Here is a 72,089-nt window from a genome sequence, read left to right on the forward strand (position 1 = left end):
TTCCTGCAAAATGATAGATACTGGCCAAGTCAGCCCCACAGCAGCACTGTCATAGAGCCAGGCTGGAAAGCCAGCTCAGCAGCAGACCTCTGCTTCCACAAAATGTGGAGCATCCAGCTTCAGGAGGAGGTGAGCTACCCCGGGCACCCACAGGGCACCTTGCACACAGCAGCTCCTGGGCCACCACCGTGGGCAGCACGGCCCCTCAGCAGGAGCAGTCAAAGGAAAAGAATGGCAGGGGGAGGCATTCAGAAGGGAAAGGAGAGGAGAAGAAACCCACATTACAAAAGTGCTTGTGATTAATGAATTGGAGATCAGAGTAGAGTTTACATATGGACTTGGAGGGGAGGAAAGGATGTTCGCAAGCTTCTTCCATGACAAATGCAGGCAAGAAACAGGGAGGAAAGAGCTATTAATCAGTGGTACAAAGAGATTTCTTTTCCCCCAGGACAAGCCAATCCAGGTAAACTGCTTGAAACTGCCACTTCCAGCTTGCCCTTTACACAGGTCTGCTCGGCAGGCTCCACCACTCTCTGCAATGAGCCAGTACCCTTTAAGTCTAGCACCTCCTTTATCTCCTCACACAAAGTGGAAAAGAGTCCTAAAGACAGCATATGAGAAAAATCCTTCATCTTCATGTTTAAGCCACTCTTGTTATTCACAGCGCACCTTACAAGCATGGCCACCTGCCAGTCAAACAAATACTGCTCTGCCAAGTCCCCTAAACAGCCATCTGATCCTTTCCTAACTGTTGTTTAGAGTTGTTTAGGGGTGCCCATGGAGTGATGATTAACAGCCCCAGGCGCTGTGCAAGCGCTTGGAATATGCATTTCTTTCTAGTAGGGACATTTTTTCTTTCATATTTTTATTGGTTGTGTTTTATTAGTCACATTGCTCTTCAGCCTCCCTGCAGCATTGGCAGCAGTGCCATTAGCTGGAGATGGAGGTGTGTGTCCTCCCTTCATGGCTGAGGTGAGGTACCACAATAAAGGCAATATCAATAAACAGTAAACATTGCAGGAAATTAATAAGCAGCGTAGAGTTGTCAGCCAATAGTGACTGCAGAATTGGTAACACGTTTAATATCAAGTTGTTTCTTGTTTTGGTTGCTAAGAAAGTATTTAGGAGTCTCGATAGGATGTAGTAAAACTGACTGGAGAAGGCACACAAATATTGAGGGGAGTCCATGAACATTAATTACTTAATAAGAGCTTGTAATTATCTGACAACTGGAGCACCTTGCTTGATCTGACATATGTAGTGGTACTCCCTTGCACCAGCTGCAAGAAACACTGTGGAAACATTGTGTGATAAAATATCCTGGTCTCTTACCCCAGTATCTCAGAGATTCCCACAGCAGGGTAAAGCCTCTCAGCATCCCAGCAGTTAGATAAGCTTTTCCATACCATTTTACAAATGGGCAAGGACACATAGGGACTCTTGGAGGTCTTAAACAATACAGTGAGATAAAAAAAGAAAAGAATCATCATTCACCAAGACTCTTTATAAGAAATAAGTTTTTTAATTCTTGGCTTTGTCTGCAGCATGATTTTTCCCTACATAAAATAAGGATGCCACTACATCTCGTCACATGCACAGAGGTCCCCCATGATGATGACTGACACGTCATCCACCTAAAAGGCACTTCCAGGTCGCTGCTATCACAGTTTAATACTAAGCCATGAGCATCACTGCCTGCAGGAGCGCAGTCCCAGGTGCAAATTCCTCAGCAGTGAGGACATGCTCTCCCAGCACACAGGTGAATAACAGAGCACAGGAGGAGACTGATTCTGCCTGATATTTTTAGGTGCTGCTGCAATCCAGCCAACAAAGAGCCTGGGCACACACAGAGAATTCTCCAGGTACAATGGCTGAGGCACACGAATGGAGAAACTTTACACACCGCTTGCAGATTTGCCAGGACAATTTAGAGATTCTCCTACTGCTAACTCCTTTTTCTATTTTTTTTTTCAATTTCTGGAACTTTCTGGAATCCTTTATGGCTTGCTCCTTTTATTAACTTGTTTAAAGGCATAAAGGAAGAAATTATATGAAGGAAAAACCAGAAGATTAACATATTTCCAAACATGCTATTAAAAAAAATTAAATCACCTGATCCCTACCAGAACTTCACTGACTAAATTGTTAAAGGGGGGGAGAGAACCCTGTACAACATCCCATCCATATGGTGGTTCCAGTGCTCCATGGTCAGCCTGTTTATTAATGAACATCTGTTTTCCTTACAAAACGGGATGGACTTTCTACTATAAATTCTCCTTTCATATATTTCTTGGAAGATGACATTAGGAGTTACTTGCTGTCACAGAGATAAGCCAAATTTATTTTTAATTTTGGAAACTGCATATTAATTATAACATTTCTGTCACTCACTAGATTATTGATGAATGTATCACTAAAACATACAGCTAGTTGGGTATTGAAAAAACAAAAATATTACTTTCTCTTTGAAGATATTTGGCTCCAGTCCCTTTAGTTGTCCTTTCCTTTTAGCTTTCTGCATAACTGGATGAATGTTGCTGGTAAAAATGGTGCTAGACATCAGACTTCAAAATACTATACACATAGTGTTAGAAGTCCTTAAAACAATCAGTATATTTCAGCCCATCACTGTTTGGCCATGGATAGATTTTGAATAGAAAAATGGCTTTATTGTAATTCAAGGTAAGTCTCTCCTTAGCTGTAACCATATAATTTACTGAATGTTATACATTACATTACATAAACTATTGAGATTTGGTAACCTAAAAGGAAATTAAAATTTGAAGACAGCCTAACTATAACTACGGAACCATATGTAGGGCAACATTTTTATTACAAATGAGAATGTGATGGAAAATTTCAGTTCTGTCTCACAATTTTGTAACACAACATCAAAAGAAGTTGAAAGGGAATGTTTGGATGCAACCACTTGAAAACTAAGGTTTTTATTTAAATCCAAAAATATTTAATTGTCTTATAATGATATTCACTTTCTAAGGATCTGGAAACTCATCTAGAATTTTTTTTTTCTCAAGACAATGTCTCTTTTAAATCTGGGGTGCTGAAGAATAGTAATCTTCCGATATCTTTCTTTTTGTGCTCTGATATTAGGAAAGAGGAAAGCTGGGAGCTGGTATATGTGCTTATGAAAAAAGTTTCAAAGACAAAGACAAATGATCTTTGGTTGCTTGGTTGGTTGGGTGGTTGGTTGGTTTTCTTAAACAGGAAAATTTCATGTCTTTGAAGTTATAAGGAATACATGTATGTGCATGGGGGGTGTGTGTACAAGCATGTCTTGGTTTCTATGTTCAGCCTGGTTTTCAAAGCAGATCACTTATCTGCAGTTCAATGGCTATTACTGACACATAACAGATCAAAACACTTTAAATAAATAGCATGTTACTCATTTCCCTAAAACCACAATACTGAGGGCACTGGAACTGTGCTGCTTAGAAACCATGGCTCCTTGCTACTTTCAAATTATTTAGCACAGCTGCCATCAAATTTGGCTTTTCAGCTCCACGGTGGTAAGCATTTCAGCTAAAAAATATTTTTTTAATAGGCAAAAGTACCCCAAGAACTCAAATGCATCAGACAAAACCCAGACAAGACAGGTGATTAAGTTGTTACGTTGTCTGTTTTCCATCCTGCAGTCTGCTCTTTCAAAAAAAGTGTGGGCATTACCACAGGGCACAGGGCAAAGGAGAACTGTACTGACCTCCAGAGAGGAGTTCTTTGGAAAGTGTTTGAATTGAGGAACTCCCTTTTTTCTGACTGCTTTCTGTCCCAGGAAATCAGGATTGCCACACCAGGACCTAACCTCATGCAGGCAGAGAGGCACTGGCTCAGGTGTAGCTATAGCTGGAGGGCCCAGGCAGCTCAGATGCTGAGCAAATCCCAGACATCCTACAGCAGCAACCAGGCAGCTTCCAGCTTGCCCCTGTGCTTGCCATCCTTTCCTGCTCTCCTGCCCAGTCCTCTCATGAGGGAGGATTGCACCACCCAACAGCAAGATGCTCAGCAATGGGTAAGAGCTCTGCCTCTGGTGTGAAGTTGTTGCTAGAACAGTTTTGGCATTCAACCTGAAGTTTAAATGAGCACCTAGATACCTAAATGCCCCAATCTAAACCCACCTGGACTTCAGAGAGCAGAGTTAAGCTGGGATTGCTTTCTGTTTGCAGATGATGAGCAGAAAAGGAGTTTTAAATATCTGGCTTTACCTGCTACTGAAGCTGCAAGTGTAAAACCACACAGAAAGATCTTCCTTGAGGAAGGCTTGCAGCTGAATCAAGGAGCAGAAACTGCTCTCGGGTCTGTTCCATTACAGATGACATAAGTCATATCATTTTTCTGTGCCTCACTGTCACATCTGGACTACTCTGTTCAGGCAGTAAACAGTTTCCAGAAGGAATCATCTCTGGCTGTGTCTGTGTTGCTCTGAGTTCAGTGGAGCTCAGCTGAAGCAGTATTGTAACTCTCTGTTTCTCTGCTGCAGCAGCAAATCTCTAATTATAAGCTTAATTGAATGGCCTCGAAAACAGGGCAGAGCATCATCTCCTAGGCATATACATTTAATAAAAACGGGACTGCGAGACAGAGCTGTTACAGCTTGCATCTTTCAGAGAGAAAATTAAACACAATGGGATATTTCAGTATTTTCAGGGTCAGCTCATGACACCCCTGCACTGCTGTGTGTGGGAGACATGCATTTTAAGCCTCAAGGTTCTTTCAAAAATCCTGGCCTCAGTAGTTAACACTGTTTTATCAGCAATCAAGAGATCCTTTCTAACCCTAGGGGAAGTCAGTGTGATCTACTGGATAATAAAATAGCCTGGAACTGTAGGGATTTTCTTTCTAACGCCAGCCATGCTATTAGTTAACTGAGATGACCTTGAGTACATCATCTCACTCTGCAAAGCTTTAATTCCCCTTATGAAAATGGAGACCCTGACAGTTGCTTCATTTTTAAAGAACTTGAAGATCTACTGGTAAAGATGTCTTAGGTAACAGGCTAATATTATCATTAATAACTCACAGACCTTATGCAATATTCTCTGTGCCAAAGATTGAAGTCATTCAATTTGTAGAACTGCCATTAATTGCTCTCTTGCTTTTAAAAAAAGCAGAATAAGGCTTGAAAAACTCTTTCAACAGAAGTAGTGTGGGCAAAATCAAGACCAGGTGGAATTTTTTTGGTGTAATTGCTTACAACAGAATGAAGGTAAGCCCACTGACCTGAGGAACTTCCTTCCCATACTCTTTCAGAGTGATCTTAAAAAAGGTCCTTTTCAGGTCCTCGATCACAAAGTCTCTAATTAAGCTGAAAACTATTTTGACCCTTTGCTCAATTTCAGTATTTTACTCAAAACAGTGTAATGCATTTTCATTAAAGGTAGGTAGACTTTAAGGTGTGAAGGTTCTTTCTTTCCTCACTGACAATTTCAAGGTACCAGGAAGCTGCAGAAGAAAGTAGCCTGCTCGCAGGGTTTTCTTAATAAAAAAGGTTTTAAAAATGGAAACTCTCATATGTGCAAAGCAAATGTTTGGTAGGTAAGTTGCAAGCTCTTCTTTTTATTCCATAATTAGAAGTGAAATGTTCTTTAATGTTCAGTAATAACATTCAAGCTATGCTATTTTGCAACTAATAATCATATACAACAGCGTGGGGCTTGACAGCTAGCAAAGTTTTTCCAGCAAAATGTATTGGCCACATCTATCTGCCTTATTTTCCAGTTCCTTGGCTTTTCAATCCAGCTTTTATGCTAGAAATTTGAGACAGAGTGGAGAAGGAGCAACTTACCTTTTTAAGGACAGAGTTTTAAAGAAAGGCTGCTGAGTAGCTCAAATCATTCCCATACAGAGCTGTGTATAATAGATTTCTCTTTCTTGTTTGTTTGTGTCAAACAGAAAAGCTGGAGATGTGACTGCATGATTCCTTTAGTCCTGATAGCCCTAAATTCTTTCCAAACTCACCCAGTGTCATGCAAATAGGGGAAACTGACACAGAAAAAAGAAAAGAAAAAAAACCAAAAGAACAAAACCAACCACAGGTCATCTAGACCTAGCAACCTAGCAATGTGCATCAATTTTGCTTGCAAATGAAGGAATAAATTTATCATTGCAAAGGCAGCATCAGTTGCCATAGGCTTGCACCATTTCCAAGATTTCTCCGGGGGTGAGAATACAGCTTTCCAGAGCCAGCTTCTCCATTAGGCTTTTAACCACAATGCTTCCTTGTTTTCCCAATGAGGAGTTAGATTTAGAAGCACAGGGAGGAGAAATAAACACACAGGAAAAACACCAACCCTCTAGTTAAATTAAACTAAAACCTAGGTGAAGCCTCAGTGGGAAGCCTACTGCATAAATTGGATCTCCAAATGCAGAAAAAATTAATTACGTGATGCACAGCAATGAAGTAAGCAACACCTTGAAGTTAACCTGGACAGAGTTATTGATTCAGCAAAAAAAAAAGCACTTTGTTTCACCCTCTCTGTTGTTCTAATGTTAGCTTGGACTGTTGCCTGACCATTTCCAGCTAGCATTTAGTTCATTTGCAGCTGTTCTAAATGTGCCCTCCTCCCCAACAGGTCTCACAAAAAAACCTGATCCCATCTGAGCTGGTGTGTTGGTTTGGGAGAAAATACCACGTGTGCAAAAAAGAGTTCGTTGTAAACACAGCAGAACAGACCTTGCCACCAGTCTAGATCTCAGAAGTGGATGGATCTTAAAACCCCTAGGAAAGCAGAACTGCTCAAACAGTTTTGTCTACCACTGCTCCAACAACACCAGGAAATCACTAGGAAATTATGAGCCCTCTCCTATCCCAAGAAGTCATATTTGGCCCTGTCCTACACAGATTTCTGCCATCTCCACTTTCACACGCTGTGTAAAGGGGAATCCTGTCTAAGAGAGATGATTTGGGCTGCATGTGTGCGATGCAGGGAGCACACAGTAGACCCAACACACTTTATACATGTTTTGTTGGTCTGATTTGCAGCCTGAGAGCCCTCCTGACCAGCAATGCCTGTCTCACTGCTCAGAAACCCTTGGGGAGCCCCAGCTTTGCTGACCAAAGCACTGTGTTCCCAATCCCCCATGCTGACACAGCCAGCATTAACTCCTGGGGCAGCTCCACCTGAGGGGCTGCCACAGCTCGCTATGACCACGTCCCTGTGGTCATTCTGCCTCTCTGCTCAGCCACACTCCTGCCTCCTGCCTGCCTTTCAGTGCCACCTTCCACTTAGCAGCACTGGTCTAAGTACTGGCTTTGAGCTTTGAATCCCTAAATAATTTGGATTCATCTCCTCCTAGAGATCCATCCATTGGTATTGTCTTGCCTGACAGAGCCCACAATTACCTGAGAGTAAACTCAGCTACAAGACAGTTCATGTGAGGGGTTTTTGGTTCCAGACTTTTTATTTCCCTCCTTGATTTAGCAGAGCCAAGATTTATTGACCTTCAAGCCATGCCACAAAACCTTGCTGTTTTTCTTGGCTTTTCTCAAGGAGGCTATGGAGGCAGACCAAGGCACGATGGAACTTTGTGTTGGAGTACTTTTTCAGACACTGAGCTATTAAAGTCTCTGTACTTTATAATGATGTGCTGTTGTGTCTGAAGTTTCAGATCCACCCCCACTACTTCTATTGCAAGAGTTTTTATACAAACCAAAAATAATCAATCAATATATTATTCTTTATGGACAGTGGTAAAATTCCATTATTTGTTGGTGGCTCTTCTTTTTTCCTTCAGCTTCCAGCATTTTACAGGAACATGAAAGAAATTAAGACACATCTAAAAGAAAAAATTTACCATTTGCTTCTTACTTGGCAGACTAGTCAGGACCAAAACATTGCACATAGGAGGTTCTAATCAAGTTTCTCTTTTCCTGTCCTCTACTTTGCAACAATGAAGACAAAGTAAAATTTTCCACTGTCGTAATTAGGAAGAAAACAACTTTGTCGCAGAATGAAAATAAGGCCCTCCCCACCTGCATTGCAGTCCTTTCAGCTGACTCATAAACAGGCCTGAAAGAGCATGATCTCACTTTGTATAAAATCCTAACAGCTGACATCTTGTGGATTGAAATGTGTCAACACTAAAGCATTATTCTTTACTGTAGGAAAAACATTACAGTCATGAAGCTGGAATGAGGATACAGAACTCTAAGTATGGTGATGCATTATTTCACTTTAAGAAGAAGTGAAAATGTAGATTGGTTCCCTGAAAACTTTTCCTGGGAGTAAAGTCTGTTAGACTGTGAAATTTTTTTAGAATTGATAGAGTCCATAATAGAAGGCAGGGGGGAAGCTGTAAAAAACTCTATGAAGCCCATTGAAGATTTCTGTTATATTTTTTAATTCTAGACAAAACCCTAAATGAACTAGATTCACAAAATGAGTTAGATTTGACACTGTAAATTTCATCTTTGCTATTTTTGCCATTAACCTTGGCACCTAATGGAAATGCCAGCTGTGGGTCAGGTACCAGCAGTCAGCTACAGGTGGAATTCAAAGAAAATGGCATGGCCCCCCAAAAAAGCCTGGGACAGTTTAGGTAAATTGTGCTGAGAAGCAAAAGAACTCGCATAAGATCTGCTCCTCAGACAGATTTAGGGACTTGACTGCATAACTAAAGTTTTAGAGCCATGTAGCATTCCCTAGACTTCAAAGAAGCAAGTAAGAAACCGAACCTCAAGTACCTTCTTCACCAGAGTTTGAGTCTTCCACATCCTAGTTTGCCACTCTAAATAACTTATATTAATTAAGCTAAGAGAATAATAACCTCCATATTACAATTTCTGAGCAGTATAATCTTTTAAAAGGATCCCTAGCTTATTAAATCCTAGTTACAGAATATAGCATGTGAGTCCTACTAGGTCTTAAGCTAAGGCTAAGCTCAAAGTGTTTTCACATTATCAAAACAGCTCTTTTGCATACAATACAAAAGTAGCCAAGAATCTATATAATTAATGGGGGTCTCTGGCATCAAAGAAGAGCTATGAGGTTTAACATTTCATATATAAGCATCTACAAGGACAGATAGTCACAGATTCTCCCCTGCCCCAAGTTATGATGGTAGAAAAATGAAAGTATAAAACCCTGAAAGAGAATTACTTTCCGGCTTGTACTTTCACCTTCCAACATTTGACCTTGGATTATCACTACTAGGAAATTTTCCTTTTCTAAAAAGCTCTCTACACCCACGAGTCACCTATTACTCTGTCCCTCTGAACACCAGACAATATGACTATGCCAAATATCATGACCCCTGAGCATGGTTTGAACTTCAATTTCTCCAGTTCAGCACTTTCATTTCCAAAGGGGAAGGAAACAACCATTTTCAATAAATAGAAAAGAAACCAGTTTTCCTATCCCTGAGTCACTGACCAACACAGGAAACGATGGATTCTCAGAATTTTGAGACCTGGAGTAGAACACCGCGGGGCATTAGCTATGAAGTGGGTTAAGAGAGCAAGAAGCATATGACCAATGAAAACCTTGACAGTCTGAATATATGATACTGCATCATTATGATTTCAGGTAGCCAGTTCAGTTAAATACAGTTAAGTGCTTAAGTGACAAAAACCCAGAAAAGTTAGTCAAAGTTGTCATTGACTTTGATGTCTATTTTTAACACACTCAGTCCCCTGGTGCCTCTAAGTTGTTGCAGGTTAATTAATGACTGCATAAATGTAAAGAGCTTTTCATTTCTTTTCATTTAGGGAACGCAGACTATGTTTCAGGGAAAACAGAAAGCTCACCAACCTCAGTTATCCGAAATGATTCAAGGCAAAATATGAACACAAAGTCCATCAGTAATACAGTAGGGCAAGGACATTGAGTGTGACTTTGTTCAGAAAAAGGGGCATACCACTCCCAGTGAATAAAGTTAATCAATTCTCTAGCCCTCTTTTTTTTTTTTTCTCCATGAGTTACCTGTTAAGTCCCAGTTACTTCAAGTTTGCTTAATGTAGCCCTTGGATTCTTCATAAACATATGGCACAAATATTAATGAGTCACTGTTGCCCCAGTGTAATTGGTCATCTAACCAAATGGCTCTGTTTGCATTCCTTGATTGGATTACCTCATTTTCTTTACAGAAATGTCTAAAAATTGATTGTAGCTTGGTTTTTTCTGGAGGTTTTTTCATTACCTACCCCATCTTCACCCAAACTACCTATCCTAACTTGCCATCCTTAAAATTATTTTCCTTAAAATTATTTCTTAACCCTTATGTTCCTACGCAACAAGATCATTATTTTTCTCCAGTTTTAATTATCTACCTATGATAATGAGCATCACTGTGGTAGCTTTCGCTAAAATTACTTCCATGGATGTTATTTGCACACTTGTGATTAACACTTTTTCACTTTTTCCTTCCTTTACTTCAGTTGCTCAGCTAAACATTCACAAATAAGATCCTACAAGAGGGTGTGTATTCCAGTAAAACAACTATATGACTATATGTATTTTATATGTATTTTCTTTTTTTTTTTTTGTATATTCATCTTGCTGCAGGCAAAAGAAACCTCTAACATCTATAAAGATCTGCACCACACATGACAACAACCATTCCTCCTAGAGTTAAATGCTAATACTTTTAGATAAACAGAACTTATTTATAATAACACCATCTGTGGGACTCTGATAATGTTGGGGGAGGAGATTAATTTATCTTGCATTTTAAACAGAGATGGCCCCTGGCATAAAAATCCAGATCTAGCTTTTAGCCACCCAGTTATCAGGGAATTTCACATTCAGGGTACTGCATGCCTCACCAGAATGTCCCCACAGTACCAATGGTCAGTTGCTAGGAGGTGACATAATTGTAGCCCACATCAGTTCATCCTTCTCCCCAAAGCATACAGCATGTCTAGATGGAGCACAATGCAGAACTCCCCCAGCAAAGAAAAGACCAAGAGTTAGGATTGAAACTTATTTCTAGGTTTTTGATTAGCATATTATATGACATATATACCACCATTTTTTTGTAATCTTTTGAGATTACTATTGTACTTATTGTCTACGGAAAACAGTAGCTTCACTTCTGGACCGAGGTTTTCAGACCCAGTAAATCTTGACTAAAAGACTTCATGATAGTATTCTGCTCCAAACCTGCTGCCATCCCTTTGATTCCTCATTTTGTTCAGGGTCACTTGCGCAGCACAAACGAAGGAAGTGCACCTAGGACAGGAAACCACATCAGCCACTGTACTGTGTTAACCCTTGCTCGGTATTTCACTTGGTAAGTTGCTAACTTTTATTATCCAAAGTACTGGCTGTTATTAACTCTATAGCTACCACTGGCATAGCCACTGAGACAGAAGTGAATGGTATGGCTGACTAGTAAAGGAAGTCCTCTCTCTTCCAACAAGGCAAGAAGTCGCTGTTCAGGAGTTAAGTGTCCCATACCACACTGTGGAGACTCTGGCCCTGTGACACCCCACAATCTTCACAGCCACAGCCCATGGGGAAAGGATAAGGATGCTGTGGCTTTAGATCCTACGTCCTGCTTTCTTCAGAGTACGTACTCCTTTACCCACCTGAAGAGCAACAATAGATGGTGTGTTTAATTAAAGAAATCTGAAAGGCCACAAAAATACACAAAGCGGATAAAATCAACATTAAATTCTATCTACAACATTTTTTAACTCAGAATCACTGAATATTCTGATTTGGGAGGGAACCATGAGGATCATCAAGTCTCTTAAAACTCTTAGTTCTGCTCAGGACCATCCCCAAGAATCATACCATGTTCCTGAGAGGATTGTCCAAGTCCTTCTTGAACTCTGTCAGGCTTGGTGCTGTTACCAGTTGTCTGAGGAGCCTGTTCCAGTGCCCAACCTCCCTCTGGGGGAAGAATCTTTTTCTACTATCCAGCCTAACCCTCCCCTGACACAACTTCAGGCCATTCCCTTGGCTCCTGTTACGGTCACAAGCAAGAAGAGATCAGTACTGGCTCTTCCACTTCCCCTAATGAGGAAGTTCTTTAATACCTGCCAGAATATTCTTCCCCATAACTTGAGAGGAGAGGAGAGGAGAGGAGAGGAGAGGAGAGGAGAGGAGAGGAGAGGAGAGGAGAGGAGAGGAGAGGGAGAGGGAGAGGGAGAGGGAGAGGGAGAGGGAGAGGGAGAGGGAGAGGGAGAGGGAGAGGGAAAGGGAGAGGGAGAGGGAGAGGGAAAGGGAGAGGGAGAGGGAGAGGGAGAGGGAGAGGGAGAGGGAGAGGGAGAGGGAGAGGGAGAGGGAGAGGGAGAGGGAGAGGGAGAGGGAGAGGGAGAGGGAGAGGGAGAGGGAGAGGGAGAGGGAGAGGAGAAAACCAGCTGATTCTCAAAAATCAAAATTAGTCTAATTAAAATAACTCAAAACAGAAGTCAGTTATCATAGACCAGCATTTCCTTCCCGTGACCTTTTAACTTATTGACTGTATCCCACCCACAGTCCTTTTGATTAGGGACCTTGGATTCAGTCTGTAAAGGCAGGGAAAAAAAGGCACATTCCAGTAATGAGTGGCTGTATATGCACAAAGACATCATATGAACAAAGAGGTATCGACAACCAAGATCCTTGAATTTTGCTAACATTTGAGTGTTTAAGTAAAGTTGAAAACCAATATTCTTTTTATGTTTTTTTACTTAGTGCCTAGGGTTTGCAAGAGTGGGAAAAAAAATAGATCCATAAATAAACTGCATAAAATTCTTTACATTCATCTCTGAGCTGGACAAGAGGGTTCAGAGGAAAAATGGCTGCTGTTTGTGCCAGACAGGATGCTGTACAGTTGTATACACAAGGCATGCCTTGAAATCATAGCCAAGCTAATTTATGCACTGGGAGCAACACCAGCACCATCAAGGTGAATTTTCTCCCAGGTGTCTGCGGCTCACTCAGGTACCTCCCCACAGCCCTCCTCAGAGATGCACTGCACAGACACACACACACACCTTCTGCAGCACGCTGCGAGGTGTCTGAGAAGCAGAGTTGGTAAGTAGATGCAATGCTGCAAGAGGAGAGACTGAAAGGCAGTCGAGAAAGGCTCTGATACGTTTGAGGCAAGATCACGTACGTGTGAGCACTATGTGTGAACCTGATACATGCCAGGCAGCATCATGTAAGTAGCAGTGGGTAAGTGTGCCTAAGGATTTTTCAATAAATAGCCAAATATATCCACATCTCCTGGTCACCCCATACCAAGCTCCCACTCCAGATCTCGGGAACAGCAGCAGCTCAGCAGGGCAGGACCTCCAATGCTGCTGCACAGCAAAAAGGAATGGATCTGAGAGAGCAGCAACAACCATGAGGGAAACGAGAATTGGAAGCAAGGGAAGGCACTTGTGTTTGTGCCTGGTTTCCTAAGAGCTGTGTATGTTTGTGGCTTTATGTCCCTTGAAAGTGTGCAGTGGGAAGGAGTGGCAGCAGTTGGCTGATCCCACAGGAGAGGGAGTGCTGCAGAAGGCAGATTCACTGGAGCTCTGCACTCCCTTAGCCCAGGCAGAAATCCATGGGAGGCTACAGGGAAGTGAGAAATCACTCTGACAACAGATTTCACCTGGCAGTCCAACATTGTTTATCAGCATAATAAAAAGTGCCAATACTTACCACCTGTCTAAAATACGCAGTAATAATAAACAGAGTTACAGGGCATATTATGGTCAATGATGAGATATTAATTTATAGCCCTGGAAGGAGAGAAGGAAGGCAGAGGCTATGGTGCCTTATGGGGGCAAAGCTTGCTGGGGATGAGGCCAAGGCCTTTTCTTCTCTGATGAGAATGAATGGAAGATTGCATTAAGATTTTTTTTTTTTGGTGAGACCTTTTTCCTAGTCTTAAAATAATATCCCTGCCAATATGATCAAGTTACAGAAACAAACGGCCTGGATATTACCTTTCCATTCTTATGTCAGCTGGTAATATCTGCACTAGAGCATGTGTTGATTTTGTACAGAATTAAAGACAAATTAATCCAGGCATGTGTATAGGGGGAGGTCAGGGCTCCCTGGGGCCAGGATGGTGAGGGATCCTCATGGGGGTCTTTAAGGGCGGGTGCCAACCCCCCCATATAGGAGCTGGGAAGTCAGGGACACCAAGGCCGTCCCATTCCTGGGCACCAGGCACCTCCCTGGAGACTGGGAAAATGCAGGTCCACAGCAGGCTTAAGGCCCATGGCCAGGTGGGGTCAGGCTGTGGGGACCTGAAGACTGGCCCTGGTGCAGCACCACTGGGACAGGGATGACAGCTCTGAGGGCTGGGATGGGGTCCTGGGCCATGGGCAGGTGAGGGCTGGGGCAGAAAGTGGCACGGCTGTGGATGCTTTTGGGACCCTGGCAACCAAAACATGCAGTGCTCTTTCACCAGCCTCTGCCCCATTGATTTAGGTTTTTTTCTGCTACCTGCTATTCCAGCTCTGAACTAGAGCATTTGTGGGGTGTTTTTGCTTCTCACTTTGGGCTGTTTCCCCCATGGAAAGTGAGAAGCCATCCATGAGCTGCCATTGCCACCAGCACCACACCCCCAGCAAAGGAAGGAAGGTGTCAGGATGCACAGGGCTCTCCCAGGGCTGCCTAAAAACTGAATAAAACCTCAGTACTTCTGGTGCAAATTTGGATGTGTGGACTCTCTGCCAAGCAAAAATATATAAATTCTCTGTGCAAGGAAGCATTTTTACCTAAAAAGTCCAGAGTCACTTTCTACCCATGAATAAGAACTTTGTGAGTATCCCAGCGTGACAGAAATTGCAGGTGGTTGCTATAAGTGACGTATTTAAAGAGATTTATTCTATTGCTTAATTTGGAAAAGCAACAACTATCTCCCAGGGCAGGGTTTCACTTTTTCATCCCTGGAGTTTTTACAGAAGCTTGCTGTGGTCAATCAGGCCACCCACGTAGGACATAACCTCACAAACATCACTGATTATCTGTGTAATACAAAGAGCTTACGTTCTGTTTTGCCTTTAGGTTTAACATCACCTGTAAAAACACTAGCATTTGAAAAGACCAGACTATGTATAGATGGTAAGAGCTGACACTGACTCACTCAACAGCTGCATGTTTTTCTATGTTATGGTAGTGGTTAAGAGCATAGATAGCTAGGAAATTTGGGAGAAAAAAAGGCTATTTTTTGCTACGAAATTTCAATTAGCTCAAGTTTAATTTAAGGTCATGGCTATCAAAGGGCTCCACTCTTTTCCAGAAAATTTTATGACTCGAGCTCATCACAGAAATAACCATAAGTTTAAATTAAAAGAGGACAATGTCTTACTACCATATCAATAGCTTCCTACAGGTAGCTCTCGACCTATAACTTCAGACCTGCAGTGAAATGAGGAGGTTGCCTGATACCTAAAAACCTGGTTACATAGAGCAGCAACTGAGTGCTCCCTCTTCACTCTGTGGGGGCATCGAGGGTCAGACCTGGGTTTCATTTCACTGGGTTTTCCCTTGGTTGTCTTGCAGCACAGCTGGAGGAGAAAGCCAGATGGGGGAGCACACCTTCCTCTGACTTGTGCCCTCCTGTTGGAAGGTGAAGACGGACTCCAAGTTCTCATGTACAGCAAGGGAAAAGAAAAAGACAAAGGCCAAGTGAAAAGCAAATTTCCTTAGGCCATGTGTAGGGTGAGCAGAGAGGACAGTTATAGCATTTAAAGAACTGTGGGGTGCCTTGAAGCCTGGTGCAAGCTCTTTGCCACGTGTTCCCAGGGTTAAGCAGACTAATGGTCAGGTTTGTAGCCGTGTTTTGACTAACTCCAGCTCGTTCATGCTTAGATTTCAGTAAAGCAAACAACTCCTAGCCGTCACGTTAGGTACAACTAATATTCAAATACCTGTGGCTTGATAAAAATCCTCCTGCAGTGAGCAATAATTAGGACATTATAATACAATTGCAAGTCCCAGAAGAGAGAAGCCCTGGGATGGTGCTATTTAAATGTAAATACAAATTTTGCTAATGGTCTTGCGGAAAGATTGTGAGCTTCATTCAGTTTTTGGGTCAGAAGTGTTTTACTACAAGGAGCACTAGAGAGCAAAGATGCATGAAAACAATTTTCCTGATTATTTGGGGCAGGGATTAGACCCATTCATTGCTTCCCCGTACATTTGTTCTATCTTTCTGTAGCATAACATGTGGCGTCACTCTTGGAAACAAAATAAAGTCTCACATATTGGTGAATTTGAGAGCAAACACGTTCTAGAAATCCCACTTGGAAATTTTTTTGGCGTGCCACGTGAAGTCAAATGCAAGATTTCCACATCACTCCCCGCTGTCCTTTAGTTCTCCCAAAATTATTTAGAAGCAGCCTCACAGCCTACCGAGCATCCATGCTCTCCCTCTCCCTCTCTCACACACACCCCCCACACTGCCACACTGGTGTGTGCATACATCTCTCCAGCTGTGTCCTGGAGGTTCCTGGGAGCCTGAAGGGAATGCTCATGCAACATGACTTTCACAGATTCTCCGTCCATCTGGAACACTAGGGCAGCATATGGCGGGCAGCACAGTAACTGTTTGTGGACATGTCAGACTTTTTTGCCTGGTGTATTACCTGATTAAGGTAAGACAAGACCTGCTGATATAAACCTCTTTCTCCCACATTAACCCTCTCCAGTTTTATTTTTCAATTTAAAAAGGAAGCATTTTTTTGGCTAGCCCTGCAGGGGTAGCATCCCCTGAAAGCTACAAGAATGTTCACATAAACACATTGCTGATACAATTATACCAGCTTTGCATAGACAGAGATAAAAAAAGAAAGGTGTGCAAGGGAAGAATGTTTTTTAATATAAATTGTAGGGTTATCCCTGGGGCTGGGGAAAAAAGTACAGTTAAAAAAAAAGATTAGGAAATAATAACTAAAGCTGCATGCTTTATTACTTCAGGTAAAAATATCTTATGAATAATATAATCATTGTCTCTGGTTATTGGGTATGAAAAAGATAAGTGTAATCAGTGTACTGTGATACAGGAACATTAACACTTTCACATTGACTGGATACAGACTTAGAAATGAGTTAAGAATCACTGGGTCATCTAAGTGGAGGATTATTCTACATACAGGCCCCTAGGTCAATTTAAATTATTTAATTCATCTTGGTGACTGCAGGGGCCTAACCATCCCTGTGCCTGCATTTTTATCTTGCAGTCCTCTTAGCATAAGTTTAATTCTGGGGGACAAGAAAGGCTAGACTAACAAGACAGTGCACCAAAAAGCAGACACTGGCTCTTATAGGGTTAAGGATAGAACCACAAAGAGAAATGACTCAAATTATACCAAGGACATTTTATTACCCAGCAGCCTTAATCAGTATATATATATTTTTTTACACATTATTATACCAAGGGTCCTTTCAGTGCTCATTGGCTTGTTACAAGCATTAAAAGAGGGGACGATGCTTTGCAATTAAATCCATATCTTACTCTGAGTCTTTGAGAAGAGCTGGGAGGAAGCAGACAGATGCAGCTAAAAGCTGTCCAAATAATACTGGAAAAGAAGGTGAATAAGTCCACTGTCATGCCACATTTTCACTCATTTCTTTCACAGAGAATTGAGATCAGTAGTCATTCACCCTCAGACCATATTTAGTGCCAGGGCAGGCAGGGTTTGTGTAACCCAGCCCAACCCCACCACTCGTGAGCACCAGGTGCTTTCACCAGGCTGGGTCAGTGTATGTGATACTCACACTGGTGTGTTTTGGAGATGTGAAAGTTTAGTATCATATTTCAGGATGAAGTACATAATGGAGAATTGACAACTACCTGACCTCTGTACGTGAAGCGCTACACGCCAAGTTTGGAGCTAAGCAAGCACCATCCAAGGCAGTGCTACACTCGCTGTTGAATGTTCCCTGTCAGGTAGGATTCAAACCTTGAAACACATTGCTTTGTAGCTCCAAAAAGGAAACTATGCCCAGGAAAGGAAACTATGTGAAGAAACTTGGCTCTCTTAACATTGCACTTTTCCTTTATCCAACTCACGTTATTCAGTTCACTTTAAATTCTAAGCATAATAACATCCCAAACCTGATGGATAATTAACCAGAAAAAACCAACTTTTTCTTTTTGTTGCCTGCAGATCTGTACTAGCTCAAGGTTGTGTGTTGAGTGACTCAGCCTTGGCTTGCTGGAAGTAAATTCACAGAAGGTTTCCTCTCAGCAACTTTGTTTTGAGTTAAAGCCAAAACCTGATTCATAAAAAGAGTTAAATCTGGTAGTTTGTTTGGTTTGGGGATTTTTTTCCCCAAAATTAGGACAGAAGTCTCAGGCACTTCTGCAGTGTCAAAGGAATTCAGATGTGAATAAAGCTTCTGCAATTTTAAATCACAGTAATGTTTCAAAATTGGTTAAAAATATCTGATTAAAAAAAAAAAAGGCATAAGAAAAGAAAGGGCTATTTTGTTTTGCTGGGGTTTTGGTTTTTCTTTTAATAATTAACTGCTGAGAAATCAGCCTTGACACTTCCCAGAGCTAGTGTTCCTCCCTCTCACAGATTAGCCTGGGTTAGTCTTGGTGGTTTCACACAGCTTGTTCTTTTTAGCAAGCCAACATTTTCCACCAATGTCAGAAAAAGGACCGTTCTGGTCTCCCTGTAAAAACCTGCCTATTTAATAATGCAGATTTATGCAGTCTACAGGTAATGTTTCAGGGGAAACTCAGGTGGAAATTGTTGAGTCTATATATGCACTGTTCAATGTGCACCTGAAATGATGGTTGATCAGTGTTATTCAATGCAACTTGATAAGAGCTATCTTTTTAAGACTTATTCTTTCTTTTTACTTGGAGATTCACAACAACAATGATATTTAAAAAAAAAAACCAGTTTCGTTTCAAAAGATTGCTTTTCCAGAATTTATTCAAATTTACGGGCTATAAGAAGTGTCATGCAAGATACTACACTTCAGTCAATCTGCGAGAAGAAAACAAGCATTTCCTGAAATTAAATCAGAGCTCCTAGACACCATGAAAAACAAAGAAACAAAGAACCCAGAGGAATCTGGACATGACAGTAGTTTAAGTAGAAAATGGTGGATGTCCTGAAACAAAATGCTATAGGCCAGCTGCAGAGCATGTTAGCTGGAAAACTTTAGAGCACCTATTGGAAAGTATTTTGAAAGCATCTGTGGGTCAAATATTCATCTACTGCCTATCCAAGATGCTCAAGAGAATCAATTTTTTATTTGCTATCTTCTTTGGATTGGCCAATGGGCCTAGATGCCCACAAGTGTAAAACTGCCTCTTCCAAAACATTACACAGGAAGGGTTTGTTATTACCCAAGTGCAGCAAAGCTCCTTGTTGCAATTGGTATTTCTCTTTTATTGAAAAAATTCCTTCCTTTCCATTGCTGAATAAGTTACTTCTCCAACTTTAGTCCTCTTATCCCTCAAATTAATGGAGGAAAGTGAAGTTTATTAATACTCTGGAGCTTGTAACATTAGAGACACTTGCCTGTGTTTGCAGCTCCCCAAATGCACAGCGTCATTTGCTGCCCAATCAAACTCAGTAGTTGTAACAGTTACCTATGCAGGTCTTACTCTAGAGTTTAAAATTCCCCAACTACAATATATATAGTTAGTCTTAATAAATAAATGACTTGGAGTATGCATTATATATCATTCAAATCCATGAGGACACAAATTATGTATAATACATTGGCTGTGTAATTTATTTATTAAGCAAAACGTGAATTTTCCATGGCTGTGTTTTGAGGCACAGTTTGTCACATACAGCTAAATGATGTATTCTTATTAGTCCCACTCAATTACCAAGTCATCCCTCTGTGCACTGTATATTTGTTAATGATAGTGCCACAACGCTGCATCTACAATACCTGTGATTTTAGTGATTCATAACCACTCACTAAAACTGTGAAAATGATAAATTGACTGCTGTTGATTAAATGCCGCCAACAGTGTGTTTCGTATGTGTTTGTTGCAGTTAGGAGTTAAAGAAACAGCATTGCTCCAATCATTTAAATATCTAATTAAGCAGAACCCTGTCTAGATAGAAAGAGCTTGTTGGAATGAAATATCATTAAAAGAAGAAAGAAAAAATAGTATAGCACTGATTTTTTTCATGTATGTACATAAAGACTTTTCATCTCAATCCCACTGGTCATAAATATGTCATGAACAAAACAAGACCAAAAGATAAAAATTAAAAAGGCTGAAGAACTTGGAGTGGAGTCCTCTAGACACTGCACAGCTACAGATGGTTGATTTGATGGCTTTAGCTGATCCCTGAGATTAGCTTGAAACAACACTGGACTCCAGTAACATTAAGGCAGCCCTTAATGACAGCCCTTAAGACTTGAGGGGCAGACAGAGAGTGGTGAGGAGAGGATGGGGAGAGGCTATATTCCAGTAAAGCAAATAGCACCTCTCAGCCTCCCACTGCAGGGAAAAATGTTTGCACATTTGTAGCAAAGGAATGGCAGGAGGAGGGGAAAATATCTCTATCAAACTTAAGTTAATTACTTTTATTGCTTTGCTTAATGCTTTTTTTCTGCCTTTAGATTAATCCTATATAGAGTCCTCAAGCTGGAAAAAGAGTGGAACAAGACCAAGAAAAGTGGATGTTTCTGTGCCAACAATTTGACTTCTAGCTGAGGATGCTGGAGTAGATAGGGTAATAAAAGCAAAGACTTGCCAACTTATGTCATCTTATTAAGATGAATTGGAAGGGGCTTTTCTCCCCTCCCTCATTTTGAATTTGGAGGTAACTAGATAGAGACCACAGCAGATCAGAAATTTCTCTTTTTTCCTAGCCACTCTCCACAGAAGCAATGCCTCCATGTTTCTGTACCTAAATAGTGACTTTCAGTTCAAATCACTTTGCATACTCTCTGGTCAGAAAACTGCCTGGTTAAAAGGAAAAGCAGGGGTGGGGAGAATATCTGGTGCCAAGCCTTTATCTTCTATGGTCCATAGTACATTTTCTCTTAAGCAGAAGAACCATGCCATGTCCAAAAATGCTTCACATTTGAAATCTGCTAAGAACATATATGCGCATTTTTTTACAATTCAGGACTGAAGGTGTAAGCTGATTCTGCCTAAACTTTAACTTGTGTCCTCAAGGATAGTAAATATTTTAGACATAATGATTATGCCACAAAATGTGTCTTACTGTTATAGCAAGTTGTTGGGGTTTGTTTGGGGTTTTTTATTTCATTTTGTTTTCATTAGGTATTCTCTTTCTACAGAAAATGTGTCCATCCACACGATTTCTTGCTCCTATACCACTGGACTCCCAGTCAGAGTTGTGCAGAAGTCAGTACATTAGGAGCAAAGCAAAGATATTTGTCTTTCCTAGCAAATGCTTGTCACAAGGTGAACAAATATCATGATAAAGAAAGCAGCTCTAGGCAATGCAGCCCTGACAGGGAGAAAATAGTTATTGAGGTGTTTAACACTATGGTTAAAGTGACATGCCTAAATTAACTAAGAAAATGGGAGTAAAAATTGTAACGTGCATTGAGTACCTCTGAAATTCAGACTAACACCCTATGTTCAGAGCCACAAACCATCCAATCTTCTTGTTAGTCAAAGGGACTGTTAAAAATACTTTGCCCTTAAAACATTTTTTTATCTGTAGATTTGAAAGTGTATATTCCTCTTTACCCTGTACACTTAAATACCACAAAGACTAGAATATTAAATATTGTTCTCTTACAGAAATCTCAAGCTTTTCCCTCCAGTCCACTAAACAGTGATATTGGATAAATCACTTACCTGAACAGTAGAAGTCAGAAATGAGACTTATCTATGCAGGCTTCACTCTTACACCTCCGTGGGTGGTTTTATCCCAACATAGCAGAGTAGAATTTGTTGTTCCATGCAAAGGTTCACATAGCAGCAAAGCAGTTAAACAGCATAAACTAGATGCAAAGTGCAGCAAAGCAGCAAGGCCCTCATTCCTTGGGATCCATGAAACTCACCTTCCTAAACAAGCAGTCCTACAGCTGACTGTGGTTTAGAAGGACCAAAGGACCAGTCTGATTCTTAAGTTTATTGTTTGGCTACATGCAACAATGCAGACAGAGAAGCACTGACCTTAGCACAGATTAATTTACTCTCTCAAGGAAAAGGAAGCCTCTGACAGAAGCCCTCGGGTTCTTTAAGAAGAGACTTTTTTTGTGAGTAAACATAAAAAAATATAAAAAAACAAAACAATCCAAAACAAAAACCTAGCATGAAAAATAGCTAGAAGACTTGAATATTGCTGAAGGAAATAGGGGAAACCCATTTTAGTCCATGCTAAGTGTGGTCAGAGGCTTTTCTCAGCAACATTTCCACTACAACCTGCACCTGAAGTGCTGATCAGTTTGCAAAATCCTTATGAATAATTTCTTGGGCAGCACTGAATTCCTCCAATACTCCAGAGGATAAGCCATCCCCAAGGACAGGCATGCAAAGCACCAATGAGGAGCTGGCTACTCACTACTCCAAGGTTTTCAGAAGCCCTTGGAAAAGGCCACATCATATCAAAAAAACAACCAACAAAACCAAGAACTTGAGGACATAACTCACAACTGCCGAAGAACCCAACTCCTGACTTATTCAGTAACCTGCCGCAAGCAGAAAGGAACTCCATAGAAAGCACAGAAATAGAGAGAAAAAAAATAGGCAAATAAGCATCCAACAAAACCTCAGACATTTCTGTGCTAGGACAAGCTAGGGAGAATGTGCATATGGGGATGGGTGGGTGGCAGTTCATGGGAACTGCCATGTACATGCACGTCAGCCAATTGCCCATGGAGAGGGCAGGGAGAAGAGAAAGCTCCAGGTGCTAGAAAACCTCCTGCTAGGATTAATTTGTTCTTCCAAGTGGGTTTTGCACAAAGAACTATCCAAAGCACATCCTCAGCTTTACTGCAAGCAGATATAGGAAGAAAAGGCAAAATTTTTGCCCAGGCCAGAGACTGGAGAGATTGGGAATCAATGTCTTTTCACTGTTTTTTTCCCATTTTTACCCTAACCAGACCCTAAATGCAAACCCCGAGTCTTGCCACAATAAAAATAATACATCTATTATGCACCAATGGAAAGGAGAGCTGGAAGTATTGTTGTATGCCTAAACTGGCAAGAAAGCAGCGCATAATATAAGTCTCCTGATTTTTCATGACAGATTCACCATCCCAGCAATTAAATACTTTAAAAAGGCCAAATCTCATGTTATTTTGCATCTGAAAGCCTGCAGGAAAAGAATAAATAAAAAGCATTGCATAGAAGTGCCACACATTAATACTTCAAACACAAAATTCTACACTATAACAGGATCCTATTGAAACTTACCTTTCAGACAAAGTGCCTAAACAGATCTTAACTATAAATAATTGGGGGAGAAGGGAGTAAAACAACAATTTTGACAAAATAAAACCCCAAAGTATTAGGTGTCATAGAAAATGCACATGTCATTCTTCCATAAATAAAGTTGCTAAGCAGATTTACTGTGAAACAATTTGCGCTGTGTTATGTAAATGGCAAAATTCTTAAGCCCGTTTGGTTGTAAAGAACAAACCTGTGAAAAGAACCCATTTTTACCATCAGTCACACCATACATTTAGCAGGTGTCTATTTTACCCACAAGCCTTGAAAACATGCAAATAAATACATAAATTGCCAAATGTTTCAGTTATTGTAATATAGTTTTTCTGCTCATTATTTTCTAAAAGAAATGAACAATTGCTGTATTAGACCTGGATGGATGTCCCTTTCCAATTTCTTTGTAATCAAACAGAAAGTTGGCAGTGAGCCAAAGCATTTACTCTTTAGAGAGCACAATGTTTTAGCTACTACTTAGCTACTCCCTCTGTAAAACACTCTTGTCAAGGACTCTATCATATCATGAAGTGTACTCATTACAGAGAATGAACTTCTCAGCTGGCCTTTTGCTTACCCACTACACAAGCAACACTGGAAGGCAGGTCAGAGAAGCACAGATATTAATGGTGAAAACCCTGCTTTTGTTTGTAGGTATGAAAGCAGATAAGAAGTGTTAAATGAGCAGAGTACTGCAAGTTACTCCTTGCATGGCATGTCTGTGAGTCACATTATAGCTTTCAATATCTATGATTAGCCATTACTGCTGAATATGTGCTTCCCTATGTTTTCCAATAGTAGCTCTTCTTCCTTCATCAAAAGGAAAAATCTGAAAGTCTTCCATCCCCCCAAGTTTCAAATAGTTACAGCAGGAAGATCAATCCACCTTTCAGTTCATTTCTGCTCCGGGCCCTGTATTTATTTTCTGTGCACATCCACAGAACAGGAACATCAAATGTTCAAATGCCTCTGAAAAGGGTGACTGCAGTCATAACTCGGCTGGTTTGAAGCCAATGCAAGCATAAGAAATTATTCTTTCATACTTGCTTGGTCTATATGGTGGTGTCCAAAAAAAAGGCTGGATCGGAGGTAGGCAGAAGATGCACTACTGACACAACGAGAAATGAAACGCCAACAGTTAAATTGGTCGTGCTGTCATCACACATCTTTGATATCAACATTTGAATTCAAACCCAGCACATATTCTTCTACCTACCCAGACCATGCAAATGAACAAACCAGGCAGCACAGAGGCATAAGGCAATTCCCCATCAACCTCTGACTGGGACACACCCACAGAGGTGCTGGGTTTGCACCTGCAAATCAATGCACCTGCTAAGCACAGACAAATAGCATCCAAATAGTAAGAGAAGTCTCCTCTGGATTTGCTTTGAAGTTTTAAGACCAAAAAAGCCAGAGATTATTTCTTTCCACTGGGTGTGTTTATCTTCCATTCTCATGGCTGTCCTCTATCATTCTCTATTGTTGCTCAGTCTCTGTGATTGACCTTTGAATGAAGTTTCCCCTTGCAAAACTGCAGCAAATGATTATGCAAGGTACTGCTATAAATTCAGTCTTTCAATCAAGAAAGTTGCTAATGCTAGATCATTTATTTAAGAGTGTTAGTTTTTTAAGTTAAGCAGTTCTGAAAACTTTTATGGATGTTACTTTTCTAATTTTCATTCTTTTTCACTGATCACTGAGGATGATTGGCTGGCAGACTGTCTCAATCAGCCTGAGCAAGGATTTGCACAGTTCTGTATTTCCAAAAAAAGTGCAGTGAATATTCAGGCTGTATCCTCACTGGATACCCTAATTAGTCTGTCTGATTGGATCTTGTCTTCCATTTTTAAGCTGTTCAATAGCAGCAAAGGTGTCATTCAGTTCTAGACTGGTGTCAAGTAAAACTTCAACAAGTATGAGGAAGAACAGTACCAACAATAAATGGGATATACAAATTAATAAAGATGTCAATTCTTAATAAATAAATTTAATATTCCTGTTTTATTTCTTATTGACTGATGTTTGCACCCATTTACTGTCTACATGGAAGTAAGGTTACTGTCTCATTTTTTCCAACAATAATTCATTTGTGATTTTGGAGGTGCTGTGGCAACTCAGCCCTACTCAGCTCATCCCATCCTACTCACTTCATTCTGGTAGGATGGGAGAGAAAATTGAAAGGGTAAAAGTGAGAAAACTTGGTAAAGCAAATGCCATGCATGCAAGCAAACTAACTCAAGAAATTCATTCACCCACTTCCCATGGGCAGGCAGATGTCCAGCCATGCCCAGGAAAGCAGGACTATCACCCATAATGGTGACCTGGGAAGACAAACATGAGCACTCTCAACATCGCTCCCTTCCTCCTTCTTGCCCCAGATCTACATGCTGAGCACCAGCCCCTTGGTACAGAATGTCCCTTGTGTCAGCTGGGGTCAGCTGTCCCAGCTGTGTCCCCTCCCAACTCCTTGTGCACTCTCAGTCTCCTCTCTGGTGGGATGGGGTGAAGAGCAGAAAAGGCTGTGACTCTTTGTAAGTTCTGCTCAATAAAAATGAAAACAACCCTTGGTCATCAACACCACTGTCAGCTCAAATCCAAACCGCAGCCCTATACCTGCTATTGCAACAAACATTTACTCTACCCCAGCCCAAACCAGCACAGGAGCCAAAAGGCTCCATTATCAAATTCTAAACCACAACACAAACTAAAACTTACTGTGATTATTGCAGAAGAGGCAGGCACAAGTATTATAAAGGAAGAGATCTGTGAAGCGGAAACCATTTCAGAAGAATCAATACAGATTAGAAACTGATTTACCCTCAAAATTTTGTCAAACTGCTTGGGGTGCTGAATGGGTGGTATTACTTACATCTTTACATTTAAATTTATCTAAGGGTATTTTCAGTTAACATGGCATGCCTACTTAAACAGTGTGTTCACTTATTGTATTGCAAAGCATTTGTTATAATTTCTCTATATTTAAATAAAATGCTGTTTTCATTCAGTCTTTGAGCCTACATAAATTTATAATGGAAATAAAGGAGAACTTTTTATTGATGTTAATACCTTTAAGTAATTCCTTATAACAGAGACATTAACTTTCCTGTTTACTGATAGCTTCAGGTTTCATCAGAATTTTTTTTAGAAAAAAGGTTGAAATCATGACATAGGTATTCAGCCTTCCAATTTTCTCAGTCTTAAGTACAGGTAATACTTCATCAAAAACAAAAACATAAACTTAAACAAACAAAATCACATACATTTCTAGTGTGCCTGCTTCCAGTACATGCAAAGTTATAAAAGGAGTCTGCCATTTATAAAAGGGAGTAGGCTTCACTTCTAATGCAAGAAGTAAACTTCGATTTCAGGGGAAATTTACCCTGAGACAACTGTATTAGTCAATACATAAAATAATGACAGTTCCTAGGGAGTAAGGGAATTAGAGATTAGTGATGTATCACAGGCTGCCAGAATTAGAAACACAGGGGCTTGGAGAAATTTTATTCTAAGCAATAAGTTCAACTAACCTGGAAATTCTCTTTCTCTCCCTCTAAAAAAAAAAAAAATGTTGACTGGAGCCATATGGAGCAGACTTAGCCAAATAAGGACACAAAAGAACTAGAGAAACCTCAGAACTATTCATTGCAGGTCTCCATTAAAAAAAAAAAAAAAGAAAAGAGTAAAAAATAACTAGTACTTCGTTTTCTTTTCACAGTAGTTTTAGAGAGATTATGGTTTTTCCCTGGTTTCCAAGCCTTTGGAATTCACTTTTTGATCATTCTTTCTCAGTGCAAGAGCTGAAATGTTTTTCTTCAAAATCCAAAAGCCGAGAGGGTCACCTATAATCTGATTCCAGAAGCTGTAGATTTAAGGGTCACAGAAAGGGTGCTACCTTTCCCCTCAGAAGACCACGAAACCCCAAATACTGAGGGCTCCCTAAGTCCCATGACAGGGTCATTCCAAACCCAAAGAGATGACAGTGTTAAACAGTACAGCAGCTGTTATGCATTCAAACAACTTTCTGATATCCCAAGTGAATAAAAGGTACTGGGACACAAAACCTCCAACCATCATCCTCCAATATATGCTGAACCTGAGTAATAAGAAGGTTCTCTGAGAATCTCAAATCACAGTTACCTTCCAGTGCTTTTGTTCTTATTTTTCCACAGTTCTAAATATGTAAGCTCGTACCATGCTGTCAGAATAGACCTGTGACTTAACATACTGCAAAGTTATGCTTTGAATATATTTTTGGCACTCTTCCATGTGCTTCTTGCTCTGTATCTTTAAATAAGAAGCACGTTAATTACCAGGATGCATTTCAAGCAAACACACTATTTTGAGTACTGCTGCCTTCTTGATAGAAGATTTCAGTCCACATTTCAGTTGCAATCTACAGAAATCCACCATAAATCTGAAATTTCAAAAAATCCAAAGTGTACCAAACACAATTTCAAGTACATGGGATATGAAAACAAAGTATTTCCACTGTGAAAGCTATTATAAATTTCTGTCCTTTGTAGGTGAAATCAGGATCTGGACCACTGAATTTATTTTCCCCATTTGTCTCTTGTGAAAACCAGTTCTGTGTAGGTGTCCATAGCAGAGACTAATCTGTTCAGATTCAGTTGTTTGAGCTACTTTGCATCAGTTTAGGTAAATAGCAGCGTGCCTTCCATTTTTATTTTCTCAGACATTTTCTTTCTTCTTAGAGAAAGCTTTAGGAAAAAAAAAAGTGCTTTCTTCGTGAATCTTCAGCCTTACGTAGTGGCCTGTCCTCCCAGTGTCCTTCCCCAGGCCCCAAGTCATGCATCACTCATCTTGTCACATTGAACTCCAGATGCTCCTACCCTAGAGAATGCTCTGACTCTGGCAATTTTTCTTCATTCTCACTAACAATTTGGTAATGAAATATTGATTTTTAGTTAGATTCATATTGATGCTATTAGGTTTGCATTGATAAATCATGCTGGCCTCCTGTCTGAGAGGCTAGAAAGTGCTACACTGAACCCTGGAGATTACAATCAACTCATTGATGTGTTAATTTGATGGATTTTTTCGTTCTCTTAGAAGAAGTAGGAGGGGTAGAGGAAGATTTTTCAGTACTGCTGTTGTAAAGTTTTCACAGCGAAATCAGGGACAGTAATTGTGGGTTTTTCTATGTGCATTTGCTTTAAAAGCATCTTTCTCCCTGTTTGTCCAGAACATAAAAAGAAAGGAGGGGGAGAAGGACTCTGGGGTTGAGAGGATATGACACACCTTGTAAACAGAGCTCCAGACTCCCACATGGAGTGAAAAAATAGGAACAGTTAAATCCCAATTAAACCCTTCAGAGGTCATAGTCAAAAAAACATTTCCTTCTGCTAAACAGGTCTTCATTTAGAGCTAAATCCCAGGTGAAGTGAAAATATTGTGGACATGGGAAGCCCCTCTGCCGGCCCTGTTCTACCATGAGCTGCAGCAGTGGGATGGTTCCCCCTCCCCTCTCCAGTGAAGTGCCACTTAGCAAACGTCCACATGCATCTGCAGCCTATTTAAAACAGCCCCTAGCTTTGATTTATGGTACTGTGCAAATGTAATGCCTGTCATTAAGGGACAATACGTGCCGAACCAAAGGATTACATTGTGATTTCCTTCAAAGGCGCAGGATTTCAAGGGGGTGCAGCAGCCACTACACCACAGGAGGAAAGGCCTTTAGAGAACACTTAAGTCAAATTTAGCTGTATCATTATTTTGTAAAACAAAACCATTTCACATTTAGTGATTCTTTACTTATTTTCCCCAAAGAGTTATTATCCCCCCTCCATCTGCCTCTCCCACCGTGACCCACAGTACCAAGGGACAGTAGAAAAACCTGTTCAACAAGGGACCAATCCTGTAAGCTTCATTAATGAAACCATCTTCCCCAGAGAAACAACTTCTCAAGTCCTTAAGCCAGACACATTTTACTTTATTTTATTTTGGGTTTTAGCATTTCTGCCCTGTCTTTTCCTAAGAAGACCAGTGGTCAGCATGCCAGGTCAATGACATCCTAACTGAGTTTGAACCTTGCACAACCTATGGTTGACCAAGAGAGTTACCAAAAGCGCCTCAATTAAAGACACTGCAGCTACCTTTGATTAATAATTATTGTATGTGGCTGGAGGGGGCAGAGGGTGTGTGAAAGAAACTCCATTATCAACTCTTCCTGCCCTTCCAAGAAGCTTCTCTCCTCCATTCAAGGTTGAACTACTAAAAATAATAATGCCACTTCACATAGGACAGTTTATTATTTCCTTAGCAGCTCTGTTTTGGTGCCAGTTGAAAGAAAGAAGGGGAATTTGAACTAAAAGAAGAAATAAAGCTTTTTATGCCATATGGAAATGGGAAACTTTTTGCTGGAACTTGCTTAAATAAACCACTTATGTACTAGGATATTTCCTAATTAGCTTCATTTCAGGGCTCTCTCCCCACCTCCCTCTCCTTCTTCGCCCTCCCAGATGAAAGCATACAGAGTCCTGTCCTAAAGAAATATGTCCTAGTACATAAGGAGGCAATCATCTGTACCTTCAAAAGATGATGTCAATGATGAAACTGTTTGTTAAATTCTGTTGTACTATTGACATCTTAATGCCACAAACCCAGCTGGTACGAGATCAGTAACGTAAACAGTCGAGTTCAAATTAATCTCTTTGAACCTCACTGCTGAGCTGAAACCTCTGTTTGACAGTCTAAACTGCCAACTTCATCTTCTTCTCCCAGCTATACAGTAGGCTAAACATGAAAAAAAGAGCCCCATTAATGGGAAAAGGTTTTGCATGTAGCAAGGAATTTTAAGCTCTGGCAACCATTTTGAGCACAGCTCTTACTCTTTGCACACATGTAGTATTTTGCATTACCACATATGCTGTTCAACAATTTACTCATTTATTTAGATTTTTACTGCACTTATCCCATGCTCCAAGTGCTTTTTAGAATTATTTAAACATTCAGTGCAACACTTAACATTTAAATTTACAATTCAGTTAAGAATACTTAGGTTATGGTAGAACAACCAAATTTAAAACTAATTTACTCTACCAAAGAACCCTCACAGAAAACCCACAGGGAGTTAAAGCTATCATCCCAGCTCCATCCCACATGTTTACCTGAAAAAACTGAGGAAGAAAGGCAAGGCAAGCAAGGCTCTGTGCTGCTGTAGCTCAAACCTATACAGACTCTGAAAGGGGAAAGGAACTATATTCCAGAATCAGAAATCCATAAGAAAGTGCCCTGCCAGCTACTCTATTCCTTTTAAAGTCAATTCCAGCCATTCTGTCAATGGCTTGCCCCATCCCAAGCTCCTTCATCGTGAGTCATAAATCTGTGTCTGCTGAAGTTCATGTCAGCTCTCTCCCACGAACACAGGGCCGTTTAGGGTTTATACCCACACTCCAGCTACCATGGCTAAGCAAGTTACCAGAGAGCAGCTGAACCCAGATAACTCTCTCTGAGTGCCCCTATAGCCCATCATAAATATGAGGTAATTCAATTTAGGCTGCAATGAAAATAGATTAAGCTAAGTCAAATCACCTTACATTTGTCAAAGGCAAGGAGGCCACACGCGACCATTTCTGCAGCTCAGCTGATGCACGGTCACCCGTTAAACTGCAGTAACTCAATTGCAGGCCTGAGCCCTCACCTGCAGTCATTCAGAGGGGCTGAGCCTCTTGATGTCACCTTCCAGTAGGGTTTTTTCCACCAACCTTAACAATTTCAAGTGCCCGTGGCGTGAGCACAAGTCCTGCTCCATGGTTTAAGTGAAGTCTGACTGAATTTCCAGGTGTGGAAATGCCTGCAGCAGACTGCACATTCGAATTAAATGTGAAGTTTTTATGTCTTGTCCCCTTATGATTGAAATGCTCCCACTCTTAAGAAACTTTCATGGTCCATGGGACTCCAAGAAATAAATGCAAAGTTTTTGAGATGGTGCAGAATGTATTTAAAGTTGAACTGCAATTGCAGTATTACAAGGACAAGAATTACAGGAATGGTGGGAAGAAAAGGGGAAATAAGATTAAGGGCTAAGATCTAGAAATTGAATCTTTTTTCACTGATTGTGTAGTATTTGTTGCTATTTTCATGGACTAGATGACTAGGAAAAGTCTAGGTGTCTGTAGATCTGTATGTAGGATCTGTAGATCCTAGTCTAGATCTGTATGTTCTACATCATAAAGAGCACCAAGTATATACATATATATACTTACATCCTTATAAGCATGAAATTATTTTCTGATTACTATTTCTTTTCCTAATTACTTCCATATCAAATTTCCTCAAAATTTCTTAAATACTCTTGATTGAGTTTACAGAGTTTTTTATGTCAGCCTTAATGCTCTCATATGGGATTTCTTCAACACAGTTTGGAGATAAAATCCGTCACAAAAAAGCCTCTGGAAATCTTGGGACACATCATACTTGATCTTCACAATTTCCACACTTTGGACCTTCTGCACATCTCTTCTTCTTTGATCATCTGCAATTTTCACCTTGCAAACCTTGCTTTCCATTTTGCTTTTAGCTCAAGCCATTACATCCCCCCCACAAGACCCTGGCCAGCAGAAGAGATGCACACTTGTACAGATGTCAGCCACGTCCATGGTGGCTTTCCAGTGCATGGAGAAGTTCACTTTGCTCAGAAATCCTACAAACTCTGGCAAATTTTAGCAGTGCTGTAGGACACAATGATAGGACAAGCAGGAAGGGCTTTAAACTGAAAAAAGCTTAGATTTACATTAGATACTTTACTGTGAGGGTGGTGAGGCACTGGAACAGGTTGCCCAGAGAAGTTGTGTATGCCCCATCCCTTCCAGTGTTCAAGGCTAAGTTGGATGGGGCTCTGGGGAACCTGGTCCCGTGGCAGATATCCCTGTCTATGGCAGGGGTGCTGGAACCATCCTTAAAGGATGGTCTTTCAGGTTCTTGCAGCCCAAACCATTCTATTCTTCTGTGTATGTTTAGTTAACAAACCTGAGAGACCCTTTGGGGAGACAAAGGAAATGAAACCATCTGTACCAGTAAGCTTTTAGGGAGTTCAGCCTGAGCAGAGGATGAGATCCAAGGGCCCTCCCCAGAGTCTGCAGCAGGGAGCAACGTTTTTCCACCAGCTCAGCTCCCACCTCCTTCCACAAGGTCATCCCCTGTCTCCGAGGGGAGAGCAGGGACCCAGGGTGCCCAATGGAGCCACTAGGATCAGCTCTTCCCAGGAGATGTCTTGCTGTAGAGGCTCATGTGGCTGGCCTTCCCCTGACCCTTCCCCTCCCCGACCGTGCTCCACAATTAGATTTCATTAAAAGACAAAACCTCTCTTCCTCCTTCTCACCGTAGGGGTCCTGAGCGGGGGGAAGGGATAGAAACATCATCTACATGGAAAATAATTTCCTGCTTGCCAGCATATCTGAAATTGATGCAGCCAACAGCATTCCTCGCGAATGTTAAATTAATTTGGAAAGTCTTCATGTATTGTTCCTTACCATGAAAAGCACTCATCACTTCTCGCTGGCTCTCTGCCCTGCCTAGGAACAGGCAGGGAAGTTTAACAGGCCACAGCAAAAAATGTTCATGAGGCTGCAGCATGTGGCTTAGCATGAGAGCTGGGAAATTCCTATCCCCCAAATGCAGGGCAGCAATGACAGCTTGTCTCAAATGCAGAGAATTCAGAATTTATTGATGCTGTTTCACCAACTGTGAAAGGGAGATTGAATTGTCCTTAAAGGAAAATAAAGGTAAATAATTATGTTCTTTTGGTTTCACACTTACTTAAAGCCTGCTTAGAGGTTTTGTACCTAAAAGCCCTCTGGACTAAAAACTGTATGGGTATGGAAAACAATATTATCAGAATGTTGAAAGAATCTAGAAACATTTTAAATACCTAATAAAACTTCTGATGAGCTTGATCTGTGCATGGGAAATTGTACTGGGTTTGCTTAAATGCTATAAGGAAGCAAGAAGGATTCAAATTAAATTCTGGAGAGCAGGTTTGTTTCTTTGTTCCTTTAAAAACCACTATATTGTCAAAATTTGATTCTATATTATATTTAATTTTCCATTGCTGTTTTACCTCACTCTAGATGCCTCCAAGTGTAGCCAGTTTCTCTTCCAGTGCTTCTCAACTATTAGGTCTATTTATATTTTTTGTTATTGAACTTGCTCACGCTTTCCACCTGCCTTATATTTCAGAGGATGAGGTTACATATTAAACCATTCTGTCTTTTACCTGTCTAGTAATTTTGACTTTTTTTCTTTCCTTCTCAGAATGGATTTTCTTGTTATTAAATCCACGTTCCGCATCAGTCTGCTAAGTTGAAGATTGACCTTTAATTTCATTTTGCTTTTAGGCTTTCATTTCCTTCCCTAAAAACTATTTATGGTATTTCATTTCTAATTAGAAGTAAGTCTGAGTAGCAAAAAATCTCTAACCTTTCTAACCTCCTGAGCATTTGGATCCAGAGGCTTGGGCAGCCACAGCCAGGCTGACCAGCTGTGGAAGCTGGATCTGGACACAGATTTCGGTTGCCTGAAGGTCACGATTTCAGGAACCAGCATTTCCATGAAATTCATTATTTAGAGAGGGTTCAGCTATTTTATTTTAAAGAATTTCTAGTACACTAACAAGAGGAACACAAGTCTGGTTTTCCCAGCAATTACTCAATTCCCATGCAAGAGAGAAAGGTCTCCTAGTTCACCCACTTAGGAACTTGAGTATTGCCTCATAAAACAGACCAAAACTCCCCTGTTATTGCTCAACTCATTTGCTGAAGTTTAATTATGAGATATCATGAGAAGAAGCATTTTAAAGGCCCATTTTTTAAAACTGCCCTCAATAGCACTCAGAAGAGCCCAGATTAGAGACAAAACAAAATGGCTGGAACGGCATTATCTCCTTTATTCCGCAGAACGTGGAAGTCTCCTTGTAGGTGAGGGACTGTGTTAGAAAGCCAGAGGATTGGCTGAGCTGCACTATCCTTCACCTTGTCCCTCCAGACAATGTGTGCTGCCTAATCAATTCTAAAACACTAGTTAGAGCAGGAGGTGGCTTTTCCTTCCTGACCTCAAAATTTTCTCCACATCTGTTGAAGTGCTACAGCACATATTAAAAGGCGCACGTTTAATACGTTCAACATCCTAAATAATCTTTCTCACTCTTCCCTCCCCCACTTTGTGCCCCCACGTGCATCTGCCTGCTCCAGAGGCACTGGTGCACTTGATGACTTTTCCAACCCGTGTTTCAGATCATAACGTGGGGAGCTGTTTTTCCAAACGGGGGGGTTTCAATTCCTGCTTTGCAAACGGAGCTTGTGCCCATCACAGACCCAGGAACAGATCTGCAATGATTGCTTTTCATTCTTTCCATTTTAGACTTTTTAAGACTAATTTTCCCTCACAGCTCTACCTGAAAATCAACTCCTCTTTTGCCAGAGACAGTGAAAAGTAAGTCATACTCCAAAAGGCTCCCTGGCAGGCAGGGTAGACCAAAGCCAGGAGTAAAGTGGTATCTCCATTAGATAGTGAGAAGAAAGACACAGAATGAATAAATGGCCTGCCTAGGGGACAACCAAGAAATAAACCCCTTCCTCAAAGGCCCAGCTTTTAAGGTGAAGCATTATTAACCATATTTGCCAACAAAAGCACCATAGAACTGGCATTTAGGTGGAGAGGTAGGAGGAGGGGAAGGCCTCATCTGAATAATCCCATCCTAAAGACAAATTAGTAATGGTAGATAGAAAGGAAGCATACTCCCCTGCTTTTGTTTTCCAGCTCCAGTAAGGATTTCTAAATTGGCTTTACTCATTCCAGGTTACCAGGAAAGCTGGAAAACATGGATTTTAATAGCACACACTAGCAGGTATATAGATCAATCACAGGGACATAGAGAGACATATTGATGGCTCTGTAGATTAATAAACTGAAGGTTACTTGCCATTAGAGATGAGGGAAAGGCTACTTAGGCAGCCTTCCTAAGCAAAGGCACTTTAGCAGCCATATTGATTTCCTGCAAACACCTCAGCAGCAGCAACAATTTTGCTTCACCAGGGAGGGCCTGACCTTCAGCCCGAGGTTTGCCTTCCCAGAGCATCCTGCATAACCCCAAATGATGATACATGAGAATAGAAAGAAACAAGAAAGGTCTTAACAGGCCCCAGGTGCCCAGAGGGTTTCAGAAAAGGGCTTCTCACACATACATTGCCAGCCTCTGCTAAAAACCAGCAATTCAATGTACTGCATTGCCTCAGCATGCAAACACCCAGGTAAATCTCAGAGAAGATAACCGTTCTCAGGGCTCTGGAATGTCACTCAGATCTCTGGAAAAATATGTACAGGACGCATGAACAGCTCTATCCTTCCTTTCATACTTAAATTGCAAGAAAAATATGGCAAGGGTTTCTACAAAATCATTAGTTAAAGGCGAAGACATTTTCTATTTTCTGTATCAATGGAGAACTAATCCTGGTGGTGGTGGTTGTTATTGTTATTGTTATTATTATTTTCCCTTTGTAGCTTGGCTATCCCAGAAACTTTATTCCTTACCATCTTCTGGAATAAACTTTAGCTAATGGTTTTTTTTGGAGTATCATATGTCACATGAAAGACTAGAGAGATGAATGTATCAGGTATGTCTGATCAATTTAAAGAGTACAGAAAGAGGGAATGGAAAAGACACCTGTGACTATCACATGCAAAATCCACACCCAATCACTCCTTCCCATTGGTCATGGAGAAGCCATGCTCACAGATAAAGAGAGGATATTTGACATCATGGCTAACAGCTGAATGAAAATAAGTGCAAACTAACCAGAAATCCTGACAATTCTTTCTAGTGGGTCTATTCCATGAAGATGAGGTGGATATTTTTTAAGGATTGTATTTTAAGCATTTTTAAAGGGAAAAATTGACCGCTGCCATGTATATTTTCCATCCATGTTGGCCTTGTATTGGTTCATCTGTCCTAGGTAGATTTTTTAAGCAGTTTGATGAAGAGTTAAGGTAGAGATTAAGAGATTTCTTTGTACCCAAGTCACAGCACTTTAAACAAGATTTGAGCATGGCCCCCTGGACATGTAATGGCTGTGTGATTTCTTTGTATGTGAATCAGGTAGAAGTCCATAAGCCATATCAATTGGATTGCAATTTCTAATTACCAATAGGCAGCCCATCCCTTTGTGCATACCTGCTGGGAAAGATAGTATTTATCTGTATAACCTCAATCCCACATTTTAAAATCTTGCTACTTATTCAGATTAAATCTTACTGTCATTGTTTCTAGAAGATATCAAGGTTTGTTGGGGAAGTAGTAATCTTGCTTTTCCAGTCTATTCTCTGTGAGAGCTAGGATTTTTTGGAGCTGTAAATGAGAATTTAAAAAAAATAAAATTCATCAGTCCATCAGGATATTACGAAACCAGCTAATAGGTGACACAAATAAGATGCATTGCTTTAGCAAATGAATAGAAAACAAACAAAGGAAATACTTATCTTCCTGTTTGAATATGTTAGTTCACTTTTTTCTAATATTTAAAATCTGACCACCTGCAAAAGATTATGAAGAGCCTCTGTGGATTTGCAGGAATGCTTGCAGTACTTGGAACAAATGAGATACTCTCACTAGCACACACTACTCCCTGTCATTCAGCGTGCTAACAGCAAGAGACAGGGCCATCAGCAATGCAATTGTTATTATTTGGTAAAGGCTGGTGGTGACTTATGAGTTTCAGAATGCAGCTTCCACATTTGTTTAATGTCGAGAGATTACAGTCTCCATTTAGTATGGTTTTATAACATGCAGGTGGGAAAAATCTCTTTTCTGAAAGTCTACCCATAACTGGTGCCAATGCTGAAATATTCCTGCTTGATTCTTGCAAATGGATGTGCGCTGTGTTTGGGTAGAGCACGAGATCCAGATCCCGTAACTAGAGGCTGCTGCCATGGGCTCAGACACAGTGGCCATGGACAGGGCGCACTGGGACACGGAGTGGGACAGAAGCCAGGCTGAGATCAGCCCCTGGGAGCTGCTGGGGTGCAGCCAGAGCTGGGTGGAGATGCTGGGTGAGCAGAAGGACTGCTGCTCTCTCACAGCCCTCCAGCATGACTCCTGGCCCTGGTGTCTTCCTGTCTTGGCTTCCCCACCGCTGAGAGGGATAAATAGAGTATTTCCTGATATTAGAGGGGTCTTGCACTGGGGAACTCCCATGCCCTGGAGAAGAGATCCATCTGAATGCTTTTAAAAGGCTGGGGAGGATTTTATGGACATTGAAAGAGTGGGTCTGAATTGCAAGTTGTTTGAGGCATGGGCCCTTACTGCACCTTTCCCCTGGATAACCCCAGCCTGATGACAGCATGCATGGCTTCACATGAGTACCCCTCTTTCACTCATTCATGTGGTGCCAGCTTCATCCTCCAGGCTGCCAAAACCAAGGCTTTGCTCTGGGGTTCAGGCTGGGCTGTGTCCTCATGCTCCAGCATAAACCCAGTCTGTTGAGCAGGTTGGCAATGCCCAATCAGTTTGTCAGAGGGCAGGGGTGGGCAGGCAGAGGTCTGCCATGGAGAATGTCACCTCGTGCTCCTTGCCTACCTCCACTCCATTTACTGTCTCAAGAAGTAAAATTGGCAGCAGAGTAGTGTTTGTGCTCCAGCATGGAAGTGGGAAACAGGATGGCATACTAACAGGATTCTATTAGTGGACATTAAACATGGAAAATTAGTAAGGCAGGACAAATTTCAGGCACAAAAAAGCCTACAGTTCTTGGCTAAGGAAGTGTCTTTCCTTCTTCCTGGGAAGAGAGAAATAGGACACTCCCACCAGCAGTAAAAGTTCAGCACGGGAATGGTTCATTCCCATGTTGAATGGGTCCCCACAAACATTTGCTGAGTTTGGGTAGACAGAGGTTAATATAATTAACAGGGGTGCTGGAAGTTCTGTGACAAGAATGATTAGGGGACTTGCAGTCTAAACCTGTCCTGCAGACTGATGTATGAAAATGGACTTGTATGAAAATGGACTTTGTGCTGAACAGGCCCCACCCAAAGGATCACTGGGTGCATCTGAATTGTCACTGTGAACCAACAGCAACAGGATATAGAAAGGACAAGTTTGGGATTAAATTCAAAAGTTTTCAAAATAATGTTTCCAGTTGCATTCAGGCTCAAGAAAATGAAAACTAAGGTTCCTAAGTGAGTTGATAGAAGGGTTGTATTCTTAGTGTCCCTATTTTTCCTCATTCATATTTGCTGTTAATAATAATGGTATAAATGTAAAATATATGGTCTTAGCACTGCTTTGAGATAGTGACTGCTGTGAGTTCCCAATTTACCATGAATGCAAGGCATAAGCACGTCTTGTTTAGGGAACTTTCTTCTTTTCAGATGTGCTTGTGTTGTCCAGCTTTGCATCACCACAACATCTGCCACAGCATGAAATCAGAGTGACAGAGGGTCCAGCCTGAAAGACTCTGGGTCAGCTTAGTGAAAAAACCCTCCATGCTAGAGCAGGGGGCCCAAGCCAAAGCACTCTAATTCCCCTAAGCCCTGAACTCCAGGGAAACTGTGATCCAGGTGTTGCAGCTGTAGCTGATCCCAATTTAAAACCTCAGTCGAGGTTAATCTTAGTCACATTAGCATTAGGATTCTAAATATAGGCTTTTATTTGTCCCTCCTCATCAGAGTCTAAAGGTGCAGTGTATTTAGTGTGGTTTTCCTCAGTTCTCTAGACAAGGGAAATGCTTTTTCATTCCTTTTTTCCAAGCAGGGAGTTGGTGCATGCTTCCATAGAGAATTTATCCAGTGTAACACAGGTAGTTTGTAATAGGAAAAGGAGCTCTCCTGGGTTTTATGTTTATTTACTAGACCATTTCTCCCCTACAGTTATGAGAAGGGTCAAAAACCATATTCAGATTTCACACCCTTGGTTCAGTCACAAACAAGCCTGCAGAACACAGTAGTTTCACCCAATGGTAACTTTCATTTTTGCTTTTACTTTTAACACTGAATATTCTTTCCCACTGCTGTTTGTAAAGGCGGCAATGCTGTTCTAACTGCCTGGTAGAAGATGAAAACAAACTTAAGAGGTTGGTGAGGGATTTAGTGCTCTTGTTAGAAGGTGTCAGTCTGGACTTTGAACACAGGTGATGACCTTCATTTAGTCATGAATTACATGTTTGGGCAAACTGGAGTCAATCATAGTTGGCCCTGAAATAGGAAGGATAACAAAACAGTTTTATTTGCATGCCAGGTCAAGAAACCTCCCTACTAATTTTAAGATCTGCTAAGGCAGGGATAGTTTACTTGTCCCTTAGAAAAGCAGGGTTTGTTTGAAAAAAACACAAAGGAAGAAAGAAAACATGGCTTAACATACTTCCTTTATAAGTTAGATTGATACAAACAGGTTATCTGTCCCTTCCTCCATATACAGAATTCTGCAGCATGTGTTTAATTATATCTTACATTTATTTTAGACTCTGTGTCCAAAGATATCCTAAGTTAAAGCAAAAAAATTACTTTGCCCATCCCTGAAATTCAGTCACCTCTGGGATGAAGAATGACAGTCAAGGGGACAGCTAGTACACAGTGACCTTGGCCAAAAACTCTCGTGCAGAAATCTGCTACCACCGAAAGTGCCATGGGACCTAGCTTTGAAAGATTTTCCCATAGTAAATTTAATGAAAGTGTATTTATCTGCTTCAGCAAAATGAAATGTTGAGTTGACTCAGCCAAGCCTCAGTCTCTCATTTTAGAGGCTCTGGGCATTTAAAGCACACTGCTGAAAAGACCGTGCTCTTGCACTTCCAGCTTATAGCAATAATATTAAAAATTTGTAACAATAAAAAGTGACCAAGCAGGACTTTGTATTTCTCGAGAACTTGAATTCTCCAAAACCACAAAGTGATGGCAAATTCAGAGCTTAGAGTCTCCCTATTACTTTTGCTCAACCACACCCTATCAACAGTTTAAAAAAACAAAAAGATCACTTTCATCAACACTGGGACAGAGACTCACATTTATCTGGGATGAAATATCCATACACATAGCAAACATGCTAATTCAATGCTATTCCAATGCAGTGTTATTCTCCACACCAAATGATCCATTTGTAAAGTTACTTTAGCATTTATATGCATATAAGATTATTCTCAACAAAAGGTTCTCTTGTTTCAATAAGTTTGTGATGGAGAAGAAACATGACACTGTTCTTTTGAGCATATTTAGCAGAAGTACAGATAATGGGCGCTGTGATGTTACTGGGTTTTATTAGAAACACCAGATTTTTTTCCCCTTCCATCTTTTTAGGCCATGGAAAGACAAAGTTTCATTGGAAAAGCAGATTTAATAAGTGATTAGAGGGTAATCACTATTCTCTCATAATATGCAAAGGGCAATTTTGGGTTGTGAGGTAGTCTGTGGGTCATGTGAATTTAATTGTCATATCCAGAGACTTATGTCACATTAAGTGTATCCCAAGTGAAACAGCAGAGCTGTAAATCTACAAGATATATATATACATATATATACACACACTATTTTTTAACAGAGCTATGGGAATAGTCCATTACCTATAAAATAAAGAAACAATGTTAAATATGCCAAATCAATTTCCTCATGAAAACAGCAACAAATACTTAGCTAGTTACTACTAGCTAAGAGACTCCAATGTTGGGGTCAGGTTCCACACACTGTCCCCCCTTTACACCATTTCAGCTTGTGCTTGCAATGCCTGTGTAGAAAGTGTCAGGTTAAACAAACCATCTTGGAAGACCTGAGAATAAAATCCTCTATTAAGTTTTTTTTCCCATGTTTCTTTGGATAAAAATCTTTTCAGTAAGAGAAGCTGAAACAAGCTGAGAGGGACCGTGAGACTGCCTGTTCATAAAATCCACATTGACCATCCAAGTTTGGGAAGTTCTCAATCTAAAGATGAAATGTTTACCCACATTAAGTCAATAGGGATTCTGCCCTGGCTCTAAACAGGACCCAAGATTAGTCTGAATCCTCCACAGCCTACATCTTGCCACTTCTGCTCTTCACCCAGTGCTGACTTTCCTTTCCCACTACTGAAATCAAACAAGCCTCCTATTTACAAGCCACTGCCATCCACAACTCAGCTATCTCCCTGAAAACTGCTTTTTTTTTTTTTTTCCTCTGCTTCTTTCTGGAACTTCTAAATTATCTCTTTCCTCTCTGCATTATGATTTAAGCAGAAGGAGCAAAACTAGATAACATGAAAAAAGCATTTTACAGGTACGACGGCACACCAGTTTGTCACTTCAGATACCATGGTACACCAGTTTGTCAACACATATCCCAAGAGAGGAATCTTAGAGGTCTTTAAGTGAGTATTGCTGAAAAGATATTTTCCATTTCACAGTGATTACTTTGATACCACCACTTCCACCTACCTAGAAAGGTATTGGTTACCTCAGGTATTTGGAGCAGTGTTTGAGAAAAGTTTGCTGTAATGAAAAAGAGTAAAAAAAGTGACTGAAGGGTGCAGTAAAGAAAAAAGGCCACAGTGGAATTTGAAATCTAGTGTGCCACTGCAACCTTAATGCGATTTTTTTTGCGTTGTTATTATTTTGGTATAAGGCCTTGTGCCAAAAGCAGAGCTGCAAGCCAGGATTTTCAACCTTAACACTGAGTTTCCTGGCTTTTGTGGGTCTGTGGTCAGCTTTTAATGTTACTTCAGCAGAGCCCTAATGTAGCTGAATACATTTAACAGTGTGCTAAAGCGAAATGGAGACTCTCCACAGCAGTTACTTCAAGAGGCTCAGAAGCTCACCTCTCCTCACAGAACTCCAAGGCACCCCTTCAAATGTACCTTCTAATAATGTGCTTATTCCTGGACTTCACAGAAACCTTATGCTAAGTATTCTTCTTAAAATAGCAAAATAACTGCCCTGGTTGTTGTTTTACACAAACTGAAAGTTTTTTGAGACCCACTGTTTTGCACAAGAGAACAGCGATGCCTGTCTCAAATTTTGCATCCATTTGGTTGTTAATGAGCAGATCCAATGTTTCCAAGCTGAAGCTAGTTCAAAAGTAACCCCAGATTACCAAAACTGCATGTCAGACATGCACTGAATGAAGAAGCAGGTTGCATACATTGCAGAGGATGTGGTGAATACTTTACACACATGCAGCTTTAGGTAAAGGGAACTGATTTAGTATTTCTGTCTGGAATCTTCCATGCTCAAAAACCCTTAATTTTTGTAGAGGTATGACCTACATCAAGGTTTTCCTTCTTGTTTTAAGGAACATTCTGCAGGCAGAGATCAACTGTTCAAAAATGGCTCCACAGCACAGAAGTGGCTTGAACTATGGTGCTACATACATTAAGTACTAAAAATGAACAGCTGGGTACATTTTATTTTTGACAAACCTCTTGTTTCTTTTTCTACTGGGTTTTGTTTTGTTCTAGCCTCTAGTTATGTATTTTGTGAGCATAAAGCAATCTTGCATGCTGTAAGGCCAAATGTGTTTCAAACACAAATGGTGATTCAGTGTGGAGATTTGAAGTTGTTTTTGAAGCTGATAATTATTGGCTTTGGCTCCTCACCGCTTATACCTGAAAACATAATCCTCACTTAAAAGGGGAAGGTTGTCCTCTGCAGAAACAAAACAACAACTAAATCAGGAGTGGCCCAATGCTTTACCTGAGCTGAAGGTACTCTACATGGCATGTGCACGTGAACAGAGCACACGTGATCAAACGGGAGCACTTCTAGGGCTGTTCACCTGGTCAGCCACATCCCATAGGAGCGTTCTGCTCTGCTGTGGACTCTCAGGATAGAAAGGCTTGGTTGCTTTTGCAAGTAATGAGATAGAAGGAGGGAGGGGACTCTCCAGGAAGATGGAAGGAATAGCAGGTATTCTTGAAAAATGTTACAAATTTAAATAGAAAAGTCTCAAATTGCGGAGCTGGTCCACGTAATAGAAGGGTTGGTAATTTTGAAAGAGTGCCAGAAATGAGCCAATTTCACAAGCTATTTGAAGGATATTTTCATGTAACTTTAAGCCAAGCAATGTTCCAAAAAGTCTGAAAATTGAATCCTAATTAGTTGCAAGTATCCCTCTGGCTCAAGTTGACTATTATATTGTGCTCCATGCTCCCGAAGCAGATGAGAGCCATCACACCTTGCCAACATATGACAAGGAGAAAGGTAAACTCACCATGCCATTGCTTTCAGAAGAGTTTAAATCAAGAAAAGAGAGAAAATTACACAAATCTTGAAGGAGAATTGCCATTCTTTCCACATAATAACAGTCATCTGGGATAATACGCCTGTATTTCACTTGTCAAAGCATGCTGTTTACTATTTGGTCTTTTAATAGTGAATTTAGTGAACATTAAGAGACATTAAGGCAAAGCAGGAATTTTAATGTTATATCAGCTCACTCCCCTGCCCCTCAGTACACAGGTCTTTACATTTTTTCACGTGTTCTGAAGAGACCTTATACATCTTTTCATTTAGGTTTAGCTGACACTGCAGAAAAGGACCCGACTAATTTAAATCTTTATTAAAAATATAAATGTATCAAATACTAAAACTGCCTATTCATAAATGATGAATAAGTTTGGGGGTTGCTGTGGGGAATAAGAACATTCTTAGAGTTTTTGGTTAGTGCTCCCCCTGCACCCACCACCTCCTTGTGAATTTTTTCTTGTTGTTCTACAAGAAATGAAATGCTAATCTCAGCTCCACCTCTACTGGGTCACCTCCAGGTCAGCATATTAGAGAAATCAGCAAAAGAATGAAGACAGTCTACTCCAACTGCAGGGCAGGATGACCCAGTTATTAATCAATCTGATGGCAGCATTTGAACAATGACAGTCATCTGTCAGAAAGCAGGAGGTGGCTCCTCATTAACACACCACTCACCTGCCCTGAGCTACAACTCTTTTATAATAATATCTATCATTCACCTCCAAGGTGTTGCTTCTTTCTCTGGCTACATGAAATAACAGGCACGATTTTCTGTCCCCTTGCTGGTACTTCATTTTCTTGGAGATACTCAACCAACACTGCCTTTCAAAAAAGAAAAAAGACAAAAAAACAAAGACAAAAAAAGAAAAGGAACAAAAAAATCCTAAACCAGCGTAAACCAGAGAGACCAAATGGCTTCTAACTAATTTTACAAGGCCTTCAAGTGTTCAGATTAAAATAAAAGTAAATTGAGATATTTAACACAGTAACATACCACAGTTATAAATTGGCCTCTTTCTTCCAAGTAACAGGTCAACCCTTATTTTTGCCAATCTGATTTCACCACGGCTGTCCCAGCAGGTTACCTCACACCATCTTTATATTGTCATATACCTTTTAAAATTACTCTGTTTCGCTCTGACAGTTTCCAATCCACATGCAGATGTTAAGCCAGAATAATATATTAAGCAAATAACTCTTTCATAAAATGCTGCTTATCAACACACATTTTTGTCATTAGATGCACACATGCACAGAGGTCAGATACAGGGCTGATGGCTAACAACAAGCAGACCTGCTTATGCCATTATCTATGCCTAGGAAGGGGCTCACCGCAATTGCCATCATGCTCCCCAAAAACCTGAGCACAAGATGCATCATCTAAGGCAAGGTAATATACAGTTGCACAGTTGCAACAGTGTGTTCAGTATAATACACTGGACCAAAAAGCTGCAAGGCACCTACAGATGTATTTCTTGCTCCCATGCCTTTGGTTCCAGGGTGGGGGGGAAAATACGGAGACTTATATGGCCTTTCATTAAAGAAAATCCCCATGGCATACAAACACAGTGGGTGCTATCATGTTACCCAAAGGTCCTGCCCAGCTTTCAGCTCCACATAACCTGCTGCTGCTTTCCAGCAGCTCCCCCTGGCCCCTCAGCCCATGATCTTCTCCCCTTTATTGCCATACCCACCCTGCTGCTGATTTTGTGCAGTTTGTATGAGGAAAAGTTTACACGGGGCAGGAGTCCTATGAGGCATCATGTTATCTGTGGTGGATGCTGTAGCACCTCTTTCAAACCTGGGACTGTGAGATGCAGTTCCTGAAATGACACTGAACACCAGGGTGGTCAAGGGGAGGTTCAAGTTTCTCAGGCTTATTAAGCTATTACTGATCATATAAAGTACAGCAATGCCTCAGCACCAGCCAAAATGAGATGACTTGGTGTTGAGAATGACTGGCTGGGGTTGACTCTGTATCCTGAAAATCTTGCAATGAAAATGGACACGAGAAACAAAATGATGGAGGGAACTTCCAAGCACAGAAAGCAAGCATGGATGATGGAGGGAACTTCCAAGCCCGCATTTGCTGCCAACATTACATGACAGGCACAATGTCCTTTTGCAGGATGTGCTCATAAAAAGGGGATCTATCTCCAGCTGTGTGGGGTCTCCTGTACCAAAACCAGGTGTGGGCAAGCCACCTTCCTGACATAAGCCAGCGGGTGGTGAACAGACGCAGAAGTAAAAGGTAGCAGCTGCTCAGCAGTCATTAGTAACAGGTAGAGCCTCCTCCAAGTGTTTCTGGAGGAGCTCTGCAATAGGGCAGCTGGAGAGGAGGGGGCAATCACTGACTTTGAGTGCCCCAAAAACACTGAGCCAAACCCCATCATAACTATGTCTGTCTGCTCAAATGGACTGGAAATTTCGCAGAGATACAGAAGTGCTGGTATTTCTGGTCCCCTTTCCACTCCTGCAGGAAGGGCAATATCTTGCAGGCTGTCTAAGTCCCTTCCAGTTCCAGATGGGCATTACAAGCACATACTAAAATGGGGGAAAATTAGCACCATCAATGCTTTCAATATTCAAAATAAGAGATTAGTTTCAAATTTGGGAGTCCAGATAATTTTTATTCCTCACCTTCTTGTTAAGCAGCCATGAAGCGTAATTTTAGTAAAAGGTTCAGTTTCATATTTTAATTTTGTCAATAAATCAAGGCAGCATTTTCTGCATTATGCTATTTATTAGCATTAGATACAGCAAAAGAAACAACACAAAAACCCAACACAAAACTTACAAAAAATATGCAGCAAAACAGACAAAAAAACACACAACCAGCGAACCAACCACAAAAACCCCCCAAACACAACCACAGCCTAGAAACACTAGAATTACAGTTTTTCTGCCTAAACTCTGTTTGTTTAGGCAATTACAATGCTTGCTACTTACCCATAATGTTCTCCTTTTAGTTAGAGTGCTCTGTGGATGATTTGATGCTGGTAATATCTAGCTTTCTGGGGGGAGAGATGAGAAAGGAAATGTTACTCCCGAACTCTGACCTCCGCGGATGGCTTTCTGGGGAATGCACTCGGCTAATTGTCTTCTTTTTGAGCTGCAGTGGATGTAATTGCATATATAAGGCCTGTGTTTTGCTTGCGTTACTCTTTTATGGTACAGGACCATGTCCACAATGGTGCATTAAAGTAATAATAATGAAAATAGTATCCATCAAGTAATTTCAATGCTGTTACCACCCTGGGATGGAGCTATCCTGCAAATTCTGTGTGGTTACACCCGGGCTCCATCCACCCCCATGCCATTAGCCCTCTGTTCTGGATGGAAGGGCAAGCAGCACCCACCTTACAATTCCCAGGCTTGCAGTTTCTTTCCAGCTAAAAGAGTATTTGGCGATAGCTAGTCCTCCCTCCTCGGCTATAGGCACACGTGCGTTTTGGTGTGTGCACATCCTCAGCACAGCTGGAGCAGGAGCTGTCAGGGAGAAGCTCATGAGCCCTCAGCTTCACCCTCCTATCAGGGAGAAAATATTGTCATGTTGCAGGTGAACAATCAGACACATTTAAGCAATACACCAAGCACTAGCATGTGAATTAGTTTAAAACTAATGAAGGTAGCCACGCTGTTATTGAATCTTTCTCTCACTCTGCAGATGTGCCTGCAAGCCCTCCGTGGCTGGCTGTTTGTGCAGAAGGGCCCCGAGGCACATACTGGGGCTGACTTCTTCCCTCAGAGCTTTCTCCTCCAAATAGCACCTTTTCTCCAGGGAAAAAAAGCAAAACCAGATATAAAGAAGAAAAAAACCCCCACCCAATATAACATAAACAACGACAAAAAACCCAGCTTCGTTTTATTCTTCCTTTTAGTCTCATTTCCTGCTTCTCTTGAACAGAGTTACTGTTAACTCTAGTTCCAAGCTAAAGTGACGTGTCTCATATTTCGTTGGGCTTTTTTTTCCCTCAGTGGAAAACCTTAGAAATAAAATATTCATAAGAGACCATCCACCTATTTTTCCAATGTTGTATTCTTCACTAAAGTTCTGTCAGCATTTGAACAGGAAATTTGTATTAAAACTCCTGTTTTCTTTTATTAATTTTTTCCAAGTGGATGTGTTAATTTCAGTACAGTTAATTTCAGTAATATTTGTACTGAGCATCCCTTTTATACTGCATATAGAGATGTCTAGTCTTCCTCTATATACAAATAATATAGCAGTACATCACCCTCTCATGTTCTTTGTGTTTATAGACATATATATACATATGTATGCATGTTTATATACATACCTTTATGTGGTGTGTGTTCCCCCATGTGTATATATGTATGTGTATATATATATATGGATAATACATACATAATTGCCCGGGCTTTACAAACGGATGCCAGCAAGCGAATACCTGTCTATTGCTCTGTCAAATGTGACTGGCTGGGAAAGCTATTGGGTTTATAGAAGAGACAAACATTTCAGGCACGCCATTCTGGGGTAATGAAGCATGGCAACAAAATATACCTGTGCAACATTTGATAAAGATGAGCTGACACACCAGTCCAAATAGGTTCTTTTGTGTGTCTGCACGTGTCTACCATCATTGCTTTCATCTTAAAACAGGAAGGTAGCAATAGCAGCAGCAGCTGGCAGGAACCACAAGAGGAAGAGCAGCTCACACAATTAAACGTCGTTTACCTCTGGCCTTTATTTCACTCCTCTCTCCCCCTAATTTATTATGTGTTTTCTCCATCTCTATGCAAAAAACATGGGCTCAATTTTTCTTTCTTTCTCCTGCTATCTAGCTCTTTTTACAGAGGGACTAAACAAGACAATAGGCAAAATCCCATGGCGTTTAGCTTTGGATCTTAACTTGAAATGCTTCTTAGTGGGGTTTTTATGGCCTTTATTGTCCTTTGATTAATGTAAAGTAAAATTAAACCCTACAGTTACACATTAGAACATCAACCACAGAGAAGGCAAAACTGCACTGTGTGCCTCGCTTTACAGAAAACATCCTTTGTTGTGCTTAATCTTCAGAGCAAAGGAAGGGAAAAGCCTCACCTGCTGTGGGGACTCTTGAGGGGTAGGGAAAGGAAAGGAGGCACAGACTTCAGCTGTGCTGCCAAGCACTGCAAGTGACCCAAGTTACAGCAGTGTCCCCATTAGGGGCTGGGCAATAGCCCTAATTTAGGCACAGCTTCCATTAAAGTCAACAGGAATTGTCCTGGTATACGGAGCCAAACAGAGACGTGTCTCACCCTCTGCCTGACTGCCAAAGGTCTTGATTTCAAGAGGGGTGGTATCTAGACATAACCAAACTTCATGGTGGTTCTTACGTGGTTCTGCACCAGTTTTACCTATGAGAAATGGCTGCATAAATCTTTCTTCCAGGGTGAATTTAAAACTAGGTTTTCATTGCCTAGAGATATTATACATACATATGTGTATTCTTGCAAATATTTGTAGTCAACTCAAATGAAAACTTAATTACTTCTAGTATTCTGGTTAACATCTTCTACTGAATAGGCTGAGGGCTTTCTTCTAAAAATGGTATGTGGCAGATCCGTGGTTTCATTTTTATTTCTTTTCTTTTTGCTTTAATAAGTATGCCCTGCTCTCATCTCTTCTCCTTACACAAAATCTCCTTGGTATGTGTGATTTTTCACTTTGCCAGCTGCTAAATTCATATCTGCTCCATGTTTCCAGTGGTTCTTTTCTTCTTTTTCCACAGATGTTTCTAGGCAGAATGCATAACACTCCAGCTGAAGTAAAACGTTCAGCATTATGATTTTTGAATGGGGTTGGAATAGGGAAGTGAGACAGAACGAGTTTGGCCCCTCGTAATATCTATACTGAAGCAACACAGAACTGAAATGGATCTTCTTTTTTTCCCCCCAGCAAGTAAAACTCCTGCTAAATTTTAAAGAGGGTTCACAGGTTTGGCATTGCATATTCCTCAGAGCAGCAGTATCTTCATTATTTACTACTAGTCACTGTTGCTGATTATAAATGCCTCTTAACATGCTTATTCTTTTCAATTTTCATCGGTAGTCAGAGCATGGGAACTTCAATTTCAGCCTCTGGTTGTCCCCCACCTCGCACCCGTTTCATGAAATCTATTGTATCCGTAGCCAAGTTCACCAGCTAAATGACACATATGCGGCCTTTCTGCTCATTTTATCTGACACTAAGACAATTCAATTGACGCTCAGCATAAAAAAAAGAATCCCAAAATTACAGAGTGTCTCTGCCAAGGGTAAGAAGAGGTCAAGAGCCAAAGGAATTTAAGCAAACTGTCTTTTATACACAGGAAGCAGTTAACATATGGAATAAAAGAACAGGAATAGCAATTGATGAAACATTTGGGAGAAACTTAGATAAACAATCATAAAAAAGATTTAGACAAGTGCTTGGAGTAGCCAAAAAAATAAATAAGACTGGTAGAGAGTGTGCAAGTAACTTCATCGTCCTTCCATTCTGAAATAGCTGAAATAAAATAGCAATGAGCAGATAAACTGCAAAATATCATTATGATTTAGTAGCCATTTCTTTCCATCAGAGCTACTGTTTTAATTTTCATTCTTCCAAATTACAAAGTAACAATAAAATATCATTTTCGATTTATGGCAATGAGACCCTTTTAATTGAATTTCAGAAATGAGCTGATTTGACTGATGGGTAGGTAATGGGAATATACTATTTACAGTTGGAAATGCATTTCAAGTGGAAGGATGTGAAAAAGCACAACAAAATAGATATTTATAAGCAGGATTTTGGATGCCTTACATACACACACGCAAAAACATATATGTTGACCTTGAGGCACAACAAAAAATATTTCTGTTTCATCCTAAAAACTTCTATCTATGGAAAAAGGTTCATGAACACTTAGACTATTTATTTTGGTAACAGCCAAATGTACAGGTACTATGACCTCACTATAACTCCTACTTTTTCTCTCTGTACAGAGACATGGAATTGACAGTGTTTTTTTTCTTGAATGTTATGCCAAATCTGGAAATATTGGCAACTTATAAGCCATCTCACTCTGCCTGAGAGTTAATGTGGAGTAGTCTACATCAGCCATCACTTTTTGCATTGCAATGGCAAAGTTCCAGCTGACTTTAATGGAGCCAGAATTTCACCCCAGGTGCATTATTACAATTGACTAGAGTCTGATAGATTGATTCCTGAGATGCTCTGGATTCCAGATGTGGATCTCATAAAATTGTAGAGTGTGGTGTGCGTGTGTGTGCAAAGCTTTTTTTTTTTTTTTGCCTTCCCCCCCCCCATTAATAAATAATAATAAAACAAAGTCCTTGTAAGCAGTGCAATTGAGAGTATATGCTTTTTTCTCCTCTGTCTTCCAAGAAATACCCCCATCTTCTTTCTCTACTACTTATGATCTCATATTTAATATAGCAAGGAGACAAAAACAAAACAACAACCATGAAACCCAGCCAGTGAGCTGCATCTGGTTTAATGTATATGTAGAGCTGAGTCTTTGTGCCTGCTGAAATTTTATCAGCAACACCTACAATAGAAAGTCTAATCAGAAGCCAACTGCGTTAACAGAGGCTGAAAAGCAACCTAAAAATCCAGGCATTGTAAGAGGAATAGAGGAAAAGAAGCCTTCCTTCACAGGAGGATTTTGTGAGATAAATAAAGGGAGAAGAGAGGAAAGGAGGAGAGTTCTCCCACTCCAAAAAAAAACCCCTCAGGGACCTGGAAGCCACATGATGCCATCATCAGGGCAGGTGTTTCCTGTTCCTGCTGGGCCTGTCTTGCCTTGGGGAAGGGAGGATGGCAGCCCCTCTGTAACTAGGTATTTGTGCTGGATCTTCCAATTCTCCTTTCTGTTCTCTTTTGCCCTATAAATATTTGAGGTAAGTCTACCTACATCCTACCAGTCCACCTACATCCTGCATTTCTACCAGGAATCTAGGGGTTTCCAGGGAGATGGAAAAAAATATCCCTATTCCCAAGACCCAAGTAACAGTGGCGCATGTTTCCACTCAGTAAAGTTTATAAAATAATAACAAAATCTGAGCCTTTTTTTCCCACTTCACTCAGTAGTAGCAGAGAAAAATAGTCCTCATGCCTCACAAGACAGAGATGGGGAGACAGGGACCACAGAAAAGCATGGAAGAGGAAGATATGCAGCCAATAGGGTTATCCTGCTGCTGCTTTCAGCTTCCCATCCCCTGGGAAGAACACAAGTGAAAGAGGCCAGGTAAGGAAATTTTATTCAATGCTGCAGCAAGGGCTTGTTTTGCTTTTTCTCACAACTTGGTGGAGCACGTATGTGCTTCACATAAGTTAAAGAAAAAGAGATGGGAGGAACATTGTCCATGTGTGTGAGAAATGGGAAACATGCTATGTAGAACAGCTTTGAAATATTTCCTAGCAAGGATGTGTTGCCAGAATCAGAGGACTGCTAAGAAAAACAAGCAAGGCCACCAGAAAGAAGAAGCATAGAAAAGGGGAGTGTCTGATCCTGGGGCAATGCTACTAAGAGCTGTAGAGTCTGCCCCTACTCAAGTCACTGAGTGCAAAGCAGCAAAAGCAGACTGCACAACACCAGGTGAAACCCCAGAAATTGTTAGATCATGTGTTAGATGTGATTGAAAGACAGAATGACAAAGAAGGAAGAGGTTTCCTGAGGTTACATGGAGCAGAGATTAAAATCACTGTACTATATAAAAAGCCCCCAACATACCCAGTATATATGCTACCAAGGAATACCAACAATAACTATCCCTGTTTGTGAGCAATACAGGGGTGTTTGAAAACACTCTCTAGCCTCTGTATTAAAAGATATGTCTGGTCTTGTATTTCTCAACAAATGCCCCTGTTTACAATTCCTACTGTGGACACAAAAAAAAAATTTGTGTGAATCTGTGTTTGTGTGGAATTATCAGATGCACCAGCCCATGGAAGGACAAACATGGACAAGGTCAAAGGAAAATATTCTTTAGAATAGCCTTTAAGCAGGCAGAGGAATTAGGCCTGATTTATGAATGTATTTCCACAATTCACTTGAAAATTTGTAATGTCTGTGCAGCCTGGCAAGAAAAAAAGGTGAGGGTAATGTGAAGGAATGCTTCTATTCCACTTTATTGTAAAATTATCCCATGTTACCTGCTCTAATCCCCTGAAAACAAATTAAATCCTCACTAAGCTGACTTTAAATCAATAGTTTCATTTAAGAATAGTGTGACTTAATAAAAATAAAAAACTAACTGGTCCAGCCAATTTAAGAGGGAAATAAATCATTGCCCAAGGAAAAAAGCAGATTTGACTTGTATATGGGCCACAGTTTTGTTGAGGGGCTAACCTGCTGTCTAAATTAACTTGGGGTGTATTACAAATCTCATCAGTGTCATTCAGAAATCTGCTCCACTGTACTAGGGAAGAAGATTGCCAAAAAAACAAAAACAAAACAAAACAAAAAACCAACTCCCCCCCAAAAACCCTAACTGGAAATGTTATGAAATGAAACAATATTTCTGAGAACACTTAGTAAATCATGTAAGAAAACATGCCTTTGAATTGCCCTGAAACATCACCTCACACTCCAGCATCTCCCTTGTCTAACTTGTTCGGAAAGGATGTTTTTGAAGTAAAAAGGATGCTGTATTTGCAGCTAGGGCAAGAGCAAAACATTAGAAATGGGAGAGAAAGGAGCAGAGGAATGAACAGACAGGCAAGCTGCCAGCTGTTTAATTCATTCACACAGCAAAACTAGTTAAAATAAAAACGGAATAAATTATTTGTAAATCTATAGATTGAATTATCCCTGCAATCTTTGCAGCTTGGTGAAGATATTGCTTCAACGTTATTAAGTGCGGACATATTTATCACTAATTTACCTTTTAAATGTTATGAAACTTGCATAATAAAAGTCTTAAAGTTTCAGTAGACCAGAATATAAACAGAGGCCACAACAGAGTGGCTTACTCAAATAAGCACAAGTTATGCGTTGCAAGCCACTGACAGCAGGAGAATTTAATAATCCTGACTCCAGTTGAGTTATTCTAAGCATTCCCGGATGAATACCTTTCTCTGTCACCACGTTTCCAGGCAAGCCTTTGAAAAGTATCTTTTAAATAACCTGTGTAAGGGCACCCCACAAGTTGGCAACAAAGGACAGGACTGGCTTGTCCATAGGCTCAGGAAATGCTTTAACTATGCACCTGTCTTGTAGCCCACTGTGATAATCTGTAGGAGCTGACAAGGTTTCTGGATTTGCCTTAAATACTTTGATAGTTGAGGAAGGGATTGTGGTGAATCTGTGAGCTTACAGACCAGGCTTAGAATACAGGACTTCTCATGCAGCATTCCTTTACATTTATCTGATTTGCCCAACACAATCCAAAAAAGATGTTAATATCTCCATCTCTTTTTTTTACAACATTCGTGGGCCAGTAGGAATAAACACAAGTTATTCTGGTGATGAGAGGAGTAAAAAATCATGGAATAAATGGGGAGGAAGAGTTAGAAGCACGTGAAGGAACAGTGGCAGGGTATAGACTTTAACCTCTGCATTCTCCATGCTGTACCAACAGCACAGGCTTGCCAGCATTGGCAGGTCCAACACTACCTCACAGAAATGTTTCAGTGCAGAAGGAAAACAAATAGTAAGATGTCCAAGTTTATAAAAGTGGGGAAGCTGTGCTTCTTTATTTAATTTTATTTCTAACACAAACATTACCATAAAGAACAATGATATTAAAAAAAAAAAAAAAAAGATGCTCAGGAGTGCCTAGGTTTTCAAGAAACTGGAAGAGACGGACTTTGAGGGTTCCAGAGGAAACAGGAGAGTATATTGCAGAGCAAAATGCTCCAAACTGCCCTGAACCTGCCTGACAGAATACTATATGACTGTGTTTAACAGGTAGTTTGGAGTTGCAGTTATCCATATTTGTATTCCCCAGTAAGTGCTCCCAGGCTCTGCCATCCCACTGTGCTTTTGAGATATGAGATCTTAAGGGGAGTTGGATCAAGTAGTGTCTCACAAGATCATCTGCACTGGGCCTTTTTTTCTCTTGGTTATAATTTTTCTTTCTCAGTTCTGAGCCTTCCTATTTATTTGTTATAGGGATAACCATCTGTGTTAGAGCTAGAATGAAGGATCATTGTACATGTTACATTTGTATTTGATGGGCTTGTCCTCGCTAGATAAAAATACAGTATGCAGTTGTACACAGTGTCAGACTAAAACCATAGAAGTTAGTTTTCTTTCTGGCTTGGAATTCTGCAAGGAGTTTTAAGATGAGCTTCATATTCCTGAATATTTATGGCTGCACTCTCCTGAGTGGGAAGGTCTTCACTATCCTCTAAACTTCTAATTTATTTTGTTTCCAAATTCCTTAGAAATGAATGGTTTCCTTCATGCTAGCCAGAATTCTCCAGGAATCTGTGAAGAGAACAACCAAAGCTGCCCAACTCATTGGGCCATTCAGTTCCCACAAATTAGTACTTTCAAGGCATACTCTCCTTTTGGACTTCTCAACTTTTTTTTTTTTTTTTTTAAATTCAGCTTCTCCCAACCACAGTTAGCACTCTCAGAAACTGACAATATCAGAAATTAGTGGTATCTTTTTGAAAACTTTTGCCCAAGCCATAGGTCATGACATTTCTGTTTGCAAAGCCTTTCTGTCTTATTGGTCCTCCTCTGGTTTCAAAGCTGAACATTCAGCAAAAGGTGGCTATTTTACATTTGCAAGGTATCTTCAAATCAACTGCTGCCTGTAGTAACTTGCAACTTAAATGTGCAAATTCCAGCCTGTTAAAGACAGAAATGTGAAGAATGCGAATCAGGTCAGAATTGTACTGACAAAATGATAACACTGAGAAAGCACTTGTAAGGTTGTGCAAAAGGTCCACACCTTGAAGCTGAATTTTGAATACTTGCCCTTTAAATTCTATTATAAGTTTAAGGCAAACCTACAGGTTTCTTAACATTCAGTTTCGACAAGTGAATAAATTACTAAGAGAATATAAGTCATTAGTTTAACAGAAAGGGAGAATAAGTTAGCATGTAAAGACACCAGTAAACGATACATTACAGACACTATCATTGTGATGCTCGCATGATATTGTGCTGAGGCAGAAGAATATTTATATTTTTTCCCTAGAAAACAGACAAGGACTTCATTGGTTAAAAAGAAATAAATTAGTAATAATAATGAACTAATGTAGTGAACATACCACATGCACATATGGCATATACACTGCATAGGGAAAAGAAGGAAATAATTACATTTTAAAACCAAAGTGGTGCTAGAATCTTTACTTTGTTACTTTGTGCTTAAAGGCTTTTTTGTTTCAAAATTCTAGGGTCCCATTATTAGCAAAAAGGATTTGCAACCCAAAATAAAATTGTGTGCTTTGCTATTTAACAAGGTTTACATATCTGGGGTCACTCCATCTTCCTGGATTCAATCTACTGGTCAGACTTTCAGATTACACTTGGCTGTAACAACCAGTGCATAACAACCAGTTGATAGCACTACTATTAATTTCAGAGTGCTTCATAAATTAGATTTTGTAATCTGTTTGCTTTTACATTTTAATGTCCTTGGCACCTAATGCACCATCACATTAGTTTTTAATCTGGATAACATAAACTACAAATGCTCAGACGTTCCAGATCACCTGGATGATGAGAAAAATAGAAATACTCATTCAGACTTCTGGAGATGAAATTGCAAGAGTTGCAAATTTCTGAGAAGCTCTGGCACAATCTGAGGAAGTGTTTAGCTAGTGCATGCCACCATGCATCCCCACAGAGGGATGCTCCCCCTGGCAGGTGCTCAGCTCAGGAAGGGTTTTGTAGTGACTGCAGAAACCCAGACACCCATTCCCACGACAGAGAGTTCCTTGTGTTACTTGCACATGCCTAATGCAATTGGAGCTAAATTTACAGCCTGCAAACAGCTTCTCCTGAGAGAGCTACATTTGGGGGGCTATGCAAAGTTTTTCCTTTATAAGCATGTTTGTTGTTATTTGAAATGAAGAAATGCTCTAAATCTTCAATTAGTTTCTTCCTTTCATTTTTGTTTGTGGAATAAATATTTGGGGTTCCAGGTTGTTTTTGCCCACCATTCTCCCCTATCATTGCCCATCATATAGCTCACTACACGTGAAAACTTACCAAGAGACCAAACAAAGAACTATAAATCTTTCTAGCTCATGGTAATCTCATGCATTCCTGGCTCCCAGCTGATCTATCAAGAGGTCATTTGGTTGAAAGCCAACTTGCCAGACCTCCTTCTCTTGTCACTGTTTTAATTTCCTCTTTTGCTTGCTTTATTCTCAGTACTGGTACATTTTAAAAGAAATAGCATTTGCATCTTTACAAGGAATGCCATTTTAAATAAGACATTCTTGGGCAACAGCAAAAAAGACCCTCTGTCTCTGAGGATGTGTCTTGACAACTTGGTTTTAGTGTTTGGGAACACATACCACTTTGTTCAGTTCTGTACAAGCAGATAGTTTCAGACTACTATTTAATACTACCCCAAGGAAAATAAAAAAAAAAGAAAGAAAAAAACAAAAAAAGAAAAAAAGCAAAGGGAACACAAATCATTGGCTACTTATCCCAAGCCTGGATACTTACTGTAGCCAGCAGTCTTCTCCCTGTCTGATGGCAGAAGTATTTTAAACACACAAGCAATATCTTCTCTTGCAGATTTGTGTATAGTCTGACACACAGAGAATCAGACACAGGATGGGGGGCAGCAGTCTTCCAACATTGCAAAGGACAAACTTCTTGCCTGGCTGGTTTTCTTTTAGCCTTTATAAGTGAGAAGCACATCTTGGCCATGATTGATCTAACAGTCTGGTTTTGGCTTTCTAGTCCTTGGTCTCTTTCCCAAGCTGGCTGTTGACAGACTATGGAGTATTACACATGGGTTTTAATCTTCAGGAAACATAAAGCATATGTAGCTGGCTCCAAATCACCAGCTCTCCCATACCACAGAAAAGGAAAGACTGGGGTTTCAGGGAAGGGCTAGAGTACAGAGGGGTGGGAATGGTGGAAGCTTAAGTGGAATACAGAGTATTCCATATAACCCCAGCCACTGCCATGATCCAAGTGAGACTGAGACAATTAAAATTATTTGACCAATGTTTCAGCTATTTGAAGCTAGACCAGGAGCTGCTTGGCCTCTACAAATATCAGAAAGATTTAAAAAACGCAGCATAGTGTCGTCTCTCCCTCGCTCCAACTGCAGGTATTTCCATTTACACTCAGCTGGTGCGTTCAATCTAATATCATGTTTCATTCTTACCTGAGATGCAGTTAGAAATCAAAACAGTCCTTCAGGCAGAAAAAAAGGGAAAACTTTTCCACGATGATGTCACTTCTTTCTCTCCTCTCCCAGCATTTGTTCCAGTTGTTGTTCTTTGTGGTGAAGGAAAAAAGCCCAAAGAACTAATTTGATTTGCTGCCAGTCAGAGGATGGCAATGCTCTAATTTGATCACATTCAACCCCAAATTCGGGTGATGTGAGTTGAATCCTATCCCAGATTCTGCAGCTCAGGCCTTTTCTAGACTACAACTCTCTCCAGCCAACAGTGCCACAGCCCAGGGTCAGCAGCACCACCAGCCCAGCAAAGACCACTGTCGCCTCCTTTGACAGGCTCACAAAACAGAGACTCTTTAGCAAGTTACTTAGGAATTTCCCTGTATCTCGGCCAGCCTTTGACAGAAGAATTGCCTGTGGATATTTGCATCGGTCACGACACATTCCTCAATATAATCCAGCAACTGGCCCAGACTTTCTGCAATTAGACCAGAGTAATCCTGGCTCCTACAAAATCCATGTCCTTTCTCCGTCAGCAACTCAACAGGTGAGGAACAACCTCACTAATTGAGTTATGACTCTGTCCTACTGTTATTTGATAGCTCTGGGGGGTGGGGGGAGAGGGGGAATGCCAATAGTTCACAAGGGCATTCCTGGAAGAAGAAGCCAGGAAAGAAGAGATTGGTGGGAGTGTCAGAGCATTGTCAGATCAACTATATGAAGGATAGGATTTCATACCTCCAGCCAGCAAACACATCCTAAGACTTTTCCACCCTCATATCTTTATATTATAGTATTATTGCTCTTTATAGTTTAATAAGTTTCCCCATTGTTGTGACATATGACAGCAGCACCTGTGTTGGTGGATGAAGCAAAGTGGGAACAATGCCTTGTTTTCTGTAACAAATACCTGTCAATTCCAGATTGACAATTTCTACTTAAGATAATTTACAAAAGGAAAGGTAAAACACCCTCTCCTGGGGTATTATGAAAAGAAATAACAAAACATTTGATATACGCTTTTACAAATGGAACAAAACCTAAAGCTTTATATTAACAGCATAAAAGAAAATAATAGAATGAAAAAAATTTACATGGGACCTGATTGACAGTTGCTACAAAAAAAAAAATTATATCTATGCATATATTCTTACCTGTCACCCTGTTCTTCCAAGTTCTTCTAAGCCTTCTGATGTTTACATTCTTGTAACGAACTTTCTCACATGCTTTTCTGTAAATTCTTATTGTTTTGCATTCTTTTCTGGAGGAGGAGAAATTTGATGGACTATTGGTTTATCCAGTGTCATTGGAGAGGTGGGACTGTCATCCTCCAATCCACTGTCACTTTTGAAAATCTATAAATGTTGGTGTCACAAATTAAACTTCCCTTCTTTTTACCTTGGATATTCCAGTGTCCGCGTCATTTTATTTTGTGTCCTATAGCAACACTTACCTATGAAACAAATATATTCAATTGGAATCTGGGTGAAAATCTTTCTCTTTCTCTTCTGGACTGACCTAAAGGAGCCACAAACCACTCCAAAAGCCATGATCTGTAGGTGATGAAAGTGGCTTTGGCCTCCAGGACCAAGATTCACTTGCTCATTGAATGCAAGGCCATACATGTGGTTTTTATCAGTGCAGCCAGTATGTTTATAGCATTTGCCAGAGCAGAGCAAAAGCTCTCATAGGAAGGGCTGGATACTCTTTGGCAAGGGACTGATTTAGCAGCGCCCTCCTTCTTTTTTCATCTTTTGGGGAGTTGGTGATGGAGTTTGGCTTTCTCAGGGCGCTGACCGCCCTCGACTGGACCCAAACAAGGAAAAAACATTATGTGTCTTCCTCCAAGCGCCCTGCCTTGGGCAGCAGCAGGCAGAGGGTGCTCTGAGAGAGAGAACGAGCCCCCTTTGCCTGGTGCCATCTGCGCCCAGCGCCGGGCGGAGCGCGGCAGCCCCGGAGCCCGAGGAGCGCGCCGTGGCTAATGGACACATTAGCGGAAGGCCGTGCCTGCTGGAATACGGGCAGACAGACGGCGGGCTCCGGGAACGCGCTCCCTTAAACACATCGCTTCCCTATTCCCTACCTTCGGCAACTTGGAAAATGGGACTTCATTAATGTTATTCTAGACAAAGAGCGGCAGAGAAATGTAACGTTAAAAAAAAGCCTATATTTTTAAATTGAGAGAGACCAATTACAAAAGCTATAAACACTTTAATCATTTCTCTGAACATGTGGAAATACATACATTGGGAACCTTTTTCATAGGAAATGCTGAAATCCTTTTCTTAATGGCACATTTTCTTAATGGCTTTACAGTTTCTCAGTTCATTTCAAAGGGCTGTTATTTGTTATGTGGACATAAGTTTAGATTATGGTTTAGAATGCTGAGAGATGTTTGAAAGAATTATCTTGTGGATGGTGGCAGCTACTTTTGCGTTGCCTTCTGTTCTTGCTTTGAAATATATGGGGGTGGAGATACAAGGAGGTGGAATGTCTGTGTGCTAAATACTCCTCATAAAAATGTGGGGTGAAATCCTGTCCCAAGTCAAATCAAGAACATATCTGGTATTTCTTCATCTTCCAGATTTTTTCCAGGTATTTTACTTTATTAAGTACTAAAAGTTTATTAAAAAGCATATATCCATTATTTGCAAGTAGTTATTTTTACCTTATGCTATGAATCTTTGATCTTTGGGGGCATAACAATGTTTGCAAGACTGAAAGAAAAAATAAAGAACAAAAATGTGTTGTATAAAAAGAAGTCATGATGGGGGCTTTGCAGATGATGAAGTCAGAAAATAAGAAAACATTGATAATTTCTGGAGACAGAATACTCTTTCTAAAAGATTAAATGTGGGTTAGATGAGTGTCTGAGAATAATGTGGAGGTCTTGGATGAAATCCCAGCCTTGTTGAACACAATGGGAATTTTTCATTTCACTGTAACAAAATCAAGTTTTCATTTGCCCCTCACTTTAAAAGCGTGTGGAGGTGCACTGGAATTTCTCCTTTGGACGCAAATCTTGTCTGGTTTAGACATTCTCACTCCTTTCTTGTCCTGCTCTCTGCTCCATGTCTTCCAGAGCTCCAAGCCTGAGCTCCTTCACTACTCAAGTATCTCACAGAAGGGAATCCTCACCCTAAGTCAGAGACTATACTGATTCCCCAAACACCTAATTTATACAAATTGCATTGAATACCTATCAACACCCCTCTACCTTTGGTAACAAGCCCATTCCAGTGACTCTGAGCACTTATACAGACTTAGGAAATTCTGAATGAAATTTTTGGGAGGTCCAGAAATAAACCTCTGTTAAAATCCTCTTGTCCATATTTAAGTCTTGCTGGAAACACTAGAGTATTTAGGGATCTCCGGGAAAGAAAAAAAAATTTTAAAAGAAATAGCAATGGCACACTTGATGGTTAAATCAGCCTCAATGTCTGGATTTACCTTTACTTCAAAGCAAGTCGGGATTGCTAACACAATGCCACACAGTGCTTATGTGAAGTGAGAACTGCAGCTCCCTTGGAAGCCTTTGAGCTCAAGTGAGTGTCAGCCTTCACCATCCTCTGTTCTGATTTCCATCTCACTGAAAGGAGAAGGCATGTGATTGCCTGCAAATCCTAAATGTTTGTAGTTTTAGCACTATAAACATAACCTCTAAGACATTAGTGCACTGTTACAGATATTTTACTTCTGTTTGTTGATGTAAAGGAATAGTCTGGGTCATTGATCTGATGTCTTCCATCACAAATCCAGATTTTGCACTAACACCTCTTCAAAATGGCAAGGCAGGTTTGATGTGATCAGTGGGATACGCTCTGTGAGGCATCACCACTTGGTCCAAACCACAGACAGTAGAGTTCAGCTGATGTGGGGACAAAGCCATTAAAAGTTTGGGGGTTTTTTTCTCCTTACTACTGTGTCTGATTTCACAACCAACGAAGAGTTTTAGTTGATGAAACACTAAAATCTGTAACTTTAATATTTTCCCCCACCACCACACACATGCACTGGAAGTCCACCTGGCATTTGGAAGACAGCTACACACCCTCCATATTACATAGTATTGTGGAAGACTGTATCCCATTGCTTTTTCTGTTTTGATCAAAGCCTCACATTACCTATTCTACCTGCAGACTACAGTCCCTGCAGGACTTATTCCAAGCAGAGGTAGATGCAAATTGCCTCCCCATCTGCATCATGGATTGCTGCTTGCCACATGCAGTCTTTCTACATACCCAGTCATCTCAATTACAGTGTTGACAGGGCAAACATTACCCAAAAATTTTAGGATAATTCATGTAATTTGTGCAATTAATCTGTGGTTTACACAGTGCACAAAAGTGTTGGAATGGTCTCACTTGCTGGAGGATAGCAGATAAGTTCCCCAAATGTCAACCTCTAAAGAACATATTCAAACAATGACGTTGTTCTTTGTCTCATGGGGTGAAGACTGAGCCTGGAAACCAGATGTCCACCATGCTTTACACCCAGAGAAGGCATGTGCTTGTGTGCATGTTTGCCCAAGCATGTATGTGTGGTGGGGGGGAGAGAGAGGGGGAGAGAAAACCCTGGAAGGGAAGAAATATTCCTGTCTTTTAAGGGGAAAAAAAAATTGAGGGTGTGCGTCACTTTGAATAAAGCACACTTAAAATATGGTGAATTTGCCTTCCTCATTTAGCACAAATGATTCCTGTATTTTAAGCCCAACCTGTATGGCAGGATGTTTCAATGACTTTTCTTAGCTGTTTGAAACAAGCTGGGAGGTCTGCAATATTTCATGTTGTAGTTCTTCCCAATAAATTTGAAGTTGGATTGCACATTGCAGCTGTGTGTTGCACATCTTAACAATTATAACTAGTGCAATATAAACTACTTCAAAACAATGTGTAAATGGTGCCTGAAGAGCCAAAATCTTCCTCTTAGGCATTCAGATGGCCTGGGAATCTCTGTGAAAATATAGTGACTGAAGCAGCATGCAACTCATGGAGAAGTTACAGGGCGTTCTCAACAGTGGATATTTGATGGATACCACTTGGAGAGAGAAGGGGGTCCAATGGGTGTGGGATGGAGGAAGATTCTCATGCCATCCTGCCCTGGGGCAGCAATACCAGTCATAGTTTGGTGCATGAAAGCCTGTGCAAGACAACTGAACATTAAATATTTGTGTGAACACTAATGCCCATGCTTAGTCTGCCTCTCAAAGTTGAGGAGAGGACCCGGCATCTCCCAGGAAATGACTGGTATGACCAGATTCAACAAATTCATGCTTCCTACCTGAGGAATGACAAAAGGTAGAAGGACCTTTATGCAAAAAAAGGAATGTGCACTGCTCACATAGTAAGACTGAAGCAGCAATTGGACTCTCAGGAGGGCTTGTAGCTCTGGGGCTTCAGTGAACATCTAGAAATGCTGTGCACAGCCCAGAGACAACTTTATCAATATACAAGAGTAGAGCAGAGCTCCTCATGTCCAAGAAATCTCCATAGCCATCAATAAGATTAGATAGCTTTATTGCTTTCATTAGCCAGTGTCAGATTTTTATGCCAGCTGAGGCACCGGTGAAGAAAGGATTGGCTTCCTTAAGATATAGTGCTCATGTGATTAGCCTTTCCACCCAGCCCAGCACACGATGCCTTATGTATTTACATGACTGTCTCATAGTACTGCTCAGACACCACAAAACCTGTAATTTATTGCTTCCCTAAAAGGCAGGGAAGTGCCATTACACCCATCTCACAAATAAGGAAAAAAAAAAATCACTGAGAAGCTCAGCAGACAGAATCACCCCAGAAATTCACCCAGGATGAAAGAGGGTGCTAGAGTCCCTCCTAACAGACTGGCCAAGCCTATTTCTTCTTGACATCTGTGTGTGATTTGCTAATATTCTCAGAAGAGCAGATGTTAGAACAGCCTTCCCTCCCACCAGTTCGCAAGCATGCTGGGAGGCCCTTCCACTTTGAAGGTTTCAGGTCACATTTAGCCTAAATCCATCTTTTTGCAATCAAACAGAGAAACACCTGTCAGTTTTGGGGAGCACACTTCAGCTTTAGGAGGTGAGGGACACTGAATATGGAGAGAAGAACAAAAGAACATCTGCTGGTGCTCACCCCAGGGCAGGAGATCAAAGATCACCCTTTTTCAAAGGTGGTCATACTGTCCAGGAAAATAAAACAAAAGACAAACTGTGATTGATAAGTAGATTCTATCACTCCATAGACCCCTAACAACAGAGAAAATATTTATTTATATTTTCTACATCCCTTTACATATTGCTTCTTCCTGCCTTTTGATTTCAACTTGCTTATTATTCTTTTCCACTATTGTATGCCTTACACTTTGGATTCTGGTTTATGTTCAAATTTTTGTTTTACTAGAAATGCAACATCCTGGTGGAATTAAAACCCAAATTGGATTTAGAGTACTGCTTAATTTGAGCTCCGGTGCCCCAGATGTTGGTTAGGTGCTCTGAACACTGTAAAAACTAGTAATATTTTTCATCTAAAAAAGATCCATTAACATAACACTAGGAATGAGATGCACTGAGAGCCAGTGGAAGCCAAAAGAAATCTGAGTAAATGTTGAAAAAGGGCTTTTTCTCCCCTCAGTTCCCATCCTCTGCCTGGGCTTTACGTACTGCAGCACATGTGGAGGGCCCTTGTAACACTAGGAAACGCTATACAGTTGTGGTTTCACAGAACAAAACAAATTGTCTTACCTCCTCTAATATCCAGATTTGTAGCTTCCCAGTGCGCTGCTGTAAAATCACCCAGTGCGGCGGGGTCCTTCGATAGCGCAGGAGTGCCAAGTCTCAAGGTGGCTGAGCTGAGGGTTATGTTTCAATTTGGCAGTGGAACACCGTTTCCATAGACAAATTAACATTGTTTCATTTCATTTTGACACCATAATGTCTTTTCCATAGACCTGCACTGACATTGTCGTGAAATCATTGCATCCCAATCAAGTGAATGGGAAATTAGCACCGTGACACAAAACATACTGAGAAAGTAACCACAGCTTAGTTTATTTGTCAAACTGAAATACCTCAGCCACCTTCAAATGCATTTTCTGAAGCACCAGAAGACTCGAGTGCAGGATTCCATGCGAATAAAACATAGCCTGCTAAATATGTTCCTTTCATTCAAAATTTAGGAAAGCTGCTACAAACTGTTGGTCCTTACTGCTGGCTCTGCACATTAGGGTTCATGCCCTTCCTCCCCACCCTCTCTTCCTCTCTCTCTCAGCATTTCTCTTTGGTGCTTGCATCTGAGCTGAGGGTTTGTAGTTCCAAGGAATCAGCGCAATCCCTGTGTCCCTCAGCTGCCCAGTGTGCTCAGCTGCAGCAGGTGCTGGGAAGCTTTGGTGTTAGCATTTTGATGGGACTTGAAATGGAAGTAATCTTGGGATTTCCACAGTTTGAGCATGAGGACTTTGGTAATAATGCTACTATTGAGAGCTAAATTAAGAGCCACAAAAATCTCTGTTTACATGGGAAGCATCCTGTTTACTTTACCATAGAGAATAAGCAGGAAAGGAAAAAAAAACCCCAGTAGCTCAAATCACAGATTTCTTAAAATTTTTGCTCTCAGACACATCCTAACAACAGAAATCACATCCATCTTCTGGTCTAAGCATATTAAAGGGGTCACATATCCAATATTCCTCTATGCCAATAATAGTGCTAGAATATCAGTGTACATAACAATTTTACTTTCTCTTAATTCCATTAATACATACACACTAATATTAAAATAACCCAAGATGCACAGCAAGCACTCAAAAATGTCCAAATTTGCCTCTCTCGTGCATATCATACACTGTAACTCCAGTATTGATATCTGTCACCTTTTTCTTTTGTGCCAGTCCACAGCAGACCTTTCTCAACTCACAGAATCTGCTCTCCCCTCATTTCCCCTCCCAAGCCCTTCCCAGTGCCCCATTGCTTCCCCCAACTCTGTCTTGCACAACCCATCCATCCCATCTGATGGAGAAGCATCTCTACTGCCCTGGGCTCTGCTTCTGTAACATTATTAGGTGAGAGCACTGGATGACAAAGAATTGGTTTTATTTTGCCAGAATCATATATTTTTGGCTTTTGGAACCAGAAATGTCTGCACCACTTCCCAAACTCTGAGATTACAATCCTGCCATAAGGACTTTGGTTCAGCAAGGAGAAGCTTTCAGATAAAGGGAAGGCAGTACTTTTAAAAGTGGTGGTAACCTACATCTTGTGTATCAGGTCACACCTTGCACACTCTTTTGAGCTGATGGGACTGCAAACCAGCATTTAACACTCATTCACCCCATCCATGGACCCCTGCCAACAAGGTACCCCTGAGCAGAGTTCAGCCAAGCTGATGCCTAAGTGGGACTGAACCATAATCCTCTCCCTGCAGCCTGGCCCCAGGCACTTTTGCTTGCTTGTACTTGTGGAAAGGGAAGGAAGAAGCAAAAAATGCAGGCAAAAGGTTAAAAAAAATTAATTTCCACATTCAACAAGAAAGCAATTTTCTTTCACTCCTACCATCTCAATCTAGTCCATTTTGTATACGGAGGAAGTGAATTCAATTGAGCCAAATTCACTCTTTTAAAAATCATCTAGGCACTGCCTTTCAATTTTCAGTGTCTTTTCGTCTTTGATGTGTTCATATAGTTTCCACTTACACTAGACAAGAATCTCAGATATTCATGAAGAAGCAGCTGGGCCAACTCGCCTGTCACTTCACTCTCTTTCACGCTGCCCTGACAGCATGAAGCAGATGAACTCTAGTGGGTATCACCCTCTGGAATATTTCTCTTGCCTGATGAGAACCCTCTGTTGTCATCAGGCTGTTGGCCAAAGCAGTGACTTGGGAGGTGTTTGCCTCTTCCCAGCTGGCATCAAATTACTGTAACAGCCTCTCGGATCTTCTAGAATACGCAGGAGTTCAGGATTAAACTCCCGCCCTGTTTGTAAAGGCTGCATCCAGAACTGCGTTTCTCATTTTCACCCCACTCCGAGGGTGAGTGCTCAGATGCAGCCAGGCCATGTCACACTGTGGAGATTCGTCCCTCCCAAACGCCAGCCCCTAGGGAGCACCTAGCTGAGCAGCCCCATATCAAAAAATGTGAACTTCTTCCTCTCACTCCAAGCAGAAAGTCCTTGAAAGGCAACCTCTGACCTCCTGGAACTATACTTGCACTCTCAGTCACTTTTGCAGACAGAAACATGGTCTATACTGGTCTGTGGACCATTTTACCCCTCTAAGGTCTTTTCAAGCTGTTATCAGTGGCCAGAATAGGTGAATAGATCTTACTCCCAGACCTTGCCCTGACTGCTGGATGCCAGTTTTTTCAAAGTATTAGGTGGTGAGAGACCAATTAAGGCTCTAGCTATAATTTCCAATTCTTCATTCCTTCACCTTAGCAGAATTACTCTTAGTTATACTATATTCTAGCTCCTTTGCATGGAGAATAAACCACAAAAATCCAGTCTGGCATTTGTGATTGTTTTGAATTGCCTTTCCAGCATTTTTTAATCTCAAGTTTATGCTTATTCAAATTCTAGTTAGTCTGTTTATCAAAATCCTATGCAGAAAATATGCTAATTGGCAGAAAAGCCCTTTTTTCAGTGTCAGCTTGCTCACACTGGATTCCTTACAAATGGAGCTGTAGTTTATTTTACAGGATACCTCCCAGCCCACAACTTCCTCAGGTATCTGATGCAAACCAAGATGAGCACCCAGCTGGCATCCTCCTGGGCTCAAGCAGATTCACGGGGTGAAACCACACTGTGAAGAGATTACTAAGGAGGAAGCTTCTCAGAACAGGCTGCAAGGCACCGTGTTGCTTTTGTTTTAAAAAAATCTAACAACAGAAAGTTGCCACATTGATATAACTCTTACAAAAATTGGCACATGTCTGTTCTTCAGGACCTGTGCTGTTATTGTGTTGTTTGGCTGGTGGCCTGCCTGTGGAGGGACAGAGAAAGGGAAACAGAGAAAAGCAAAAAAACCCCACTAACTTAGGAATCATTTCAAGGCCTGAGATGTGGACAGGTTTGCCGAAAGATATCTTGGAACTGTACAAGGTAAACATGGTCTAAATCACCTGCTTTGGGAAGATAAGTACCACGAGTTCTCTAAGCTAAATGTACACCGCTGAAATTTGATTGAAAACTTTGCGATGTGAAGACTGAAAATCACAAGAAGGAGGCAGGCAGCGTTTAATCTCCTGTTGGATGACAATTCAAGATAGACTGATAGAGATACCTGCTGCCTGATAAACCAGTCAATATTGTAGACAGTAGATACTTGCAGGAAACAGACACTGCAAAGGGGGAAAATTTCTCAGTATTTTCACATTTTCATCCTGTTCTCAGCTCCTGGCTAAGCAGGATGAGACTTGTATTTTCCTCTGTTAAGTTATTGCACTTCAAATGCTGTGAGCACCCCAATTTCATTTCAAGGGCATGTTGTCTAAGGTAATGTGTACAAAATGTATGCATTAAATCCAAGGAATTTTAAATGCCTGGAAAGTACAGTATGATAGAAACCAAAGGTGACAGATCCAGCTACTATTCTGTACTAATTTTTAATCTTGTCTATAACAGAAGACTTATTTGCCCACTAAGCTACTACAAACTCGGTGGTGGTGTTTAGGATAAGCTGTGGGTCTTTCAAACAAGTTTACCTGGGTGTGAGACCAGGAAGGAAAACATATGAAGTTTTAAAAAGCACGGGGAAATCACAGACAAGCAGAAAATACTATTTACACTTCTCTTTGAAAGGACTCGGACAAGTCACTGTATACATATTCTCACTACAACACTTCAGACTTTGTGCGCAACAATCCTTCGTGTTATGTTTATTATAAGAGCTAAGACAGCAGGCTTTCTAGCAGCTCTCTGCTGCTGCTGTCTTACTATGATTTTCCTATCTTTTAATTAAAAGTATATTTCACAGCCAAGCCAAATGTTTCATAAGAACAAGAAAGAAATGCAGAGAAACAGCAAGGAAAACTTTTGACCTGCTGCGGACTGAACATACTTCTTCTTGCCATGCAATGAGACTAAATCATCCCATGCATTGCTGATGGACATTCATCATTATTTCTTCCCAAACTGAAGGCATATTTCATTTTCCTGAAGCCTGGATTTTCTCCAAGTTTTGCAGAGAAATGTTGTTGCCATTGGAGCTTGTTGCTGTGTGTCACCACCTGCTGGCAAACATCAGTTGAGGGTTTCTGTCTTGATAGTGCTGCTAAGACAGTGCAGACAAGGACTTTTATCTTCCTTGATAGAAACACATAGGTGGCCACAAACAGAACATATGTTATTTAAACAGATTTTTGGTCTTGAATGCATATATTCAGACCAAGCCTGTTTGTATAACATGCAGTCTGGATCCTGCAAACCATTACTCAGGTAACTAGTTCTTAATACAGGAGAAAAGATGCAATTGCATAGAAAAGTTTATCAGTACGCGAAAATGTTCACAGACAAACCTGAACACAAAAATTAATAACTAAAACATTAAATATACATGGCAAATGCTGCTGCAATATTTAATTAAAAATAACACAGAGTGAAAAATTACAGTAACCTTCCAGAGACAGTCTCAGGTTTAAATTTCCTGATCTATACTATTTATGTTACGGGTTTAATGATTGGAGTTTGGGCTTTTCTCTTTTTTTTTTTTCTCCCCACAGATGTTTTTAAGAAATCAGACCTTTGAATATGAAAGTATATTTTGAAGCATATAACATTTATTCTATCCACCCTAATAGATAAACGTGCGTTGCACTGTGGGCTCTAATGCTGATAATTCATATCATTTATCTGATAGATCAGGAGCCATTACGGCTTGTTGTGTAAATTCATATTTTGGCACTCTTTAAAAAGTGGATTATTATTGACCCAATAGACCGTAACAGCTCCAAAGAAGCCATTACTGTCTATTGTGTAAGTCCTTCATGGCGCGTGTTTTATTGACCCTTTGGAGCCATCGTGGTCTGTCTTGTCAATCCGGATGCCACACGAGCGTATTAAGGCTGCCTGCGTAATATCCGTACAGCGCCGCAGCCCCGTTATTGATGCGCGCCCCTGCAAAATCACATTCTGAGCCACGTCATCCGGCTGCTTTTCTGCTCAGGTTCCAAAACACCTATTGTTCTGGTTCGCATCCTGAGCTAGAGACAAGGGCTACAAAAATCGCCTGGACCTAATGAAGCCATCCCTCTTTTTCCCTTTAAAAAAAACAAAAAAAGAGTGAACATCCAGCTCTCGCTCACCAGGAAGAAAAGAGAATTGGCTGTGGGTGGTCAGGTCACCCCAGTTTTTCTTCATGACCCCTTCTCTTCTCCCAGCTACACACGTATAGATAGAACTGTCTAAGTAGTCCTTCCTTAATAGTCCACAAAAACCACCTCACTGGACAGCAGAGTGTCCAGCTTGCCTGTGCAGGGGGAAGACAAGCAGGGTTCACCCTCTGCTTGTCTTCCCCCTGATGGCCACCCTGCACGAGGAGCAAGCAGGCTTGCACACAGCCCTGGGAAAAGGGTTCATGTGCACCATGTGCACTGGGGGGCCTGGACCTGAGGGCTTTAATGAGAAACAGAAGAGACAAAAACGAGGCTCCCATAGAAAACCTGCCCTAAGGGAGTGCCTACCACTGCTTCCAGGCTGGAAATAACTCTCTGGCCAACTCTGTAAATAAAACTCCTGCAAATCCTTCCTATCTGGCTGACCCCTCCATTAGGGAGCAGACAACTCCACCCTGAGCATCACTCTGCTTAGCACACATCTGTCAAGGCAAACACAGCTCACTGTCAGGAGCCTGTTACCTGCAGACTGTCTCACTCCTTTTTTTCCAAACAAAAACTGCACAGAAACCACACAACCTAAGCCATCTCCAAAGCAATGTCTTCCTGGGGCCAGATCAAATTCAGCTGAACAGCCAGTGGGGTTAAGTTCAACCTGCAGCTGCCTAAATACTTGAATTATTCCCATGCCTGGCATAATAAAGATCTAGTGTTGGCAGTGCTTGCTTGTCTTATACATTCATAAATATTTATCCAAATATTAATGAGCAGAAAAACAATTTATTTCTTTTTTTCCTAATTGTAACATCAATTCTAATGTATTTTGTTACTTAGTCACCTCACAAGTATATTGATTTTCTTATCCACCAATAGGTATTTAAATGTTTTACAAGTGCATGCCAGGATCCTGAAATGAGAACTGTGTTTGGAACTCATAGCAGGGCTAGTACTTTTAGATTTATTTGGGTTTTTTTCCCTAGCACGGTGGAAGGTATGCAATAAAAATTCATCAGAGAGGATGGGTAGTGGTTTCATGCAATGGACATCTCTGAAGGCTTCTTCAGACAGTACTCAAATGCAATGTACACGTGCAAAAGGCACAGAGGTTTGCAGAAGAGTGTTTGCTCCTACCACTACTCTATAGACATTGTTTTTCTCCTTTCACACCAACACACACATACCCCACTCTTATGCATAATATTGGCATAATTTACAATTTCTGGTTACAAGTGTGAGTAAGTTGCAGGACAGCATTCAAGAACTTTACTTGTAATTTAGTTTCAAATTCAGCAGCCTGCTAAAGCACATGGCTGACTGAGTGCAGGCAGAGAGCCCCAGCAAAGCCAGCACCCTGCTTAACCACCTTGCTGAATTGAGGCCTCACTTTTGATAGATCTCAATGACTTTTCATCACCCACCTAGATAACAAAAGATGTAGGCAACCTGACCTTGCATAGTAACTGAAAACTTTTTCAGCAGTATTACTTGTGACAGCTGTATATTTCCTCAGAGAGGAAGATAAATCCTTTGGTCTCTGCAATTCACTAAAAAATCAGTTTATTAGTTCAGCATTTCCTTGTGTGTGGCTGGAAATTTTATCGGGTGCTCACCAACACCCAACAGTGCATTGATGCAGAGGAGTACAGAAATAACCCCTGGTGCTAAGAATTAGTCATGAAACCCTCTTTTTTTGCATAGCAACCCATAAGCTCTTTAGGTGGCATGTACAAAAGATGGAGATTGTCTGATGTTAATGGAGTTGCATTTCTGATCCAGAAGGCCCATCTATTCCAGGCAGTTCAGAAATGATTCTCAGTGCCCTTCTAAATAACAAAAAAAATGGGAAAAGTGGAAAGTTTTGTGTGTCTTTTGTATGGACACATTTTGTCAATACCTTTTGTGCTGATAGTGGTTTATTTGTCATTATTGTGGTGAAGAGAATAAAAAGGTCTCCTGATT

The sequence above is a fragment of the Fringilla coelebs genome (genome assembly GCF_963513975.1).
Source record: "Fringilla coelebs genome assembly, chromosome: 1".
Taxonomy (NCBI): domain Eukaryota; kingdom Metazoa; phylum Chordata; class Aves; order Passeriformes; family Fringillidae; genus Fringilla; species Fringilla coelebs.